We start from the raw sequence: 64,578 nt of genomic DNA, 5'->3' as shown, positions 1-64,578 counted from the left end.
TGGCCAAGGGTTCCGAATCCATGCATAACCAAGTTCGATCGGCTAGAATGAGTAGAAGTCACGTAGAGCGGGAGCGAGTCCCTGCCGTGCCTCCGGTAAGATGAGGCCGTGACTACTAAAGAGAGAGTTAACAGAAAAGAATTATGAGAAAGAGAAACAGAAATGAGAATGAGATAATAGAAAGAATTAAAGAATGAGAAAGCTTGAGAAAGCTTGAGAAAGCTTGAGAGAGAATGAGATAGAAAGAGAGAGAGAGTCTGAGAAAGAATGCGAAAGTTTGAGCTAATAACAATAGAGAGTAGAAGAAGAAACATGCAGTTCTTTTGTATTAATTGCATGTAGAGCTTATACAGGCGAGAACCATGATCTTCCTTCATGGTGAGTATAATGAGAATAAGAGAGAACCATGATTGTACTTCATGGTGAGTAAGAATAAGAGAATAAGAATAGAGAGAAAGAAAGAAATAAGAGCAGAACAGAGTTAAAGAAGAAGAACAGTTTTAGAAAGAAATATGAACAGGGAGAAATAGAAATAGAAGAACAGTAGGGTAAGGAGAGAACCAAAGAGTGAGTTGCGGGGACAAGTAGTAGAGGATTTACTTACTGAGCATTGTTGTGCTCACCCCGTTGTTCTTCTCTGTTTTGCAGGATTTAGGAGCAGCGATCGGATGGACGTCAAGGAGCGAAGAGTATTGGCACTACTGTCCACCAGCTATGATATTTTGTATTAATTAGAAAGTTTTTAATACATGGTATTTTGTATTTATAAAGAAGTATATTTTTATGAGTAAAGAAAAATTTGAGCCCACTATCTTTTATATTATATACATATCTATATTTTACATGGTACGTATTATAAGAATAGTACTAAAGAGGAGTTGTTACAACCTGCTACATGATATGGAGCTCACACGCGTCTATTTCCCTGCAATAAATCGTGCGAAGTCAGCTTGGGAAGAGAGCAATGGGACATAAAGCCGGATTATATCCTGACAATCACACCAACCCATGAATTTAATGATGATTACACGCTTCAGTTTGATATAAAATGAAGAAGACCCCTTCATTAAGGGGATTCGGCCATTTTTTAGAAAGACTCTCTCTCTCCTGTAAACACATTTACTTTTCATAATTCCTCTGTAAGTCAGTCCGCTTTGCGACCTGACCCACACTAATAACAATACACATCAGTGGACGTAGGACTTGCTACCTTAGCATCCGAACCACTTTAAAAGCTTTCTCTGCATTTATTTCACTTCGTATATCCATTATCACGTGTGTTAATCCACCAATCAGCAATACGCATGTGACTATTAGTTGGTGCCAAAAACGAGCATCAACAGTTTGGCGCTAGAAGGAGGGCTGATTTAGTGTCTACCCTTCATCAGGAGAATCTTTGACCTACTGGTCTTACAGCTACNAAAGACTCTCTCTCTCCTGTAAACACATTTACTTTTCATAATTCCTCTGTAAGTCAGTCCGCTTTGCGACCTGACCCACACTAATAACAATACACATCAGTTGACGTAGGACTTGCTACCTTAGCATCCGAACCACTTTAAAAGCTTTCTCTGCATTTATTTCACTTCGTATATCCATTATCACGTGTGTTAATCCACCAATCAGCAATACGCATGTGACTATTAGTTGGTGCCAAAAACGAGCATCAACAGTTTGGCGCTAGAAGGAGGGCTGATTTAGTGTCTACCCTTCATCAGGAGAATCTTTGACCTACTGGTCTTACAGCTACAAATGGCCCGTCAATCTGGACCTGAGCAGGTGAACCAGCATGCTGAAGGAGTCCCCCCAGCCTAGAGGGACACCCCTTCCAACATACCTCCAGCTTCGCACAATGCTACCGGGGAAATCCCGGCAGCTCCGCAATTAGACCCTGCTATTAGAAGCTACCTTGAGAGGTTTGATAATACTCTCCAGACGGTCAACCAGAGGTTGGACCGTTTGGACCAAGGCATGTCATCTACGACAGCCGGAGCGGTACAATTGCCAAAGACGCCTGCAGGTCACGCGAAAGCGCGGCAAAGGGCGATAGCCCGTGCCGCGAGCACTGCAGCGCGTAAGCGCAAGGGTAAACAAGTGGCAAAAAGTAAGCCTACGGGCTCCCAAGGGCCAGCAAACGCGAAAGGCGCCCCGAGCAGGGTGTCGGCAAAGCTGAGACTCGATGAAAAAGTGAATCCCGAGCTGTCCCATGCCACGTCGCAGGCCAACCCAAGCAAAAATGCTGGGTGCGATGATTCCTATCATCACCAGCAGAACGATCCCGATCGTTATGCGGGTGGCTCCCACACCCCGCGGGACGGTTCGTACCACCGCGAGGGTCGTGAAAGTGCCCCGCACAATCCATCAACTATGAACATAGTTTGAAGACTAATAATTACTACTGAACATTAACATATAATACATAAGCAAATATTGTAATATGTATAAAAATGCATCTATCATGGAAATAAAAAACAAATTTACATTTCTTTAAAAACCAGTTTCCCTGTAACTTCATTAACGTTGATACATTACCAAACCTATTGAAAATAATAGTGAGAAATGTTGGCTTGATGGGCCTGCACCTTCCATCAACTTTTGCTTTGTTCAGATTATGTAGATTTTTCTCCTTATATGGGACCCAAATTTATTATCTTCATCAATGAGAGACATATATGTGGTTGTGCATTTACTAATAGTCAATTATGGAGTCTATTTCACTGGGTTGGACAGGCGACCAGTCAATACATTGTTGTATTGTAGGGAAGGGAACCACATTTTTTTAAGAGAAGGAGAGAGGAAGGATAAGCAAGTAGTACATCGGGTGCAAGTAATGATGCCACGTAGTCGTGAGTTGATTGGGCTGCGTCGTGCTGGACCCAAATAGACCTAGAGGATGTGTTGATTAGTTATTAGTATCAATACGATTCTATACATGTCATGAATGATACGTTGATATGTATCATATAATACAATACGTATTGATCTATATCCTTAAAAATATTAATACAAATCGATACAATCTTTTTAATTTTGGTCGAAGGCCTAAAAATTTTTTTCAGGTCGAGTTGAAATAGATTGAGTTGGATCTGCATCACCCAACCTGATTCACTAAAACCCATCCAAATTTACTCATCCCTAATTTTACCCTACTTAGATTCACTCATAGTGAAAGAGCAATTACATCCCAGCCTCTAAGTTCCCACTCCTCAACAGTAAGAAATTAAACCAATTAAGCTAAAATCACCCAAGTTCTACAAGAATGGATTCAGGTAAACTACTCTTTTTCTCTTTTCATTACATATTTGATTTGTAATATAATATTACAAAAATCTTGATTTGTTCGTCTTGCTCGTTAAAAATATAAAAAAGTGATTTATGTTTGTTGATTGTTGAATACAACGGAAGACAATTAAATAATATAATATTAGAATACCAAGAAATTTCTAGTTGCATTGTTTTATGGATAACAAATTTACAGACCTCTTGTATATGAGTTTTAATTTGTTTTCCTTAAGTTATGCTTTTCAATTGGTTTTTTTGCAGTCTCTTCTGGTCCATTAGATTAAGACTAAGATTTGAATTATGAAAAATAAGAAGGGAAAATTAGATGATATTACATGGGAGCATTGTAAAAAATGAATGAGGAAAATAGATTGCATCTTACATGTAACTATTGTGGTACACTGTATTGGGATGGTATAATACAGTTGGAACCCATATCCAAGTTAAGTCATGTAGTCAAGTTCCCAGAAGATGTTAAGATGAAATTTCAAGAGATGTTGGTAGCAAAGAAAGTTAATAAGGATGGTGATGATATGGTTGACAATTTTAAATAGCAAGATATTAATCCAAATACGGGTAAAATTGATAGGTATTTTAGTAAGGGAAAAAAATGAAGTGATTCTAACTCTAAGAGCATCTCCAATGATGCTCTTTTATATAAATAAATAGTATCTTCATCAATTTCTAAATATAAAGAACAAAATTTTTATTCAAATCCAATAAACTCTTTAAATTTAATTTACTCCTTATTTTCAAGAAAGACTTAATGGGAGAGAGAATTAATAAATAAAATACATAAAACTTATAGTTTATTAATTAAAATTAGGATATATAAAAGATCAAAAGTCTGTTGACTGGATATTAGCAAACGTTGTATCAAATCCTCAAGTAGATGTGTAAAAATACATTTATCATGGAAATAAACAACAAATTTACATTTATCTGAAAGCCAGTTCCCTGTAACTTGATCTCACGACTCATCAATAAGTTGTTCACATTGATGTTGATATATTACCAAACCTATTGGAAATAATAGTGAATAATGTTGGCTTGGTGGGCCTGCACCTTACATCAACTTTTGCTTTGTTATGCAGATTTTTCTCCATATATGGGACCCAAATCTTATTTTGTTTCATAAATGACACCTTACACCAACTTTTGCTTTGTTATGCAGAAATCTTATTTAGATTTCTTATATGTAAAGACTCTGGTCCCATGACCAAATGAAGCAACATTGTAATTGGCCTTATATTTTCAAAATAAATAGATGATAGAATCACCGGCATGCTCAAGTGGCCTAATAAAAACCAGAAGATTCAGCACTTATTTCATCAGGCAAAAGTTTCTTCTTGTTACAAGTGCCTCAGTGAAGATTCTGCCCTTGAACCATAAAAAATGGTCCGTTACTGTTTTTCCCTCGAGTATATTCTCTTTTGATGAGTGACAGAAATTCTTAGCATCTACAGGAAGCCATTAAACTAGTAAATCAACTCTGCATATTAAAGTAAATAAAAGGATCAGAAACACAACGCTGTGATATGCTTTCCACTCAAATATCAAGAAATAAAGAAACAATAAAGATTAGTGAGAAAGCATAACAAACCATTCATTGAGTTCTTTCTTTCAACTACTCTTCAGACGCCATTCTTCCTCTCTTTCATAACCTGAAAAACTGATGAAATGTGAACTAAATATAGAAAATTGGTATATAAATAGGTAATTGGGGATTTTCAAGAAGCAAGTGGCAGATAGGAAAAGGCTAGCTCACCCAGCAAGTGTGAAAACCAAAAGATGCAGCACTTGTTTCATCAGGCAAATTTTTTTTTTTTTTTTTACTATTGCCTCAATGAAGTTTAGCAAAGCTGTCGGAAAAAGGGCGTTGTGACAGCAAAATGCTGCCTAAAACGGGCATTTTTCTTGTTGTTGATATTGGTCTTTGATTGGTCTACTGATCTGTGACAGAAATTGTAAATTCTCAGCATAGGGAGCCAACTAGTAAATCACTTCTGCGTATCAAAGTAGATAACAGAACCAGCAACACTAAGCTATGATATGCTTTCCACTTAAGCATCAAGAATAAACATTAGTGAGAACGCATAACAAACCATTGGTTCAGTTCTTTCAACTATCCTCCTAACGCCATAATTCCTTCCATAACCCAAAAATTTGATGAAATTTGAAACTATGGATAGAAAATTACGTGCCTTGGTATAAAGAAAGAAAGATTTAAACATTATTTGAAAGTTGATGTATTAGGCGATCTACTCCTTTGTACTGAAATCATGTATTACTATTTATCAAAAATTAGTACTCATTTGCCTGTTTCTGCTGAGTTATTTTGCCTCTATAATTAATATTATTTGTGTTTACTAAGCTGTAATCTACATGGATTAATGTGCATATCATTTCCTGGTAAGTAATTTGACTTCTTTTTCCCTCAAAAATGAATCTATGTGCAGAAACGCAGAAAGTGAAAAAAAACCAGTAACAGGACTTGTGGAGCTTAAAAAAAAAACCAATTTGAGGAAGTCTCTTGACAGTTGCACATAAATGTCAAAACTCTTTAAAGATTTTCTGATATTCCTAATTTTTCCAAAAAGTTAGGGAAATGTCAAAACCAGTTTTATGAGTGGAAAAAATTAACGTAGCATGAGATTTTTGGAAAACTTGGATTATATACTTTTAAGAAAAACTTTAGTAGTACCACCAAAAAAGTCGAGCTATAATGCATGCATCAGGATATTACACTTCAAAAGTATGTGGAGCAGGATATATTGCAGCACAGAATTTCTCAACCATGCAAATTTATATGTCAATAAAACAACAGAAAGAAATAGAAATTTCAAATATATGCTTTAGTTGTTTTATAGCTAGAGAAGTTACCTGCACCAACATCCAAAGAAGTAACTTTTGACTCATGCCCTGCCAAGGTTTTTACAAGCTTAAAGTCTTGGCCAGACCAAACCTGGAAACACATAAAATGAAATGAGCCAAACAAAAACTTGAAACTCAAATATATATATTGTTTTCAACAAAACAAAAACTGCACAAAGAAAATGCACCTCATGTCATATGACCCCGTCACCAGGAAGTACCCTTCTTGAGGTTCAAACTTCACCTATGATAAAAGATTCGAGTGTACTGGAATAGTATATAAAGATCTTTTCCCCCTTAAGTATTCTCCTCACCACTGGTCGCTAGATGAAATCCATTGGGTGAAAAACTAATACCGAGGACCTAAAAAAGAGCACAGATAAAATTTAATTTAGTGAAATATTATATTTCAAGAAAGGCAAAATATTAATTCAATAGCAAAAAGAAAAGGAATCACAAAGTTTAAAGTCCCACCGGATTCACATGGCCTTCAAAGGCAAGAATACTTCTTCCTGTGCGGAGGTCCCAAACATGTGCCAACAAATCCAGTCCAGAATAAGCTGCCAAAGATCAATCATGGTGGAAGGCAATTCCACAGATACTCCTACTTTGACCTTCTTGAAGAAGCAACTGTACTCCCGTATCTATGTCCCACAGTCTCCATGTCTTATCAAAGCTGGTCGTGCCCAGTATTTTCCTGATGGACATAAAGAGATCTGTACAAGACGATCCAGATGGCCTTCGAAAGCATTCAGAAAAGATCCATCAGAGTTCCACAACCTTGCAGTCCGATCAGAAGAAGCAATAGAAAGATTCTGCACAGGGGACAATGCAACATCAATCAAACGTTCAGTGTGCCCCTTCAAGGAAGAAATCTTGTCCAATTTTGGCATGCTCCATATCTTAGCGACCCTACTTAAGGCACTGAGGGGAAAAAAAAAAAAAAAAAAAAAAAACAAGGGAGGAATTCTATTTATTCTCATTAACAAGGCAGAAGTGTAAGTCAAAATTCTCAGGTGAACTTCCCATGAATGATGTGAATATATGTATACTCCGCTCCACAAAAATGGGAAGGATCAAGATGACCTAATTTGAAGGACCTATCATGTGCAATGTTTCAAATACAGATTACAAATAGTTTTTCCTAACAAGAAGCACATGCCATTAATTCATTCTTTAGAGGGATATGGGGAAATTTTTAAGGTTTTATAGTTGGCTGTGACCTGACATTCTATTTGAAGAAAAAAAATGTTTGGTCTCTGATATTTTAAACCATTAACAAGCTATTGCAAGAAAAAATGGCATCCAAATCATAAAAACTGAAGCTATCTTGGTGCTTGCATGTTTTTGTTGAGAAAGAGGAAAGGATGGATACCATTTAGCGAGCAGATTCCCATCATGTCAGAAGCAGCAACAAGAGAGTGGCCTATCATCCCAAACTCATTGCAATCAAAGAACAAACTCTCTACAACAAATCCTCAAGTAGATGTAAAAAAATGCATCTATCATTCAAATAAACAACTAATTTACATTTCTCTAAAAGCCAGTTCTCTGTAACTTGATCTCACAACTCATCAATAAGTTGCTTTACATTGACGTTGGGTTGGTGGGCCTACAACTTACATCAACTTTTGCTTTGTTCAGATTATGCAGATTTTTCTCCTTATATGGGACCAAAATCTTACTCTTTTCGTCAATGACACCTTAAAGGCTTAAATCAAATTTTGCTTTATTCAGATTATGCAGAATTTCTCCGTACATGGGATGGGACCCAAATCTGATTCTTTTCATGGTTTGGTGGTGCATTTCACTATGAAATGCATGTAAGACTTACCGGTTATTTTGACCATACAAAAACAAACACATCTCTTCAGATTTCTTTTGTGTAAAGACTCTGGTCCCAAGACCAAATGAAGCAACATAGTAATTGGTCTTATATTTTCCAAATAAATAGATGATAGAATCACCGGCCTGCTCAAGTGGCCTAATAAAAACCAGAAGATTCAGCACTTATTTCATCCGGCAACAGTTTCTTCTTTGTTAGAAGTGCCTCAATGAAGAATCACAAAACAGTTGCTACTATTGTTGGTCACGGACCGCAAGGTTTGCCCTGTTTTGGAAGCCTTGTTCGGGGTCAAGGGACTAGTCGAGGTGCGTGTAAGCTGGCCCAAACAACCCCGATAACAAAAAAAAAAAAAAAAAAAAAGATTCTGCCCTTGAACTATATTCTCTTGAGTATATTCTCTTTTGATGAATGACAGAAATTGTAAATTCTCCACATATATAGGAAGCCAATGAACTAGTAAATCAACACTGCATAACAAAAAAGATTAGTGAGAAAGCATAAAAAACCAACTCTTGTGGCCTGATGGAGTGAAGGATGGATTCAGGAGTTAAAAGACCAGAGGGTCTTGGGTTCAAGCTGTAACAAGGGCAACAGGTGGCCACCAATCACCATACCCATAAAAAAAGCATAAAAAACCATTAGTTGAGTTCTTTCTTTCAACTACACTTCAAACGCCATTCTTCCTCTCTTTCATAGCCCGAAAAACTGATGAAATTTGAACTAGATATAGAAAATTACATGCCTTAGTATAAAGAAAATTGTACTTCAAAAATTATCAGAGAATTGATGTGAAAAAAGTGGGGGTTATGACCTTCAAGGAGTAAGGACATAAGTTACCTGCAGGTCTGTCAACTTTTTCCAGCATCACACAAAGTTCTGTTGAGGGAATTGATGTCTGGTTTCAATAAGCCTAGAGACAACAAATTTCTTAAACTTTTGCACATGATAAAAAACCTTAACCAACAAAACTTTTGGCGTCTTGAACTTGACTCACTGCATCAAAATTAACATATCAAATCAAGTGTTATTGGAGAGAACATGGCTTTTCAATATCCTACTAGGTAGAGAGACAACAAAAACAAACATCAAATGAATTTGCGAACGTAAGAAATTGATTTTTCTATTTTCTGAAATTAGTTTTTTAAAATGTGTTGATGAATGTGTGTTTCGATACATGTTTCTAGATTTAGAATACAGCCTCATAACATTTCAAACTTCCCCAAGTTTGGCTTACGAAGATGCTCTGTTTCAAGTTATAACTACTCCTGTAATATGCTTTCCATTTAAACATCAATTTGTTCTTTTGAAGAAGGAATTAGGAGACTGAAATATATGTAGTTCAGAGATGCTAGCTCACCAAACAAATGTGAACACCAAAAGATTCTGGCATTGCTTTGCCCTTGAGTATTTCCTCAGCTGATCAATGACAGAAATTATAAATTCTTAGCATTAAAGTTTCCCAACTCGAAAATTATTTCTGCCTATTAAAGAAATAATAGAATCAGGAACAGAAGATTAAAAAAATGAAGAAAAAATAAAGATCAGTAGAAAGCATAACCAACCATTAACTGATCAGTTCTTTCGACTACTCCTCATGCCACTCTTCCTCTCTTCCATAGCGCAAAATGTTGCAGTGAGAAAATTGAAGTATTTGATGAAATTTGAAATGATAATGAATATAATCGATTGCCTTAATGTAAAAGAATAATGCACTTTAATATTATCAGAAAATTGAAGGAAAGTGGGGTTATGACCTTTAAGAAGTATGGATATAGGTTATGCAAGATATTTCCAGGCCTGTAACTTTTTCCAGGATGATACAAACTTCAGTAGAAAGAATTTCATGCCTGGTTTCAATAAGCTCAAATAGTGCAAATGTGATAGGAACCCACTCTAATAACTCAATAATTTGGGCTGGGTCATGGGTCTTTTATGGGCTTGGGTAGAACTCTCCTTGAAAAACCGGCTTGCCAAGGGAGGGTGCCCAAGCCTTTATAACCCACATGCCCACCCTTTTTCCTTTCAATGTGGGATCCCAACATTCCTTTTTCCTTTCAATGTGGGATCCCAACATTCCACCACGCTTCCGCAACCGACGTCCACGTCGGCCTCTTTACCCCCGTCGACCTCTTTACCCCTTGGGTGACTACGCGGATCCCCTTTCCCTCGGGCCTACATGCCCTTTTTCGGGGTAGCAGCCCGGGCCCAAGGTCAGCCTGCCACATAGGCGCAGAATCATGCTTTGATACCAATTGATAGGAACCCACTCTAATAACTCAATAATTTGGGCTGGGTCATGGGTCTTTTATGGGCTTGGGTAGAACTCTCCTTGGAAAACCGGCTTGCCAAGGGAGGGTACCCAAGCCTTTATAACCCACATGCCCACCCATTTCCCTTTCAATGTGGGATCCTAACAAAATGCAACAAGAAAACGAATTCATGACATTTCAAACTTGTCTCATTGGATAAAATTGACATATCAAAATCGAAGTTTTATTAGAGAACATGGCTTTGTCATATTAAGTACAGAGATCACAGCCAAAACAGACATAGCAAATGACAGATGTATTTGATGCTAAAGCACACTGCTGTGACATGAAGATGCAAGCCTTACTATCATATATTCTGCCAACAAATCCAGTCCACAAGAAGTTGCCAAAGATCAATCATGGTGGAAGGCAATTCCATAGACACTCCTTCTTTGACCTTCTTGAAGAAGCAACTCTGCTCCCGTATCTACGTCCCACAGTCTCCATGTCTTATCAAAGCTGGTCGTGCCAAGTACTTTCCTGATGGATAGAAAGAAATCCATGCAAGACGATCCAGATAGCCTTCAAAAGTATTCAGGCGAGATCCTTCAGAGTTCCACAACTTGCAGTCCGGTCAGCAGAAGCAGTAGCCAAATGATTTTGCACAGGAGACAATGCAACATCAATCAAACGTTCAGTGTGTCCCTTCAAGGCAGAAACCTTGTCCACTTTTGGCATGCTCCATATCTTAGCAACTCCACTTAAGGCACTGAGGAAAAAGAAAACAAGGGAGGAACTCCATTTATTCTCATTAGCATTACAGGAGAATCTTTAATCACATAGGACATGCAAAGCCATAGTTCATTACCACCCTACTAAACCTAATTAACAAACTGAATAAGGCAGAAGTGTAAGTAAAAATTCTCAGGTGAACTTCCCATGAATGATGTGAATATTTATACTCAGCTCCACAAAACTTGAATAAGGCAATGTTTCAGCTATAGATTACAAATAGTTTTTCCTAGCAAGAAGCACATGCCATTAATTCATTCTTTAGAGGGAGGGAGGAAAATTTTTAAGCTTTTATAGTTGGCTGTGACCTGACATTCTATTTGAAGAGAAAAAAATGTTTCCTCCCGGATATATTAATCCCTTAACAAGCCATTGCAAGAAAAAATGGCATCCAAATCATAAAAAGCTCTCTTGGTGCTTGTATGTTCTTGTTGAGAAAGAGGAAAGGATGGATACCATGTAGCAAGCAGATTCCCATCACGTGAGAAGGAGCAACAAGAGAGTGGCCTATCATCTCCAAACTCATTGCAATCAAAGAACAAACTCTGTGCCTGCCTCAGAGCCAAATCAGTTTCCGCATCAATATTTTCATCCAGATCATCCCTTTTCCTGCATGTAAGTTGAAAACAAAATACCTATAAAATCAAGAAACAAATTCCACATTTCAATAAATTGATTTAGGGTTGAAGAAGACCGCTGAAATTCAAATATAAAACTAGTTATCCTTGTGAATGTCCTATAGTTCAGCTCAATTCTAGCCTTGATGATTTCTTGTAACAGTTGTTTGACCATTTTAATATCTCTTTCCCTACAGAAACTAGAAAGCATTATGTTATAAATGTGAGCACTAGGAGATAAAGCAATCTCTTTCACCTGACTATACAAGGTAGATGCTTCTCCAATCCTCCCACCCTTGAGAAGTCCACAAATAAAAACTGTATATTATACAATGTCTAGTGGGTATTTCTCTACTATGCCCTTCCAAACAATCTAATGGCTCTATGACGTTCACCAGCTTTTATAAGTTTATCCATAATTAAAGTATGTACATGTGCATCAAGAGCAGTATGATTCATTAAAATCCCTTGGTACACACTAAATGCTTCATCGATTCTTCCGGCTCCACATAGTCCACAAAGTAATCCAAAAAAGCTGTACTTATCAGGTCTCACACCACTATCCAACATATCATTATATAACTCCACACCATGAGATGGAAGCCCACCTTCGAAAAAGTAACTTAAAAGTCTGTTACAAACTACTATATCCGCTTCTACCACAAGTCCATTTACTAACTTGGGTAAAAGAGAAAATCTCCTAGACAAACATACAGTAGATAATAAAGAAGAAAACGTATAAGAGTCTGGAACCAATTTCCTTTTTAACAAACTATGAACACATCAAGTGCATCATGATACCTCCCAATCTTTGATAAGCAATCGATTAATACATAGTATAAAACCACACTAATCGTGTGACCAACTGATTGACTATCATGAAAATAATTTCGTTGTTTTGCATACCAAAGGAAAAGACTCAAAGCAATCAAATCAGAAGGGCAATACAACAAAGTTGAATATACAATGTGAGGTGTAAGAATGATTGGTTTCCTTCTATTGGGGAAATATTCATATCGGCCATAAACATTTTGATAAATGGTGCGATGTTTTTGCACATACCTGATGGATTGATTCAAAGGATAGTGTTTTCCAAATTGTCCTTCTTTGCGTCGTGTGTAACAAACTCATACTATATCTCCACAGCATATTATGCTTCGCAAATTCAGAGGATAATAGAAAGTAACTCCTTTATTTCTTCTATCAGCTCCAATTCAGAGGATAATAGAAAGTAACCCTAATAAATTCATACATATGTTTACTTCAGTTCTTCTACATATGTTCTTTGGGTTTAAAGTAGTAATTAGATGACATTGATTAATAGTTTATTGGTATTATCTGATATTAAACAACAAAAATTTCAGTTAATTTTTGTTTTTATTAAAAATTATAAAATTTCATTATCTACTTGTTACTAGCAAAATTTGGATGTGGCTTATGAGAATTCTTATACGTAAGCAAAATACTGTTAAATCTTGATAAATTAATAACTTTGGGACCATAAAAATTTATTGATTAATTGAAACATTCTTTATTTATATAAATTAATAATTTATTGAAACATTCTTTATTTTCTTTTTCCAAAACATTATACTTAATGCATATACATATTAAAGTCATATTTTACAAACACCTAACATAATTTTCTTTTGTAGTACGAAAACACTAAACCAAATCTTCTTAATACACTGAAAAAAGTTAATTTTTTATGCTTAGCATTTTATGTATGAATCTTTTGTGATATCTTCAATAGATCTTAACGTTTGTAAATAGTTTATTTTATTGTAATCTTTTAAAGTAAAGACATTGTTTTAGTTTCTTTGAAAAAAGAAATACAAATACCATCAAGAAATTAATAAAACTCGGACTGGATGGTTTTATGTCTATTACTAGTTCTATCTCCAGAGTTGAGACCGAGCATTCAAGTAAATGAAAGTAAATTATTGAACTTAGATATATAATGAACAACATAAAGAGTTATCTATCAAAACAATACTTCTGCCAATCTATTAATAAGTTGATTAACACCAAAAGACTTATTAGTAATGTATTTGAATAAACCAATACAAAAAGTTATGGCTATAGATAATGAAATTTGGAAACAACCAACGAGAGATCGATGAGCATACTATGACTGTTTCAAAAGGGTCATAGTTCAACTCACATGGAATGATATTATATCTCACAAGCATCCTAATTTTCCAGGATTCAGAATTCAATTTAATAGTGAAAGATTTCTTTGTATTTATATATAATTTGAATATAAGTCACATTACTTGTTGATTTTTTTTTTTTAAATAATCATACCAAAAAATGGTAAATACAACTTCTAAGCATACATATAATTATAAATCATGATAGCAAAACAGGCAGAAAGTTTTCTTCAAAAGTTCAATATCTACGTCAATATTAATGGTAGCTTTGGTCTATTTGAAAGAAAAAAAAAAAATTCAAAATAAAATAAATATGTGTGGGATCCCAGCATTTTTGAGCTTACGACACCTACTAAAAATCAAAATCAGAACTAAGAAGTAAGAAAGCCAAAATCAAAATCAAGCCACATAGAAGAAAGGGATTAGGGATTGAGAGAACGTAAAATAGACTCACTTCGAATGATTCCAATATTTCAATGGAGTTTTATAGAAGGGAAGAATTGATAAAATGGATTAGTGAATTCCTTTGATAGTAGAGGTATATCATGGTTTCAAAATCTTGAAAAATCAAAACAATCTATTTATATTATTTTGTGAGCATGTATAAGTATAACCATCTTGTAATCAATCTATAGAAGAACAATCAGCTAAACGGGCTCAACTCCGATTGGGTTAGCCCGAAAAAATAACAGGTTAAAATCTGTCCAACCCATTCCACACGATATCTTTTAATTATCTTACACAAGTTTTTTTCTCTGTAGTAGATTATCTTTCAAAAATCATTCACATAGAAGAACAATAAGCTAAATTGTGAAAATCCTACATAATTGTAGAGCGAAAGAGCGTATTTCTTAGCAAATGCTCCGAAAAAATATTGAATGATGATATTGGAGGAGTGGGTTGGATATGCATCATGTAATCAAAGAAGTCAAGTGCTTGGTTCAGAGTGAACTTACCTGATTTACTGTTTTCTTCCAGGGATTTGTTAGGCGGAGGCTCTTCGATTGTCAGTTGACGTGGGAGTTCTGTTTTGGGATCGAAGTTGAGGGATCTTTTGACTGAGTGATTTAAATATTATCTTTTATGTAACTGCGTAATTTATGAATAAAAGTCTGGAGTTTGGATATATAACATGGGCAGATTTGTAACATCTCCGGGCAAACCCCAGTTGATAAATTGTTGAAAGGAAGGGTAAATTAGGCTGCTTCCTCTCAATCAAGGAGTGTTTGATTAAATGATTCATGTACAGGCCACTCCTTATATCATTATTCAATAGTTTATTTGGTGTTCTTGCTAAGAATTAGGCAGAAAGCTTTGTAACGTTGTTTGCTTTACAATATCTTATGGTGGTGTTTGTTGCCAGATTTGATGGCGTAAACATTTTAATAAAAAGGGTTTTGGACCTGTAGCTGTTACAGTATTTTCAGTTTCAACTCCTATATGATAGGTGGCTGAGAACTACCACTGGACCGACATCAGCTGAAATTTCAACCGGAAATGCAACTCTCTCGAAGATAAAAGCAAGGGAACCTGAGATGCCCGCAGGGGAAACCAGAGTCTGACGTTTCTCCTTCACTCGTCTTTCCTCTGCATCAATGAGCACAGCTTGAAGATTGTTCCTAAGCTTTTAAACTTCTTTTTTAGCACCAATGACTAGCGTCACCTCCTGTTGTATCCCTTTACCAATGATTGAACTGAGCTGCTGCAGGACACTGGAAACAATTGCTTCACCCATAATCACCGTGCTAATGTGGTGATGAGACCTTCCCATTGAATTTAGTCGTATCATCACAATAACCTTCAAAATGATTTATATTTTATGTCATCTAGCATACTTGTACCATTATGTTTGACTTCCTCGTCCAAATAAATTCATCATTCCATGATCATTTGTTGCAAAGCACACTGTAACAAGGAAATACAAGTATTGTTTATAGGATTGTATATGACAATGATTATATGTTAATTCTCAAAAAGGCCTGAATATCCATAGGTGATTTAAAATTATCAAAAAAATTTGAAAAATAAATGTTGAAGATAATCAATATAGATGAGACACTACTCACCAAGCAAATGCCTCAACGAAGTTTTTGCCATTGAACTCTCACATAATTGTGAACTCTAAAGATAGGTAGCCCAGCTAGTAACCAGTTCTATGTATTAAAGCAAATAACATAATCAGAAACACAAAGCTGTGATAAATTTTCCATAAGAAATGAAGAAAGAACAAAATATTAGAGAGAAAGCATAACCAACCATTAGTTGACTTCTTTTGACTATTTTCCTAACGACATTCTTCCTCTATTTCATAACCCGAAATTTGATGAAATTTGAAACTAAAAATAGAAAATAACATGCATTAGTATAAATTTAAAAAAAAAAAAAAACTTAAAACATTTTCAGAAAACTGGAGTATAAAAAGTGGGGTTATGACCTTCAAGGAATTCGAACATAGGCTATACAAAATATTTCTAGGCCTCTCATTGAAAATAAAAAAAAGTGTGATTAAACAAATTAAATTACCTGTTTCATCAGACCTATTCCCCTTTTATCACAAGTTGATCAATGACGTCTCCTGCATTTATGTCTATCCTTCATTTTCTGATCAATAACTGAAATTTAGCTCAAAGAGAACAAGCATTTCAATTCAAGTAACTTCTAAGTCAAAAAAAAAAAAAAAAAAGTCCTAAAAGAACTCATTCTGCCAACTCTAGTTTGTCATAAATGAATAGTATTTCTACATTGATTCTTCAAGAAATTCGTGAGATTTTAAATTTGATTATTTTGATATCTAAGGACATTTCAAAAGCTTGTTTCATAAAAAAGAAAGCGGCATTTTAAATTTTCAATACCTAACGACATAGAAAAATAATCAAAACAAACCTCAATGAGCCATCAAAAGAATTCAGAGATTAAATTCAATTCTCCAATTGTAGTTCCCTGACAAAAGAGGGATTCAATGGTAAGATAAAGTCAATGCATTTAGCCCTGTTTAACATCATTTTATAACTTGTTTTCAACTAATGAATTTGAAAAACAAAAGACAATTAAATTTTGTAAGGCTGATATCATGCTCTTCAAACACTAATATAACCTTAAGAACAATGTTCTGTTTTTAAAAATTGTATCACAAAAAGTGGTTCAAACAACTGATAGAAGATATATACAGGATGATAGAAAGTTTTGTACATGAAATCTGATGCCTTGTTTCAATAACTTTTAAGCCTTTAAAGGAAGTGCAAAAACAACCTCATTCTACCAACATCTGTCATATAATTTACCGCATCTAAACTAGCATATAAAGGTCAAGTTTTCTTCAGAAGTAAACAGTATTTTAAATTTTCAACATGCTTGATGCATAAAAATTCGGAAAACAAACCTCAATGAACCGTAAAAGTAATTCAAATAGGGAATTCAGTGCAATTGAAGAAGCTCCCTGGCATAAGAGAAAGGCATTAGCAATAATTTAACGAACCTTTTTGACATCAATCGAAAATATGAATCGTTACTTGAAGTGTTTTTGTCAAAATTAGTTTTTGAAAGCTGTTACTGGATGTGTTTCTCTCACTATCTAGATTTAAAATGCACCCTCTTAAATCTTAACATTTCATTGGATGAAAACAGAAAATAAAGTGTGAGTATGTGTGTGTGTGTAGATAAAAGTTAAATTTCTTAAACACATTATCTCCAGAAATTTCAAAATAAGAGAGCAGTTAACAAAAATATGATTAAATCTTCCATTTAAACTCTTAATTCCTTGTCTTGAATCTCGATCAATTTATCATTCCATGAACATTTGACGCAAAAGCAAAATGTGACATGAAAATTCAACAATTATTTACAGGAATACAACTGACATTGATGATGCTAATACTTTAAAACAACTTGGGTATTGTCAATAACAACTTGTTCTTTTCAAGAAGCAACTAGGAGATAGAAACATATATCAGATGTACTGACCTAGAAAATGTGAAATCCAAAAGATGTAGCACTGGTTTCATCGTGCAAATTTGCATTCTGCTACAAGTGTCCCAGAGAAATTTCTGACATTGAACGATAACTATTATTGGTCCTTAATTCATTGCTTTTCCCCTGTGTATTTCCTCAGCGAATGAGTTACAGAATTTGGAAATTCTCAGCTTAGGTAGACAACTAGTTAATCAGTTCTGCACATTAAACAAAATCAGAAACCCGAGGCTGTGATGAGCTTTCTATTTAAATATTATGAAATGAAGAAAGGATGGAGAATAATTGACAAAGCAAAACAAACCATCAACTGAGATTGAGTTCTTTCAACCACTCTCCTAATGCCACTCTCCACCTTTTCCATAATGCAAAATGCTGCACAGATCAGACAATAAATATTTTTGATGAAATTTGAAACCATTAATAGAATATTACATGCCTTAGTATAAGAGAAAGGATTTTATACTAGAAGGAAATACAAGTATTGTTTAAAGGATTTTATATGACAATGATTATATGTTAATTCTCAAAAAAGGCTTGAACATCCATAGGTGATTTAGAAAAAAAAAAAAAAAAAATTGATAAATAAATTTAGAAGATTACAATATAGATGAGATGCTACTCACCAAGCAAGTGCCTCAATGAAGTTTTTGCCATTGAACTCTCAAATAATTATAAACTCTCAGCATAGGTAGCCCAGCTAGTAGACAGTTCTATGTATTAAAGCAAATAAGAGAATCAGAAACACAAAGCTGTGACGTGCTTTCGATAAGAAATGAAGAAAGAATAAAAGATTAGAGAGAAAGCATAACCAACCATTAGTTGACTTCTTTCGACTACTCTCCTAATGACATTCTTCCTCTCTTCCATAATCCAAAATTATAAACAGTGGGGTTATGACCTTCAAGGAGTTCGAACATAGGCTATACAAAATATTTCCAGGCCTGTCAACTTTTTCCAGAATGATACAAAGTTCTGTCAAGAAAAGGGAATTTGATGCCTAGTTTCATGTAAGCTCAATGACAACTAATGTCTTAAACTTTGGGGCCAACAAAAGGAATTGTTGCCTTTTGAAAATTAAAAAAGTGTGATTAAACGAATTAAATTACCCATTTCATCAGGCCTATTCCCCTTTTATCACATGTTAATCAATGACGTCTCCTGCATTTATGTCTATCCTTCATTTTCTGATCAATAATTGAAATGTAGCTCAAATAAAACAGACATTTCAATTCAGGTAACTTCTAAGCCAAAAATAAAGAAATAAAAAAAATAAAAAATAAAAAGTGCAAAATGAACTCGTTCTGCCAACTCTAATCTGTCATAAATGAATAGTATTTCTAAATTGATTCTTCAACAAATTCATGGGATTTTAAATTTGATTATTTCGATATCCAAGGACATTTCAAAAGCAAGTTTCTTTAAAAAAGAAAGCAGCATTTTAAATTTTCAACACCTAATGACATAGAGAAATAATCAACACAAGCCTCAATGAGCCATCAAAAGATTTCAGAGATTAAAATTCAGTTCTCCAATTGTAGTTCCCTGACAAAAGATGGATTCAATGGTAAGATAAAGTCAATGCATTTAGCCCTGTTTAATATCATTTTATAACTAGTTTTCAACAAATGAATTTGAAAAAAAAGAAGAAAAAAAGACAATTAAATTTTGTAAGGCTGATATCATTCTCTCCAAACACTAATTTAATCTTAAGAACAATGATCTATTTTTAAAAGTTGTTATCACAAAAAATGGTTGAAACAAATGATAGAAGATATATACAGGATGATAGAAAGTTCTGTAGATGAAATTTGATACCTTGATTCAATAACTTTTAAGCCCTTAAAGGAAATGCAAAAACAACCTCATTCTACCACCATCTGTCATATAATTTACTGCATCATAACCAACATATAAAAGTCAAGTTTTCTTCAGAAGTAAACATGCATGATGCATGAAATTCAGAAGACAAACCTCAATGAACCATAGAAGTAATTCATATGGGGAATTCAGTGCAATTGAAGAAGCTCCCTGGCATATGACACGAGAAAGGCATTGACAGTTATTTAACGAACCTGTTCAACATCAACCAAAAAATGAATCGTTACTTAAAAACAACTTGGGTATTGTCAATAACAGCTTGTTCTTTTCAAGAAGCAAGTAGGAGATAGAAACATATATCAGATGTACTGACCTAGAAAATTTGAAATCCAAAAGATGCAGCACTGGTTTCATCGGGCAAATTTGCATTCTGTTACAAGTGTCCCAGAGAAATTTCTGACATTGAACGATAATTATTATTGGTCCTTAATTCATTGCTTTTCCCTTGTGTATTTTCTCAGCAAATCAGTTACAGAATTTGGAAATTCTCAGCTTAGGTAAACAACTAGTTAATCAGTTCTGCACATTAAACAAAATCAGACACCCGAGGCTGTGATGAGCTTTCTATTTAAATATTATGAAATGAAGAAAGGATGGAGAATAGTGACAAAGCAAAACAAACCATCAACTGAGACTGAGTTCTTTCAACCACTCTCCTAATGCCACTCTTCACCTTTTCCATAATGCAAAATGCTGCACAGATCAGACAATAAATATTTTTGATGAAATTTTAAACCATAAATAGAATATTACATGCCTTAGTATAAAAGAAAGGAAAGCACTTAAAAATTATCAGAAAATTGATGTAAAGAAAGTGGGGTTATGACCTTTCCAGCCTTAGTATAATAGAAGGACAATTTTTTCCAGCATGATATAAAGTTCTGCTACGGGAATCAGATGCCTGGTTTCAGTAAGTTCAACGAAAACAAATGTCTTAAAATATGCAAAACTTGGTCAAGAAAAGGAATGTAACAAGCACCTCAATCTGACTTCTTTTTCAAGAGAAAGTAGAAGACAGAAACAAACAGTATGAAATGCTAGCTTACCAAGTGAATGTTGAAGACTAGGGATTGAACACTTGTTTCATCTGGTAAATTTTCTTTTTTCTTACAAATGCCTCAGTCAAATTTTCTTCGGTGAATGATGTAATTCTCCCCTCCATTCCTACGGCCTCAAATGCTTAACAGAAATTTGAAATTATCAGCATAGTCAGCAACCATCAAAGAAATAACAGAACCAGTTACAAAATGATGTGATGGGCTTTCCAATTAAACAAAAAGAACTAAAGAAAGAAAAGAGAACAACATTGAGAAAGCATAACCAACCATTAATAGAGTTCTTTTGGCTACCTTCCGAAAACCACTCTTCCTTTCCTCAAAGTTCCAGAATTTGGTTCGGAAAATGCTGTGTTTCAAGTATCTACTATCAATAACAATTTGCTCTATGCAAGAAGCATGCAGGAGATACAAACATAGAACATTTGGAAGCTCACCAGGGAAATCTTAAGAACAGGATTGAACTCCTGTTTCATCTGGCAAATTATCTTTTTGTTTACAAGCGCTTCAACAAGGTTTTATTCCTTAAATGAGATGAATTGGTCCTGCAGTTCTATCGCCTCCAGTATTGACTCTGATGATCACTTCTTCACATACGTCAAAGAAATAAACATAATACTCTGATATGCTTCCTAATTAGAAATCAAGAAACAAAGAAAGAACAGAAAGCAGCATTGAGAAAGCATATCCAACCACTGATTGAGTTCTCTGGACCACGCTTTTAATGCCATTAATTCCTCCTCTCCTTGATAAGGTGAAATGCTGGACTGAGACGATAAATATTTGATGAAATATGAAACCATAAATTGAAAATTATACAGCTTTTAGTTAAAATAAGAAAAGAGCTTAAAATTACCAGAAAATTGATGTATGAAAAGTGGGATTATGACCTCTAAGAAGCACAGATACATCAGATATTTCCTGGCATGTCACTATTTTCCAGCATGATACAGTTTTGTTGATCAAATTTGATCCCTGATTTTAATAAGCTCAAACAGAAGTAATGTCTTAATATAGGTAGCAATTCATGACATCTTAAACTTGCCTCTCTGCATATTATAAAAATAACTAAATCATAACACAATGTTGTGAAGTGCTTTTAAACATCAGCAAGGAAGAAAGAAAAGAGAAATTCACAACCAACCATTAACTAAGTTCTTCTGACTACTATTCTAACACCTATTATCTTCCATAGCGCAGAATGCTGCACTGAAACAATGACTATTTGGTGAAACTTGAAAGTATAAATAGAAAATTACATGCTTTAGTACAAAATGACAGAAAAAACCACTTAAACATTTTCCAAGCCAGACAAAATTTAAACAGCATGAAATGCTAGTTTACTAAGTAAATGTGAAGACCAGGTTTTGTGCAATTGTTTCATCTTGTAAATTTTCTTTTTGCTTGCAAGTGACTCAATCAAGTTTTCTTCAGTGCATGATGTAATTTTGTCCTCCATTGTCGCAACCTCAAATGTTTAACAGAAATTTGAATTTATCAGCATAGTTAGTAACCATCAAGAAATAGCAGAACCAATTTTCTTCAGATATGCTTTCACATTAAACATCAAGCATTAAAAAAAGAACAGAGAGAAAAATTGAGAAAGCATAACCAACCATTAATTGAGTTTGTTCAGAAACTCTGCAAAAACCATTCTTCCTCTCTCCCATGCCGCAAAATGCATCTCTGGAACAGTAAATATTTTGATGAAATATGAAACCTCAAATAGAAGATTACACATCTTAGTAAAAAGGAATTTGGGAAAAAAAAGCACATACTTGAATTGGGGTTATAAAATACTTAAAAGTCCGGTAAAGGGAAATTAATAACTGCTTTCAATAAGCTCAAACAGAACAAATTTCTTAGTACATATAACACTCTTGGTTTAGGAAAAGACTGCAAATTGGTTTCATATTTCAACCTTGATTCTTGAGCAAATTCATGACATCTTAAACTTGGCTGCCTGCAACAAAATTAAATTTTAGTAGAGAGAACATGGCTTTTCAACGTCCCCCCTTAGTAGATAGAGATAACAAAGAAAAGAAGTCTTTCTCAATGAGTCATCAAATGATTTCATTGAGGGAATCCACTGTAATTTGAGAAGCTCCCTGAGAAAAGTAAGAGAAAGCAAGCTCCTCTCTTCCATATTGGTTCTATGGTTCAAATTTGAAACTGTGACCGAAAAGAAATTTGCATGCCTTATTAAAAAGAAAATAATCGCATAAAAAATATAACATATGATTAATCTCATAGTAGATATTTCCAACTTCATTCTGCCAATTTCTGTCATATATATTGATCATATTTCAACATTGATTCTTCATGATTTTCATGGCATTTAAATTCAATTCAGTGCATCAAAACTAACATAAACAGGTAAAGTTTTCTTAAGAAGTAAATGGCTTTTTAAATTTTCAATATCCTCAAGCTAGAAAAATTGAGAAAACCAACCTCAGTGACTCATCCAAGTGTTTCATGAAGGGAATCCAGAGCAACTGGGGAAGCTCCCTGGCATAAGACAAAGGCATTGACAGTTATTTAACGTAGCTGTTCACATTATTCTTTGAAATATGTAGGTACAAATTTCTTAAAGCTCTGTTTTAAAAAAAATAAAAAAATAAAAAAAAAATTCAAATTTTTGTATTTTCAAAGGATTGTAAAGTATGTTGGATATCAAATTTTCTTAAAGCTCTGTTTTGAAAAACAGTTTTCTGTTTTAAAAAATTTTCTTTGAAAATGCCCAACAACAGCTGAAAAATTTGTCTTATAATTAAATCCTTTACAAAGTTAGGAAAGGAGTTTTCTATTTACCAAAATTACTGTTGTGAAAGCTGTTACTAAATGTGTTTTTCACTTGATCCAAATGCTCTGTTTCAATTATCTATTCAATAACAATTTGTTATATGCAAGAAGCATGCAGGAGATACAATGTGGATCATTGGAAATGTTAATAACAGGATTGAGCCCTTGTTTCATCTTGCAAAGTTTTCTTACATAAATGAGATAAACTGGTTCTGCATTTTTATGACCTCCAGTATTTACTCTGACGATCTCTTCTTCACTTACATCAAAGAAATAAACATAATACTGTGATATGCTTCCTAACTGGAAATCAAGAAACAAAGAAAGAACAGGAACCATCATGAGAAAGCTGAAATATGAAACTATAAATTGAAAATTATACGGCTTTTAGTTTAAATTAAAAAACAGATTAGCAGTACCAGAAAAATGATGTAGAAAAGTCAGATTATGACCTCCAAGAAGCACAGATACATCAGATATTTCCTGGCCTGTCACTATTTTCCAGTATGATACAAAGTTTTCCTGTTCATCAAATTTGATCCCTGGTTTTAATAAGCTCAAACAGAGTTTTTTTCCAATAAGGTACAATTTGATCAAGAAAAAAAATGCAACAAGAGCCAAGAAAACATTAACAATGATACAAACCTTGATTCTTAAACTTCTTAATGCATCATAAAACCTTGATTCTTCAGCAAACTCATGACATCTTAAACTTCCCTTTCTCTGCATCAAATGAACATATCAAAATCAAGTTTAATAGCGAGAGAAAACATGGCTTTTCAATGTCCCTGCTAAGTAGAGAAGGCTCCCTGAAGAAAGAGCAATCCAACAGTTTCATATAAATACTAAAGAATTTACAGTACCATTAATAGTGCTGTGATGTACTTTCTCATTTAAACATGAAGCAAAAAACAGAAAGTTAAAAAAGCAGAACCAACCGTTTGAATCCTTGAGTACATACTGTCCTACATTTATCCTTCATCTCTTCCACATTTGTTCGAAGGTATATATTTGGAACTGTGTCAAATAGAGATTGCATGCCTTAGTAAAGGAAAAGATCACGACGTTATCATTATCAGACATGAAAAGTATGAATGACAGTGATATGCTAATTCAAGAATCATGTAGGAGATAGAAATATAGATTTGATGCCAGCTCACCAAGAAATGTGAAAACAAAACATTCAGCACTTGTTTCACCAGGCAAAGTTTCTTCTTGTTACAAATGCTGTCATTGCTTTAAAAATGGTCCTTTACTGCTTTGCCCTTGAGTATTTCCTGCACAGATGAGAGACAGAAACTGCAGACTCTCAGCATATATAGAGCCATTGAAACGTAAATCACTTCAGCATTTAGAGTCAATAACAGAATCAGAAACACAAAGCAGTGACATGCTTTCCATTTAACATGAGAACTGAAGATAGTAAAGATTAGTGAGAAAGCATAACAAACCATTACTAGTGTTCTTCCTATAGCCTCCTACAGCTATTCTTCTTCTCTTCCATAACTGAAAATTTGATGAAATAGAAACTAAAAATAGAGAATGCATGCCTAGAATGAAGAAAAATGATGTTAATATCTAAATGATGTTTAATATGATATTCAGATATTGTTTCAGAATTAAAAATTCAGTTGTCTTGTAGTATTATTTTTCTCAATTCATTGGACCCAAATTCATAGAAATTAAAGGAAGCATGTGGAACTAACAGAATCATACAGTTCCACTACAAGGATTGTCTCTGTTTTAATATAAAAGGGCAGCTGGAAAATATAGATGAATGCTGCTTACCAAGAAAGCGTGAAACCAAAGATTTAGCACTTGTTTCATCAGGCAAATAGCTTTTTGTCAGAAGTGCCTCAATGAGTGACCACCATGACAGATAAAAATTGGTCCTTTATTGGTTTGAGCTGGAGTATTTTCTCTACTGATCGGTGAAATGAAATTGTAAATTCTCAGGATAGTACCCCAATAGTAAATCAGTTCTGCAAATAAAGAAATATTGAATTAGAACACAATGTTTTGAAGTGCTTTTAAACATCAGAAATGAAGAAAGAAAAGAGAAATTCACAACCAACCATTAACTGAGTTCTCGTTCCGACACTCTTCATAACCCATTACTTCCAGAGACAAAATGCTGCATTGAACTATAAATAGAAGAACAATACAAATGCATGCCTTAGTATAATTAATTAATATATATTTTTTAATTTAATTAATTAACTCCGCAAATACGATCTCTAGTACAAGGCCCATGTACCTTATTTGTATTAATGGGCCAATCCATTCTTAATTTTATAATTACATTCAAGAAATTGTATTCCTATTTTTCTAAACAATCTCTTTCATTTCAATGAAAAGTGAATATCAAGAAAATTAACTTAGGAATGGGAAGTAAATTTACTAATTGTTGAATTTGGACCATTAAATTACCTCTAAATCTATGACAAATATTACTTAAACACATGAAATTTGAATAATTGATTAAATATTCAATCAGAAATGGATGCATTTATTTAAACAAAATAAAATATTTACCTCTCATTTTCCCCTACAACCAACAATCATAAATATCTTTCATTGTTGTTTTACTGCTTTGCCCTTGAGTATTTCCTTCACAGATGAAGACAGAAATTGTAAAGTCTCAGCATATATAGGAAGGCATTGATTTGAAACAGTAAATGACTTCAGCACATTAAAGAATCAGAAATACCTTATATTATACTGTATTAATAACCAAATCCATTCTTGTTTTGATTTTGATGAAATAAATTAATTTTATAAACTAAAAATACATTCAAGAAATTGTATTCTATTCTATATTTAAAATACCGAATAATTGCATTATGTTAAAATACAACAACTAATTTGGTTAAACAAGTGGAGTAGAGTATATATAAACATAATCATTCAACAAATCCAATGCATTTCCTCTCAATCATTCTTTTATCATTTCTATTTTCCTTTAAACAACTGCCAATGTATCCATAATCAAATCATACTTAATTAAAATTGGCATGTATTCATATTATATTTACTATTTCTTTCATTTCCACCATTATTTCTATTTCAATTACCTCTAACTAAATCTATCATTATCATTTAACTTAAAACACATGCCTTTTTTCAATTTCTTTCTCATTCATTTATTATTCAATCACAAATACTTTTATTTAAACAAAAAAAAAAATATTACCTCTCACTTTCACCCTTCATCAATCGTAGCCTAGCAGAGGACAACCGTGAATAACTTTTTTCAATGTTGTACTCTGAACAATGTGGTTTGGCAATGCCTTCAATTTTTGGCAGATGCTAATTATCAACTCAACCAAAGATGGCATGATTGTAATATCTTCTTCTTCTCCCTTTCTTGTAATCTCATAATCCCACTCTTCCCATTCATACATATGCCTAAAAGTGAGATATTTCAATTTGGGGAAGGAAATAAATGATGAAGATGTGCCATCACTTTCTATTCCCAAAAATTCATTACTCACTCTTGTCAAACTCCTCATTTGATATATTTCCAAATATTCAAGGGATGGCAATTTTCCCAAGGGAGGCAAATGCTTCAAGTTTATGCAATTATAAAGTTTTAATTCCCTGAGCTTGGTTAAGGACATCATCCAGTTGGGTAAAATAGTGTTGCCTCTGTAAACGATTATTACTAATTCCTCCAAATCTAAAGGTGGTTGTAAGATTTCAAGAAGTGCTTCATCGTCCTCATCCGTCCTCTCTCCTTCATCTTTTTCGAAATCCAGAGATAAATGAAGTAGGTTTTCCTGATTCTTGAGCTCTGATCTTCTAGCTTCATCCACATTTGATACATTTCCCAACTTTCTTATATGCAACACTCCAAAGAGGTTAAGGTATTTCAAACCTTCAAGGCTGCATGTTTTATTATCAGTACCACCACCACCACTCACAACGAAGAACCTTAAGGTTCGGAGATTAGTCAATCTTTGAATTCCTAGTGGCATGTATCTTAATGACCAGACCCCATCATTTTCTAGATGCCTTAGATTTATTAATTTTCCAATCCCTTGAGGTAATTCTTCCAATACTTCACAATCACTAATGTCTAAAGTTTGCAAATTATATAATCCACATAATTCTTCTGGAAGTTTTCTCACTATTAGTGCTCTCAAATTAACATATCTCAAATGTATCAATTTTCCAATCTCTTTAGGAATGTCTTGAATCACAGTTTCACCCAATCCACCTATGGTTAATGCCTTTAAACATGTCAACCCACCAAATAATTTTGGTAAGATATTAGGAGCCAATGGATATGAGGAACCTTCAGAATTATATAGGAAACTACGAATCCTTCTGAGACTAAAAATGGGATCAGGAAATGAACTTTCTCTAAGAATTGTTACCATCAAGTGACAAACTTGCTCATGATAAGAAGAGTTTATGATTGGATCCTTAAGACCGTCAACTTCTATCGACATACATTCATTCTTACTTAGGAATTGGGCAAAGTCATGCACTAAATCGTGCATCTTACATGTTATGATGTTATTGTCATCATCTATTTCAAACTCTTGAAAGAATGATCGTGATGCTAAATAATCAAAGTACTCTTCACCAACTATCTCCATCACCTTATTTTCTTCTTTTTTAAGATATCCTTGAGCCATCCATAATTTAATCAAATAATCTTTCTCTATTATATGATCCTTAGGAAAGACAACACAATATACGAAACATCGTTTTATCATAGAAGGCAAATCATTATAACTCAATAATAATGGCCGAAAAATATCTTCTTCAAATTTTTCAAGTTTCCATAATTCACTATTTAAGATATTTTCCCATTGTTCCTTGTGTTTCTTAAAGCGTAAGAGACTCCCAATAGTCTTTACAGCAAGAGGCAAACCCTTGCACTTACTTAAAATTTGTCTACCAATATCTTCAAATTTTTTACACTCCGCTTGAGACATACCAAAAAATGCTAATCGCCTAAATAACAACCAACATTCTTCCTCCGGCAACTCATCAACATTTATAATATCACTTGATCCCATCATACGTGTAACCGACTCCTTACGTGTAGTAATCAAAATTTTACTTCCATGGAGGCCATTCTTCAAGCAATGATACAATGGTTCCCATTTTTTGTAATCCTCATTCCACACATCATCTAAGATCAAAAGAAATTTCTTTCCCATAATAGACCTATTAATATGTTCAAGAAGCGAATTTAATTCTCTTAAATTTGAAGCAGAATCCTCTAAAGCCTCAATGACTGCTTTAGCAATCCTATATTCATCAAAAGGCTCAGATACACATATCCACATCCTACAGTCAAAACTATTTATTACCTCATTATCGTTATAAGCAAATTGAGCCAAAGTTGTTTTACCAATTCCTCCCATCCCTACAATAGAGATGATAGGAAGGTGTTGTTCACTATTGTCACACAACTTACGTACTAAAGTATTCTTATCCTCAACTCGACCATCTATATCGGACACATCAACAAATGAAGTACTGTGTACTCGGTCGGAATTCCCAGCACTTCCACTCACATTAAACTTATACCTATCTTTTTGTTTCGCAATGACATCTAAATTTTCATTGACTTCTTTTATCTTCATCGCAATGTCATGACGTAAAACAACTTGACGTAAACTAACTTGTTTGAATGAAAAGCAAGAGGAGGGAAAGAAGAAACACACCTTCTTCTTAGGAACAGCAGCATATTCAACTCCCTCAATTTGTTGTTTCAACATGGCATAGTTCCACTCATCCAACACATCTTCAATGTCGTAGGATGCGTGTTTGAGCCGATCTAACCAAAGTGTTACAGTTTTCTCCTTCACTTGTCTTTCCTCTGCATCAACGAGCACAGCTTCAATATCTTCAAGATTGCTCCTAAGCTTTTTGACTTCCTCGTCGACACCAACAACTAGCCTCACCTCCTGTATCCCCTCCTGTATCCCTCCAGCAGTTATTGAAATGAGCTGCTCCAAGACAGCGGAAATAATAGCTTCAGCCATAATCAGAGAAGGTAAATATTTGTAAGAAAAAAGGAGCAAGAGATTTTTTGTGAAGATTTTGACGTTCTTTGAATTCTTATAATATATAGATGAAGCTAGAAACCAACAAATGTGACATAATTGAAAAGGACCCACGCGCCTTTGATTGATGCCCATAATTCAATAAAAGTTATGCCAACTTTAATGGCAAATCCCTTTAAATAGCAGAGTCAGCAATGGTGTGCCTTGTAGGCCAGCACCTTTGAATCATCTTTTGCCCTGTTCATGTATGGTTGTGTCGTATTAATACTTTTTATACATAAAGCAGAAGTTGCAATTGATGCTTGGAATCCGGTAAAAGTGAATTAATCAGTAATGCTTTGCTTTGTTGGCCTGCATTTAATGAAGTGTCAAACTTTTGTTTCCTTTATTATTGCTAAAGAATTAAATCTCCATTTTTAGTCTAAATTTTGTACATCTTTCTCCATTAATGGGACCCAAATCTTATTATGTTCATCATTTTAAATTTAAAATACGATTGATGGGCTACATGTGAAATTCAAGTTTGGTTAATTATCCAAAAAGGACAGCAAGTTCTAAATATTACAGAATCATCAACAACCTGGTTTTAAGAATCACCAACAGCATCGATATTTTTGTTTGTGAGTTTTGTTAAGCCCTATTTTCAGATGAGTAGAAATTGGGATTTTTGGCTCGTTTGATCTGGGAGATTACTACTGGACATTAGCATATATATATATATATATATATATAAAAGCAAATGTTACAACAAGTAGTTGTATAAAAATGTATCTATCATTGAAATAAACAACAAATTTTTAACTTGATCTCACAACTCATCAATAAGTTGTTTTACATTGATGTTGATAATATATTACCAAACCGATTGAAAAGAGAATTGTCTTGGTGGATAATAATTGGTGGTGTTGAGTTATGTGGGGTAGCGGGGATAATGGACTGGTTGGTTTCAGCCATTTACTTTCAGATGCGAAAGAAAGGATTGTGATGGTGGTTTCCGGGTTTGGGCTACGGAATACGAAATTCAATTCATGTTGAGCAGATTTCCTAGGATCGGAATTGCTCTGACACCATCTTGAACAATGGAGTCCCTGAATAATTATATGTATATTTTCTCCTCTAAGTTGGAGGCAATTTATAGATACAATTACATTGTGAAAGTAGGAAACAATCCTATTCTAAAGAAACTAAATATTCTTATATTTAATATATAGATCCTATTCTAAGGAAACTAAATATTCTTATATTTAATATACAAGATCCGTTACCTAACCAAATGTGTTTCTATATTTACAACACACAGACAGCTCATGCCAACACTTCCCAATAACTCCAAGGCAAAAGGTGCAGATTTTGGGTTCCTTCAAGCTGTGGCAAACAGCCAACAGCAGTTTGAAGAGAATCTGACGCTCTCTACTAAGGAACTCTATTATCATCACCATAATCACCAAGAAGATGCAGTTGTTTCCACTATGGAACTGGAGCTTCAAAAGCATCTGACCTTCAATGTGGAAAACTACAATAACAATATGCATAGACCCTTTGCTACGAAGCAGCAAAGGAGAAAACACTTGTACACTACCTCAAGGAGTTTGGTTCCTAACCCTACCAAGGTATGAACGAAATAGAGATAAATACGAGAACAAAATAATAGCAAAACAAATCACAGACAATAAATAGAGAAAATAAAACGTTCGATTTCTCCTGGTTCACCCAATATAGGTTGTGTCCAGATGAGTTAATATTATTGCAATATTATCTCACCTCTCTCGTTTACAATGAATGAATTGTGCTATGATTACTATCACACTCATAAAAAGAGAAAAATATGTTTATATACTATATTTAAAAAACTAAACCTAGTTTTACCAGGATTCCTATTCCTAAGCCTAAATCCAATAAGGAATTAATAACTTAAAGAAATCTTACAACGGCTCTTCATGAAAAAGGCCGAAGCCACCTACAAGCCCGAAGGCACTACCCCCACGACCCCTACTTGCTCACCGAGGCCCCTGAATGCGTTTGCGTAACCCATTAATGCTGAAGTAGTCAACAACTTTCTATTCTCTTTAATAACAAGGTAATGTTTATAACTTTATGTTATATGATACCAAATGCTAATATAACAATTTTACACATATAACAAAGTCTGATAGAGCCTCAATTCTGGGAGATGCTATTGAGTACATCAGAGAGCTTCTTAGAACTGTTAACGAGCTCAAATTACTGGTCGAGAAAACAAGATGTGGTAGAGAGAGAAGCCAGAGGCACAAGAAAGAAGACGTGCTGCAGGACTGGAGATGTTGAGAGTTATATTATATTGTATTAATAACCAAATCCATTCTTTGATTTTGATGAAATAAAATTAATTTTATAAAACTAAAAATACATTCAAGAAATTGTATTTCTATTCAGGAGAGGAGACCAATCTCAATCTCGTTTCATTTCAATGTAAAGATAATGAAATGAAAAGTGAATTAAAATTTACTTCTTCCAAAAGCTGCTGCACTGAAACAATGGAGTTATTCCCTGAAATTTGAAGGTATAAATAGAGAAGAATATTACATAATCCGGAAAATATTGATCTCTATAGTACAAGTCACCAACAAAAATATAAATATATACATGTATTTCTATTTCTATAATTTAAAATACCGAATAATTGCATTATGTATAAAACTACAACAACTAATTTGGTTAAAACAAGTGGAGTATATATAAACATAATCATTCAACAAATCCAATGCCATTTCTCTCTCAATCATTCATTTTATCATTTCTATTTTCCTTAAAACAACTGCCAATGTAAACATAATCAAATCAATACTTAATTAAAATTGGCAATGTATTCATATTATATTTACTATTTCTTTCATTTCCACCATTATTTCTATTTCAATTACCTCTAACTAAATCTATCATTATCATTTAACTTAAAACACATGCCTTTTTTCAATTTCTTCTAATTCATTAATTATTCAATCACAAATACTTTTATTTAAACAAAAATAAAAATAAAATAAAATATTACCTCTCATCTTCCACTTCATCAATCGTAGCTTAGCATAAGACAACCATAAATATGTTTTTCCAATGCTGTATTCTGAACAAGGTGGTTTGGCAGTGCCTTCAATTTGGGACAATAAAAAATTCTCAAGTCAACCAAAGATGGCATGATTGTAATATCATCTTCTTTTTCTCCCTTTCTTGTAGTCTCATAATCCCACTCTTCCCATTCATACATATCACTAAAAGTGAGATATTTCAATTTGGGGAAGAAAATAAATGATGAAGATGTACCATTATTTCTATTTCAATTACCTCTAACTAAATCTATCATTATCATTCAACTTAAAACACATGCCTTTTTTCAATTTCTTCTAATTCATTAATTATTCAATCACAAATACTGTTATTTAAACAAATATAATAAAAAAAATATATTACCTCTCATCTTCCCCTTCATCGATGGTAGCGTAGCAAAGGACACCCCCAAATATATTTTTTCAATGTTGTATTCTGAACAATGTGGTTTGGCAATGCCTTCAATTTGGGACAATAAAAAATTGTCAAGGAAACAAGAGATGGCATGATTGTAATATCATCCTCTTTTTCTCCCTTTCTTGTAATCTCATAATCCCACTCTTCCCATTCATCCATATTAAGAAGCGTGAGAGTTTTCAATTTGGGGAAGAAAATAAATGATGAAGATGTGCCATCACTTTCTATTCCCAAAAATTCATTACTCACTCTTTTCAAACTCCTCATAAAACTTATTTCCAAAGATTCAAGGGATGGCAATTTTCCCAAGGGAGGCAAATGCTTCAAGTTTATGCAATAATAAAGTCGTAATTTCCTAAGCTTGGTTAAGGACATCATCCAGTTATGCGAAATAGTGTTGCCTCTGTAATCCCATATTTGTAATTTCTCTAAATTTAAAGGTGGTTGTAAGATTTCAAGAAGTGCTTCATCATCCTCATTCATCCTCTCTCCTTCATCTTTACTGAAATCCAGACATAAATGAAGGAGGTTTTTCTGATTCTTGAGCTCTGATCTTCTAGCTTCATCCACATTTGATACATTTCCCAACTTTTTTATATGCAACTCTCCGAAGAGGTTAAGGTATTTCAAACCTTCAAGGCTGCATGCTTTATTATCATTACCACCACCACCACTCACAACAAACGACCTTAAGGTTCAGAGATTAGTCAATCTTTGAATTCCTATTGGCATGTATCTTAATGACCGGACATCTTCATTTTCTAGATGCCTTAGATTTATTAATTTTTCAATCCCTTGAGGTAATTCTTCCAGATTTGTACAATCACTAATGTCTAAAGTTTGCAAATTATATAATCCACAGAATTCTTCTGGAAGTTTTCTAATGTTTAGACCATGCAAATTAAGATATCTCAAATGTATCAATTTTCCAATCTCTTTAGGAATGTCTTCAATCACATTTTCAAGCCAATCTGACTCTCCACCTATGGTTAACGCCTTTAAACATGTCAACTCACCAAATAATTTTGGTAAGATATTAGGAGCCAATGGATCTGAGGAATCTTTAAAATTATATAGGAAATTGCGAATCCTTCTGAGACTAAAAATGGAATCAGGAAATGAACTTCCTCTATGAATTGTTACCATCAAGTGACAAACTTGCTCATGATAAGAAGAGTTTGTGATTGGATCCTTAAGATCGTCAACTTCTATCGAGATACATTCATTCTTACTGAGGAATTGGGCAAAGTCATGCACTAAATCGTGCATCTTACATCCTATGATGTTATTGTCGTCATCTCTTTCAAACTCTTGAAAGAATGAGCGTGATGCTAAGTAATCAAAGTACTCTTGACCAACTATCTCCATTACATCATTTCCTTCTTGTTTGAGATAACCATGAGCCATCCATAATTTAATCAAATAATCTCTTTCTATGATATGGTCCTTCGGAAAAATGGCACAATATGTGAAACATCGTTTTATCTTGAAAGGCAAATCATTATAACTCAATTGTAGAGGACCGAAAATATCTTTTTCAAACACTTCAAGTTTCCACAAATCACTATCTAAGATATTTTGCCACTCTTCTCTAGTTTTTTTAAAGCGTAAAAGACTACCAGTAGTCTTTGCAGCAAGAGGCAAACCTTTGCACTTGTTTAAAATTTTCTTGCCGATCTCTTCTAGATTTTCACACTCCTCTTGAGACCTACCAAAAAATGAAAATTGCCTAAACAACCCCTAACATTCGTCATCGGGCAATTCTTTGACATGAATAATGCTAATTGATTCCGTCATACATGCCACTGATTCCATCATACGTGCCACTGATACTTTACGTGTAGTAACCAGAATTTTACTTCCACGGAGACCATCTTTAAACAATGATATAATGGTGCCCATGTTTTGTCGTCATCTGACCACACATCATCCAAGATAAGCAAAAATCTTTTTTCAACAATACAGTCACTAATACGATCTAAAAGCGATTGCAGTGTATCTAAATTCGGAGTAGAACCTTCTAGAGACTCGAGGATTGCTTTGGCTATCCTGTTCTCATCAAAAGGTTCTGACACACACACCCAAATTGCTTTACCAAATTTGCTTATCACCTTATTGTCTTTAGAAGCAAATTGAGCAAGAGTAGTCTTACCGATTTCCCCCATCCCTATAATAGAGATGATATGGGGTTGTTGTTAACTATTCTCACACAACATGCGTACCAAATCATTTTTTTCTTCAACTCGACCATATATACCAGACACATCAACAAATGAGGTACTTTGTACTCGTTTGGACTTCCCAACACTTCTACTCACTTTAAAATCATACTTATCTTTTTGTTTCACAATCGCATCTAACTTTTCATTGAATTCCTTTATCTTGACTGCAATTTCATGACGTAACCCAACTTGTTGGTACGAAGAGGAAGAGGGAGAGGAAAGACGTACCTTCTTAGCAAGAACCCCCTCAATTTGTTGTTTCAGCGTAGCATAGTTCCACTCATCCAACACGTCTTCAATGTCATTAGACAAGTACTTGAGCTGATCTAACCAAAGTCTGACGTCTCTCTCCTTCATTTCTCTCTCCTCTGCATCAAGGAGCACAGCTTCAATAGCTTCAAGATTGCTAGTGAGCTTTTTCACTTTGTTATGCCTGCGAAAATAAGGGCTGACGTGGGAAAGTCACGTGAAGAGTGACCTGCTCCTGTCAGAGCAACACGCACACGTCAGACCTGTTACATGATATGGAGCTCACACGTGTCCATTTCCCTGCAATAAATCGTGCGAAGTCAGCTTGGGAAGAGAGCAATGGGACATAAAGCCGGATTATATCCTGACAATCACACCAACCCATGGATTTAATGATGATTACACGCTTCAGTTTGATATAAAATGAAGAGGACCCCTTCATTAAGGGGATTCGGCCATTTTTTACAAAGACTCTCTCTCTCCTGTAAACACATTTACTTTTCATAATTCCTCTGTAAGTCAGTCCGCTTTGCGACCTGACCCACACTAATAACAATACACATCAGTAGACGTAGGACTTGCTACCTTAGCATCCGAACCACTTTAAAAGCTTTCTCTGCATTTATTTCACTTTGTATATCCATTATCACGTGTGTTAATCCACCAATCAGCAATACGCACGTGACTATTAGTTGGTGCCAAAAACGAGCATCAACAGTTTGGCGCTAGAAGGAGGGCTGATTTAGTGTCTACCCTTCATCAGGAGAATCTTTGACCTACTGGTCTTACAGCTACAAATGGCCCGTCAATCTGGACCTGAGCAGGTGAACCAGCATGCTGAAGGAGTCCCCCCAGCCTAGAGGGACACCCCTTCCAACATACCTCCAGCTTCGCACAATGCTACCGGGGAAATCCCGGCAGCTCCGCAATTAGACCCTGCTATTAGAAGCTACCTTGAGAGGTTTGATAATACTCTCCAGACGGTCAACCAGAGGTTGGACCGTTTGGACCAAGGCATGTCATCTACGACAGCCGGAGCGGTACAATTGCCAAAGACGCCTGCAGGTCACGCGAAAGCGCGGCAAAGGGCGATAGCCCGTGCCGCGAGCGCTGCAGCGCGTAAGCGCAAGGGTAAGCAAGTGGCAAAAAGTAAGCCTACGGGCTCCCAAGGGCCAGCAAACGCGAAAGGCGCCCCGAGCAGGGTGTCGGCAAAGCTGAGACTCGGTGAAAAAGTGAATCTCGAGCTGTCCCATGCCACGTCGCAGGCCAACCCAAGCAAAAATGCTGGGTGCGATGATTCCTATCATCACCAGCAGAACGATCCCGATCGTTATGCGGATGGCTCCCACACCCCGCGGGGCGGTTCGTACCACCGCGAGGGTCGTGAAAGTGCCCCGCACAATCCATCACCTTCACGCGCCTCTAGTCAGTGTGTGTCAAGTGCGGTCGAAAATGTTGGCTGAGGCGAGGAGGAATCCGACCTCCGGACTTTCCTGAACTGTAACCGAGAAGGTCGGGCTCGCACGGGTGAAAGCAACCCCCAATTAGCTCCGTTACCGCAAATTGAAGAGCTGTAGCGAGCTCTGGACAGGTTACGGGAGCAGCAAAACGAACAGGCGCAGGTCGCCTCTACATCCCTTTTTTCTCCCGAAGTGTTAGCTGTTCCACTTCCACCGGGATTCAGGATGCCAGATATGCGGCCGTTTGATGGAAACTATGATCTGCAAGATCATTTATATGAGTTCAACGACCTGATGGAGCTCCACCAGGTTTCGGACCTTGCGAAATGTCATTGTTTGGCCGTGACGCTGACTTCTCAAGCCAAACGGTGGTTAAGGTCGCTCCCGACGGGATCGATCAGTTCGTGACCTCAGATGAGCGCGACGTTCCTGCGGCATTTCCAAGCCAATCAGAAATTCTCGATGCCTTTGAGCTACCTCAGCAACATAAGGCAAGAAAGAGACGAATCCCTGCAGTCTTACATTGACCGCTTCCACAGGGAACTCAACAAGGTAGCTCATGCCCCAGAAGAGTCCATCCGAACTCTTATAATAGCTGGAGTTCGCCCGCAAACCGACCTGTGGAAAGAACTGCAGGCTGAGGACGATATTTCCCTCACCAGATTCTACAACCTGGCAGAAAAGTATTTCCGAATAGAGAATTCATTGGCGGCACTCCGCCGTCGCGATCACGACACTTCCAGCAGTATGTTAGGTCGGGGAGACAATAGGCGAGCTGATCGTAAGGGAGACATTGACGATTAGCGAAAAGGGAAGAAACCCCGCTTCGAGCAGAAAAAGTCCTATGCTCCTGTCCCCCGTCGCGACCGCGACAGGACCCAATACACTCCGTTGAATGTGTTCATATCTACGATCCTCGACAAATCCGAGGAAGCTAGCCTGCTCGGTGAGCCTGAACCAATGAAAACCCCTGCTACGGCTAGAAACAACAAAAAATACTGCCGTTATCATCGGGATAATGGGCATCTCACCGATGAGTGCCGAGCTCTAAAGCAGGCTATCGAAGAGCTTATCAAGAAAGGGCACTTCAAGGAGTATATTGATGACTCCCCGAAAGAAGGCCAAGGGGAACGAAAGAAAAAGCGTTGTGATCGCAGCAGGTACGATAGTGTTAACATAATTTTCAGAGGACCGCACCTCACGGGAAATACGCGAGGAGCGCAGGAAAGGTATGCTCGCGAAGCGCACCATGACCCGATCAGGGTAATGAACACTTCGCAGCGACCTCAAAAAGCCAGAAAAGAGGAACCAATCACCTTCTGCGAGAAAGAGACAGCTCGCTTGCACCATCCTCATGAGGATGCTCTGGTGATCACGCCCCTGATAGGGTGTCATAATGTCTGCAGAATGCTTGTAGACAACGGAAGCGCTGTGAACATTCTGTTCAAGTTCGCTTTCGATAGAATGAACCTGGTCGAGGCCAACCTGAAGCCAGCCTCGATGCCTTTGTACGGTTTTACAGGGGATCACCTGATCCCTAAAGGAACGATCTAGCTACCAGTCACGCTCGGCGACTACGACGAGGTGACTAGGGTTACCGAATTTTTGGTCCTGGACTGCCCATCGGCCTTCAATGGAATCCTGGGGTGACCTCTGCTGAGAACCTTCAGGGCAGTCACTTCCATTTATCATCTCAAGATGAAGTTCCCCACTCCATCGGGGATAGGGGAGGTAAGCGAGTCACAAAGCGCATCTCGCGAATGCTATGTAAAAGCAGTCCAAATGGCCGACAAGGGGAAGGGCATTTCGCGATGTGCGCCCCGCCAGGCTATGGCGATCAGCCGGATCGAGCCACAGCCTGGTCCGGCGGAGGATAACATAGATCCGCGAATTCAGGAAATCCCTCCGAGCGGCCCGGTTGAGGATCTGTCCGAAGTTTTGGTTGATCCAGAAGAGCCGAGCCGAGTGCTAAAGATCAGAAGTTGTCTCAACCCTCAGCTCGCTTCCGAGCTGGTAAGCTTCTTGAAGGAGAACATTGACGTGTTCGCCTGGTCGCACGCAGACATGGTCGGGATCAGCCCGGACATTTTTGCCATTCACTGAATGTCAGCAGTGAAGCCAAGCCAGTTCGCCAAAAAATGAGGGCGATGGATCCGGAGCGGTACGCCGCACTGAAATCAGAAGTGGAGAACCTTCTCCGAAATGGATCCATTCGCGAGGCTCTCTACCCGACCTGGATTGCTAACCCGGTCCTGGTAAAGAAGCCAAATGGCAAGTGGCGGACCTATGTAGACTTCAGCGACCTCAACAAAGCTTGCCCGAAAGACAGCTTCCCCCTGCCAAGAATCGATCAGCTCGTTGACGCCACCTCGGGGCACGAGCTGTTAAGTTTCATGGATGCTTACTCGGGATACAATCAGATCCCGATGTATGGACCAGATGAAGAGCATACGACCTTCATTACGAATCGGAGGCTATACTGTTACAAAGTCATGCCTTTCGGCCTCAAGAATGCGGGCGCGACCTATCAGAGGTTGGTCAATCGAATGTTCTCCGACCAAATCGGGAAGACAATGGAGGTCTATGTGGACGACATACTGGTCAAATCCCAGGTCGCCTCAAAACATATTGCGCACCTCGCTGAGATGTTTGACATACTCCGGCTCTACAAAATGAAGCTGAACCCTCTCAAATGTTCATTCGGGGTATCGTCAGGAAAGTTCCTGGGATATATGGTCAATCAGCGGGGCATAGAAATAAACCCCGAAAAGATTCAAGCTCTGCTCGATATGGAAAGCCCGACCAGCAAAAAGCAGGTCATGAGTCTGAACGGGCGAATAGCGGCACTTAGTCGCTTCATATCAAGGCTAACAGACCGCTGTTTACCATTCTTCAATGTTCTGAAAGCCAATAAGAAATTCGAGTGGACTTCCGAATGCGAGCAGGCATTCCAAAGTATAAAAGAGCATCTTGGGAAGCCACCACTCCTCTCTAAGCCTCTTCCACGAGAAATCCTGCTCATCTACCTGTCCGTGTCTCAGTTCGCGGTCAGTGCGGCTTTAATACGAGAAGAGGAAAAAGTTCAGTGGCCGGTATATTATGCAAGTAAGCGTCTATCGGATGCCGAGATGCGGTACCCGGAAATGGAGCGACTAGCTTTTGCCCTGCTGGTCGCGTCCAGAAAGCTGCGACCTTACTTCCACGCCCATACAATCAATGTAATGACGAGTTACCCTCTCAGGCAGGTCCTCCAGAAACCGGAGGCCTCGGGTAAATTGCTCAAATGGGCCATGGAGCTGAGCCAGTTCGACTTAAGGTACACGCCCAGGTCGACTATCAAAGGGCAGGCTGTTGCAGACTTCATCTCGGAATTTTCCTATCTCCCAAGCGAGCAACAGTCTAGCGAAGTCGGGCAAGAAACTATCCAGAACCTGTCGACATGGAACCTCTACGTCGACGGGTCATCGAACAGGAAAAGAGCCGGTGCGGGTCTTCTCCTGGTAAGCCCCGAGGGGATCCGAATTCATGGTATTCTCCGGTTCGGGTTTAAAGCGACCAACAATGAGTCCGAATACGAAGCTCTGCTCGCCGGGTTGCGACTCGCCAAAGAAATGGGTGCAACCGCGATCAGTATTTATAGCGACTCTATGCTGGTCGTCAACCAGATCCTAGGGGAATACCAAGCCAAGGAAGAGAACATGGTCCGCTACCTGAAAGAAGCTAAGGTCTCTCTGGGGTCGTTTAAGCACTTTGAGATCGCTCAGATCCCCAGGGAAAGCAACTCAATAGCAGACGCCTTGGCAAAGATAGCCTCGTCACTAGATTCAGAGGCTCCTGATAGCATTCCTGTTCGCTTTGTCAACGCTCCAACTATCAGCTCGACCGAACAGGCCGTGAACGAGGTTCAGCCAGATTCCTGGATGACTCCCATTGTCCAGTACCTCAAGGATGGGACCTTGCCTAGCGACAAGGTCGAGGCAAGGGTCCTGCGAGTAAGGTCTGCTCGTTTCACACTCATCGGGGATCAGCTGTACAGGAGAGGATTCAGTGCCCCTCTCCTCCGATGTGTAACCAGTGAAGAAGCAGACTACATCATGAGGGAAATTCATGAAGGGATCTGCGGTAACCACACAGCAGCTCGATCTCTTGCGAACAAGGTTGTTCGTCAGGGATATTATTGGCCCCGGATCCAAGAAGATGCGCACAACTTTGTCAAGAAATGTGACAAGTGCCAGCGGTTCGCGAACATTCCGCGAGCCCCATCTCACGAGCTGATTACTATGTCTAGCCCCTGGCCATTTTCCATGTGGGGGATCGACCTTATCGGCCCCATGCCAGTTGGAAAGGGAGGGGTCAAGTATGCCGTGGTCGCGGTAGACTATTTCACAAAATGGGTTGAAGCCGAACCACTAGCCGCGATCACGACCAGAAAGCTGAAAGACTTCGTTTTCAAGAACATAGTGTGCCGCTACGGAATTCCTCACACCCTCATCTCAGATAATGGAAAGCAATTCGATAATGAGGAGTTCAAGCAGTTCTGCGACGAGCTGGGCATCCATAAAAAATTTGCCTCAGTCGCCAGACCGCAAGCGAATGGCCAAGTTGAAGCAGTCAACAAGACCATCAAGCACACTCTGAAGGCCAAGCTCGGGGCAGCCAAAGGAAATTGGGCTGACGATCTCCCCGAAGTCTTATGGGCGTACAGGACAACTCCAAGAACCTCCACCTCGGAAACCCCTTTTTCGCTAGCCTATGGCTGCGAAGCAATGATCCCTGTAGAGGTCGGAACTGGTTCTCTTCGGAGGGACTTGTACAATGAGGATGAAAACGAAGCACTTATGAGAGCAAGTTTGGATCTGGTCGAAGAGCATCGCAACAAGGCTTCGCTAAGGATAGCAGCCTACCAGCAGCGAGCAAAAAGGTTCTTCGACTCAAAGGTCAAGCGAAGAGACTTCCAGGTCGGAGACCTTGTGCTAAAGGAAGTTCTCCTCGGGACCAGAGAGCCAAGTGCGGGGGTACTAGGACCTAACTGGGAAGGTCCGTACCGGGTCGACAAAGTAATCAGACCGGGGACCTACCATCTCAAAAGATTGAACGGCTCCAAAGTACCCCGAGCTTGGAATGCCGAGCACCTCCGGCCATACTATCAGTAATCCCGAACTCAGCTCTCAGTTTTTGTTAATTTCTTTTCAAGTATTTCTTTGTTCGCTCAAAACAGTTCGCATATGTTCTGTTCGCATGTAAGAATTTATATGTAATCGCTTATGTAAATCACAATTGTAAAGTGTACATATATATGAAAAAGCGAACTGCAATTGTAAAGAAAATATCTTCATTTATGTAAAAGTCAAAAGACCCGATTACAATGGGGACAACTCATTACGCTAAGGCTAAGGCTGGTCGGGGGGATCCTTCGAGCCAGAACCCCCTGCCTGGTCGGGTCCTTGAGCGGCCGCGGCAGTCTGGTCGTCCTCCTCGGCCATGATCCGCAAGGTCGCCTGCCAGCCTTCCGGGAGGTCGGACATGTCCAAGTCTGGATTCCTTGCTCGCAGGGAGTAAATAGCCCCGATTGCCCAGTCTGCGGCCTTTTCCTCCATCTCCTCTGACTGATTCTGCATTTCTTCAGTCAGAGAAGCGATTCTCTCCCGACTCTCCTGGAGTTCGGCCTCAAGAGCTTGCCTTTCCTGTTCGGAGGCCTCCCTATCTTGTTCAGCTCGCTGAGCCCGTGCGAAGGTCGCCTGGATCTCCTGGTCCTTTTCTCCGACCTCCTTAGAGAGCCTGGCGGTTGTCCTTTGAAGTTCCTTAACTTCCTCCGCACGTCGATCGAGCTCCGTCTTTTGGAAGTCCACTGTTCGTAAAGCAGCGTCCTTTTGGTTCAGATACCTGTTCGCCGCTTCGAACGCCTGTGTTCTTTCCGCTTCGACGGACTCCAAGCTCTGCTTCAGCTTCGCGACCTCTTCCTTCAGGTCGCTTGTCCCCTTTGCGGCCCCCAGCCGCGTCTTCTCCATGGACATCCTCATCGCAAGCAACGCCTGCGAGCAAGATATGAGTTAGAAATAAATCAGAATGAAGTTTCAAATACAGCTCGTTTACCTTGCTTAGATGCTGGAACGACGTGGTCATCAGGTCGTCGCCCGTGTCAGCAAACTCGTCGTATGACTCCGATAGCTCGCACTCGAGCAGACCATAGACTATCGGCTGCAGGTATTCGGGCAGACTCCCCAATGAGTCTAGCACTGGTGCGTCCTTCACCTTGCCGGCAGCGACCGCCTCGCTCACGGGCTCCTTGCCCGACCTCCTGGATTCCTGGCGCGTCCTCAGAGGCTCCTCCTCGGATTCGGTCTCAGACTCTTCGGCCTGGACCTGTTTCCTCTTCTTGGACCTTTGGGCCGGAGCCTTCCGCCTTGGGCGAGCAGATGGTGCCTGAGCGACCTGCTCTGTCCTGGTCGCTTCTTGCACAGGACGGGGCTGGGAAGGCGCAGCAGCTCGCAACGGCTGTGCCAGAATAGGACGGGCAGCTTCGACCGCCCTCTCTCTCCTCGATCGAGGGAAGACGAATGGTGCTCGGGCGGGCTGCCCGGACTCCTTTGGGGGCATGGTTTCTGCATTTGAGTTCGTTAGTAAGCAAAATTATTCTACGACCAGAAAGGAACCAGTATAACTTACCTTCTGGGGGTTCTAACGACGCCTTGTCGCTGAAAAAACCGTACTTCCGCAAGTTCGCGGTTGTCACAAGCTTCCTCGCGTCGCGACTATCCTCGTCCAGTACTCCGAAGGATACAAGCCTGTCTGGGTCAGCGAGTAGCGCCTGCTCGGTCGTTCTATTAACTGCAAAACAAAGCAGGTCGTTATTATGGATCAGGCGAGCAGATAATGAACCCAGCGAGAGAAAACCTACTTGGATTTTGAAAACGGCAGTAGCCGTTGTAAAAGAAAAAGAAGAACTTTGTCTCGTAGGCCCCCGCATTGCTGGGATAGCTGTGTATCCCCGCGGCAATGGTAGGTCGCCGAGACAAATAGTACGAGTCCTTGTCCCTACTCTTCTTAAGGTAGTAGGCGACGCCGAGCTCCACCGCCGTTGGCTCTCCCAAGCCGCTTTCGCAGCACGCGATGTACATCGCGACAGCGATGACATACGCGTTTGGCGTCAGCTGCATCGGTGCGATCCCGAAATGATCCAGGACCGACCTGATGAAAGGATGGAAGGGAATCCTCCCTCCACCCTTGAAGATCTCTTCAGAGATCGCGGCAAGGCCATCGGAAGGGCGTCGCGACGACCTGGTATGGTCGAGGAACACCTCCGCGCGGATGTCAAACTGCCTTTTTATCCTATCGAATTCCTCTAAGGTGAGGACCGAGAAGACATCAAGGGACGCGTCCTCGGGAACTTCCCGCGAGGACGAGCTGGCTCCTTCCTCGGGTCTGGATGTTGACGGTTCCATTCCAGTCTGCAACATCGACAGACACGGTCATTTAGGCCTTCGTGTTTGTCCCGTGCGGCGGCAGGGGACAAATTCTTAAACCCTAACAGTAACTCGAGCCGCCGTCCACGGCTCGAATCCAATGACGGCGTCACGTCTCTGGTGAAACACCAGGAGACCCAACGCCATCGCCCAACCAAGCAAATGCAAAGAAAAAGAAGAAGAAGAGAATCTTACCTTCTGGGATGAGTAACCGAGACCGAAACTCGTTTCAGTTGCCTGAGAAGCGCCGATCGGAAAAGAATGGTTTCTGGTTTGCAAAGGTTTGTCACTCGAAACAAAAGAAATTTCGGTGACCTCATCTGAAAAATGCGAGTTTTTATATGGATTGCGAATCGACGGTTACCACCCCTCGGAACCGAAACGACAGCCCACTCTCTCTCCCCGCATTAAATGCGCCCCACGTCGCATTAAATGCCGTGATAATAGTCGTTTCGAACGCGCTGCGCAACTAATGCTGTCAAAACGGCGTCGGGTCAGCACACGATGCATTTAATGTGTCTGACAAACGCTTTAACGCGTGCAGAGCGCCTGACCGCGCAGAACCAGGTTCATTGAATCTCTAAGGTACAGAGAGGAGCGTCCCTCAGATCCAGGTCGCTAAGATGAAGATTGTCAGGTCGCTCTGGCAAGGAATTGCGCGAGATCGTGTTCGCCAAGAGTTCTGTGCCGAGCTCATCCCATTCAGGTCGGAGCGATCAAAAACTCCAGTGTGACTTAGTTTCCAAGGTCCGATCCTCAAACCTTAAAAACTAGGGGGCTTCTGTTATGCCCGGGAAAATAAAGGGCTGACGTGGGAAAGTCACGTGAAGGGTGACCTGCTCCCGTCAGAGCAACACGCACACGTCAGACCTGCCAAATGATATGGAGCTCACACGCGTCCATTTCCCTGCAATAAGTCGTGCGAAGTCAGCTTGGGAAAGGGAAAATGGGACATAAAGCCGGATTATATCCTGACAATCACACCAAACCATGGATTTAATGATGATTACACGCTTCAGTTTGATATAAAATGAAGAAGACCCCTTCATTAAAGGGATTCGGCCATTTTCATACTGAGAAAAACTCTCTCTCTCTCCTGTAAACACATTTACTTTTTCCAACTCTTTTGTAAGTCAGTCCGCAGTTGCGACCTGACCCACACTAATATCAATACAAATCAGTGGATGTAGGACTTGCTACCTTAGCATCCGAACCACTTAAAAAACCCCCTTTGCATTTATTTCGCTTTAGATATTCCATTTTCACGTGTATTTAACAGCCAATCAACGTTACGCACGTGACAATTCGTTGGTGCCAAAAACGAGCATCAACAGTTTGGCGCTAGAAGGAGGGCTGATTTAGTGTCTACCCTTCATCAGGAGAATCTTTGACCTACTGGTCTTACAGCTACAATGGCCCGCCAATCTGAACCTGAGCAGGGGAACCAACATGCTGAAGGAGTCCCCCCAGCCCAGAGGGACACCCCTTCCAACATACCTCCAGTTTCGCAAAATGCTGTTGGGAATACCCCAGCAGCTCCGCAACTGGACCCTGCCATCAGAAGCTACCTGGAGAGGTTCGACAATACTCTCCAGACGGTCAACCAGAGGTTGGACCGTCTGGACCAAGGCATGTCATCTACGACAGCCGGAGCGGTACAACCGCCAAAAACGCCTGCAGGTCGCGCGAAAGCGCGGCAAAGGGCGATAGCCCGTGCCGCGAGCACTGCAGCGCGTAAGCGCAAGGGTAAGCAAGTGGCAAAAAATAAGCCTACGGGCTCCCAAGGGCCGACGAATACAAAAGGTGCCCCGAGCAGGGTATCGGCAAAGCTGAGACTCGGTGAAAAAGTAAATCCCGAGCTGTCCCATGCCACGTCGCAAGCAAACCCAAGCGAAAATGCTGGGCGCGATGATTCCGATCACCACCAGCAGAACGATCCCGATCGTTCTCATGCGGGTGGCCCCCACACCTCGCGGGGCGGTTCGTACCACCGCGAGGGTCGTGAAAGTGCCCCGCACAACCCATCGCCTTCACACGCCTCTAGTCAGCGTGTGTCAAGTGCGGCCGGAAATGCCGGCCGAGGCGAGGAGGAATCCGACCTCCGGACTTTCCTGAACCGCAACCGAGAAGGCCGGGCTCGCACGGGTGAAAGCAACCCCCAATTGGCTCCGTTACCACAAATTGAGGAGCTGCAGCGAGCTCTGGACAGGTTAAGGGAGCAGCAAAACGAACAGGCGCAGGTCGCCTCTGCATCCCCTTTTTCTCCCGAAGTGCTAGCTGCTCCACTTCCACCAGGGTTCAGAATGCCAGATATGCGGCCGTTTGATGGAAACTATGATCCGCAGGATCATTTATATGAGTTCAACGACCTGATGGAGCTCCACCAGGTTTCGGACCTTGCAAAATGCCGTTGTTTGGCCGTGACGCTGACTTCCCACGCCAAGCGGTGGTTAAGGTCGCTCCCAGCGGGATCGATCAGTTCGTGGCCTCAGATGAGCACGACGTTCCTGCGGCATTTCCAAGCCAATCGAAAGTTTTCAATGCCTTTGAGCTACCTCAGCAACATAAGGCAAGAAAGAGACGAATCCCTGCAGTCTTACATTGACCGCTTCCACAGGGAACTCAACAAGGTGGCTCACGCTCCAGAAGAGTCCATCCGAACTCTTATAATAGCTGGAGTTCGCCCGCAAACCGACCTGTGGAAAGAACTGCAGGCTGAGGACGATATTTCCCTCACCAGATTCTACAACCTGGCAGAAAAGTATCTCCGAATAGAGAATTCATTGGCGGCACTCTGCCGTCGCGATCACGGCACTTCCAGCAGTATGTCTGGTCGGGGAGATAATAGGCGAGCTGATCGCAAAGGAGACATTGACGATCAGCGAAAAGGGAAGAAACCCCGCTACGAGCAGAAAAAGTCCTATGCTCCTGTTCCTCGTCGCGACCGCGACAGGACTCAATACACTCCGCTGAACGTGTCCATATCTGCAATCCTCGACAAATCTGAGGAGGCCAGCTTGCTCGGTGAGCCCGAACCAATGAAAACTCCTGCTACGGCCAGAAACAGCAAAACATACTGTCGTCACCCTCGGGATAACGGGCATCTCACTGACAAATGCCGAGCTCTAAAGCAGGCTATCGAAGAGCTCATCAAGAAGGGGCACTTCAAGGAGTACATTGATGACTCCCCAAAAGAAAACCAAGGGGAGCGAAAGAAAAAGCGTCGTGATCGCAGCGGGTACGATAGTGTTAACATAATTTTCGGAGGTCCGCACCTCGCGGGAAACACGCGAGGAGCGCAGGAAAGGTATGCTCGCGAAGCGCACCATGACCCGATCAGGGTAATGAACACTTCGCAGCGACCTCAAAAAGCCAGAAAGGAGGAACCAATCACCTTCTGCGAGAAAGAGGCAGCTCGCTTGCACCATCCTCATGAGGATGCTCTGGTGATCACGCCCCTGATAGGGTGTCATAATGTCTGCAGAATGCTTGTAGACAACGGAAGCGCTGTGAACATTCTGTTCAAGTCCGCTTTCGATAGAATGAACCTGGTCGAGGCCGACCTGAAGCCAGCCTCGATGCCTCTGTACGGTTTTACAGGGGACCACCTGATCCCCAGAGGAACAATCCAGCTACCAGTCACGCTCGGCGACTACGACGAGGTGACTAGGGTTACCGAATTTTTGGTCGTGGACTGCCCATCGGCCTTCAATGGAATCTTGGGGCGACCTCTGCTGAGAACCTTCAGGGCAGTCACTTCCATTTATCATCTCAAGATGAAGTTCCCCACTCCAACGGGGATAGGGGAGGTAAGCGGATCGCAAAGCGCATCTCGCGAATGCTATGTAAAAGCGGTCCAAATGGCCGACAAGGGAAAGGGCATTTCGCGATGTGCGCCCCGCCAGGCTATGGCGATCAGCCGGATCGAGCCACAGCCTGGTCCGGTGGAGGATAACATAGATCCGCGAATTCAGGAAATCCCCCCGAGCGGCCCGGTTGAGGACCTATCCGAAGTTTCGGTTGATCCAAAAGAGCCGAGCCGTGTGTTAAAGATCGGAAGTTGTCTTAACCCTCAGTTCGCTTCCGAGCTGGTAAGCTTCTTGAAGGAGAATATTGACGTGTTTGCCTGGTAGCATGCAGATATGGTTGGGATCAGCCTGGACATTATTTGCCATTCACTGAACGTCAGCAGTGAAGCCAAACCAGTTTGCCAAAAAAGAAGGGCGATGGATCCGGAGCGGTACGCCGCGCTAAAATCAGAAGTGGAGAACCTTCTCCAAAATGGATCCATTCGTGAGGCTCTCTACCTGACCTGGGTTGCCAACCCGGTCCTGGTAAAGAAGCCAAATGGCAAGTGGCGGACCTGTATAGACTTCAGCGACCTCAACAAAGCTTGCCCGAAAGACAGCTTCCCCCTGCCAAGAATCGATCAGCTCGTTGATGCCACCTCGGGACACGAGCTGTTAAGCTTCATGGATGCATACTCGGGATACAATCAAATCCTGATGTATAGGCCAGATGAGGAGCATACGACCTTCATTACGGACCGGGGGCTATACTGTTACAAAGTCATGCCCTTCGGCCTCAAGAATACGGGAGCGACCTATCAGAGGTTGGTCAACTGAATGTTCTCCGACCAGATCGGGAGGACGATGGAGGTCTATGTGGACGACATGCTGGTCAAATCCCAGGTCGCCTCAGAGCATATTGCGCATCTCGCTGAGATGTTTGACATACTTCGGCTCTACAGAATGAAGCTGAGCCCTCTCAAATGTTCGTTCGGGGTATCGTCAGGAAAGTTCCTGGGATATATGGTCAATCGGCGGGGCATAGAAGTAAACCCCGAAAAGATTCAAGCTCTGCTCGATATGGAGAGTCCGACCAGCAAAAAGCAGGTCATGAGTCTGAACGGGCGAATAGCGGCACTTAGTCGCTTCATATCAAGTCTAACAGACCGCTGTTTACCATTCTTCAACGTCCTAAAGGCCAATAAGAAATTCGAGTGGACTCCCGAATGCAATGCAAGCAGGCATTCCAGAATATAAAAGAACACCTTGGGAAGCCACCTCTCCTCTCTAAGCCTCTTCCATAGGAGATCCTGCTCATCTACCTGTCCGTGTCTCAGTTCGCGGTCAGCGCAGCTTTAATACAGGAAGAGGAAAAGGCTCAATGGCCAGTATATTATGCAAGTATGCGTCTATCGGATGCTGAGATGCGGTATCCGGAGATGGAGCGACTAGCTTTTGCTCTGCTGGTCGCATCCAGAAAGCTGCGACCTTACTTCCATGCCCATACGATCAATATAATGACAAATTACCCCCTTAGGCAGGTCCTCCAGAAACCAGAGGCCTCGGGTAAACTGCTCAAATGGGCCATGGAATTGAGCCAGTTCGACCTAAAGTATAAGCCCAGGTCCACCATCAAAGGGCAGGCTGTTGTAGACTTCATCTCGGAATTTTCCTATCTCCCAAGCGAGCAACAGCCTAGCGAAGTCGGGCAAGAAAGTATTCAGAACCTGTCGACCTGGAACCTCTACGTCGACGGGTCATCAAACAGGAAAAGAGCCAGTGTGGGTCTTCTCCTTGTGAGCCTCGAGGGGGCTCGAATTCATGGTATCCTCCGGTTCGGGTTTAAAGCGACCAACAATGAGGCCGAGTACGAAGCCCTGCTCACCGGGTTGCGACTTGCCAAAGAAATGGGTGCAACCGCGATCAGCGTTTACAACGACTCTATGCTGGTCGTCAACCAGATTCTAGGGGAGTACCAAGCCAAGGAAGAGAACATGGTCCGCTACCTAAAAGAGGCTAAGGCCTCTCTAGGATCGTTTAAGCATTTCAAAATCACTCAGATCCCTAGAGAAAGCAATTCTATAGCGGACGCCTTGGCAAAGATAGCCTCCTTGTTGGATTTAGAGGCTCTTGATAACATCCCTGTTTGTTTCGTCGATGCTCCAACTATCAGCTCGACCGAACAGGCCGTAAATGTGGCTCAATCGGATTCCTGGATGACCCCCATTGTCCAGTACCTCAAGGATGGGACCTTGCCTAGCGACAAGATCGAGGCAAGGGTCCTGCGAGTAAGGTCTGCTCGTTTCACACTCATCGGGGATCAGCTGTACAGGAGAGGATTCAGTGCCCCTCTCCTCTGATGTGTAACCAGTGAAGAAGTAGACTACATCATGAGGGAAATTCATGAAGGGATCTGCGGTAACCACACAGCAACTCGATCTCTTGCGAACAAGGTTGTTAATCAGGGATATTATTGGCCCCGGATCCAAGAAGATGCGTACAACTTTGTCAAGAAATGTGACAAGTGTCAGCGGTTTGCGAACATTCCGCGAGCCCCATCTCACGAGCTGATTACTATGTCTAGCCCCTAGCCATTTTCCATGTGGGGGATCGACCTTATCGGCCCCATGCCAGTTGGAAAGGGAGGGGTCAAGTATGCCGTGGTCGCGGTAGACTATTTCACAAAATCGGTTGAAGCCGAGCCGCTAGCCGCGATCACGACCAGAAAGCTAAAAGACTTCGTTTTCAAGAACATTGTGTACCGCTACGGAATTCCTCACACCCTCATCTCGGATAATGGAAAGCAATTCGATAATGAGGAGTTCAAGCAGTTCTGCGACGAGCTGGGCATCCATAAAAAATTTGCCTCAGTCGCCAAACCGCAAGCGAATGGCCAAGTTGAAGCAGTCAACAAGACCATCAAGCACACTCTAAAGGCCAAGCTTGGGGCAGCCAAAGGAAATTGGGCTGACGATCTCCCCGAAGTCTTATGGGCGTACAGGACAACTCCAAGAACCTCCACCTCGGAAACCCCTTTTTCGCTAGCCTATGGCTGCGAAGCGATGATCCCTGTAGAGGTCGGGACTGGTTCTCTTCGAAGGGATTTGTACAATGAGGTCGAAAACGAAGCGCTTATGAGAGCAAGTTTGGATCTGGTCGAAGAGCACCGCAACAAGGCCTCGCTAAGGATAGCAGCCTACCAGCAGCGTGCAAAGAGGTTCTTCGACTCAAAGGTCAGCGAAGAGACTTCTAGGTCGGAGACCTTGTACTCAAGGAAGTTCTCCTCGGGACCAGAGAGCCAAGTGCGGGGGTACTAGGGCCTAACTGGGAAGGTCCGTACCGGGTCGACAAAGTAATCATACTGGGGACTTACCATCTCAAAAGATTGAACGGCTCCAAAGTACCCCGAGCTTGGAATGCCGAGCACCTCCGGCCATACTATCAGTAATCCCAAACTCAGCTCTCAGTTTTTGTTAATTTCTTTAATGTTAGGTATTACTTTGTTCGCTCGAAACAGTTCGCACGTGTTCTGTTCGCATGTAAGAATTTGTATGTAATTGCCTATGTAAATCACAATTGTAAACTGTACATATATATGAAAAAGCGAACTACAATTGTAAAGAAAGTGTCTTCATTTATGTACAAACAAAAGTTTAAGACCCAATTACGATGGGGCCGATTCATTACATTACGGCTGGTCAGGGGGATCCTTTGAACTAGAACCCCCTGCCTGGTTGGGTCATTGGGCGGCCGCGGCTTCCTGATCGTCCTCCTCGGTCATGATCCGCAAGGTCGCTTGCCACCCCTCCGGGAGGTCGGAAATGTCCATATCTGGGTTCCTCGATCGGAGGGAATAAATGCACCCGATCGCCCAGTCGGCGGCCTTCTCCTCCATCTCCTCTGACTGATTCTGCATCTCTTCAGTCAGTGAGGCGATCCTTTCGCGACTCTCCTGGAGTTCAGCCTCAAGAGCTTGCCTTTCCTGTTCAGAGGCCTCCCTCTCTTGTTCAGCTCGCTGAGCCCGTGTGAAGGTCACCTGGATCTCCTGGTCCTTTTCTCCGACCTCTTTGGAGAGCCTGGTGGTTGTCCTTTGAAGTTCCTTAACTTCCTCTGCACGTCGATCGAGTTCCATCTTTTGGAAATCCACCGTTCGTAAAGCGGCATCCTTTTGGCTCAGATACCTTTCGCCGCATCGAATGCTTCTGTTCTTTCAGCTTCGACGGATTCCAAGCTTTTCTTGAGCTTCGCGACCTCCTCCTGTAGGTCGTTGGCCCCCTTCGTGGCTCCCAGCCATGTCTTCTCCATAGACATCCTCATCGCAAGTAACGCCTGTGAGCAAGATACGAGTTAGAAATAAATCAGAATGAAATAAATCAGAATGAAGTTTCAAATACAGCTCGTTTACCTTGCTTAGATGCTGGAACGACGTGGTCATCAGGTCATCGCCCGTATCAGCAAACTCGTTGTATGACTCCGATAGCTCGCACTCGAGTAGGCCAAAGACTATCGGTTGCAGGTATTTGGGCAGACTCCCCAATAAGTCTAGCACTGGTGCGTCCTTCGCCTTGTCGGAGGTGATCGCCTCACCTGCAGGCTCTTTGCCCGACCTCCTTGAGTCCCTCCGCGACCTCAAGGGCTCCTCCTTGGATTCGGTCTCAGACTCTTCGGCCTGGACCTGTTTCTTCTTCTTGGACCTTTGGGCCGGAGCCTTACGCCTTGGGCGTGCTGGTGGTGCCTGAGCGACCTGTTCTGCCCTGGTCGCTTCATGCGCAGGGGGCTGCAAAGGTGCAGCAGCTCGCACCGGTTGTGCAGGAATGGGACGAGCAGCTTCGGCCGTTCTCTCCCTCCTCGATCGAGGGACAAACGGAGCTCGACGAGGCTGCTCGGACTTCTTCGGGGGCATGTTTTCTGCATTTAAGCTCGTTAGTAAACAAAATTGCTTCGCGACCAGGACGGGAATTAACGTAACCTTACCTTCCAAGGGTTCTAAAGACGCTTTGTTGCTGAAAAAACCGTACTTCCGCAAGTTTGCCTTCCTCGCGTCTCGGCTCTCCTCGTCCAGTACTCCAAAAGATACGAGCCTATCTGGGTCGGCAAGTAAGTTTTGGCTGGTCGTTCTGTTAACTGCAAAAGAAGAACAGGTCGTTATTATAGATCATGCGAGCAGATAATGAACCCAGCGAAGAAAAACCTACTTGGATCCTGAAAGCGGCATTAGCCGTCATAACAGAATAAGAAGAACTTTGTCTCGTAGCCCCCCGTATTGCTGGGATAGCTATGTATCCCCGCGGCAATGGTAGGTCGTCGAGACAAATAATATGAGTCCTTGTCCCTACTCTTCTTGAGGTAATAGGCGACGCCGAGCTCCACTGCCGTTGGCTCACCCAAGCCGCTTTCGCAGCACGCGATGTACATCGCGACGGCGATGACATACGCGTTTGGCGTGAGTTGCATCGGTGCGATCCCGAAGTGATCTAGGACCGACCTGATGAAAGGATGGAGGGGAATCCTGCCTCCACCCTTGAAGATCTCTTCGGAGATCGCAGCAAGGCCACCTGAGGGGCACCGTGACGACCTGGTATGGTCGAGAAACACCTCCGTGCGGACGTCAAATTGCTTTTTTACCCTATCAAATTCCTCTTGGGTGAGAACCGAGAAGACATCAAGGGATGCGTCCTCGGGAAAGTCCCGCGAGGACGAACTGGCCGCTTCCTCGGGTCTAGACGTTGACGGATCCATTCGAGTCTGCAACATCGACAGACACGGTCATTTAGGCCTTCGTGTTTTGTCCCGTGCGGCGGCAGGGGACAAATTCTTAAAACCCTAATAGTAACTTGAGCCGCCACCCACGGCTCGAATCCGGCAACAATGGCGTGTCTCTGGTAGAACATCGAGAGACTCAGTGCCATTGCCCACCAACCAAACAAATGCAAAAAAAAAAAAAAAAAAAAAAAGAGAAAGAAAGGAGAATCTTACTTTCTGGAATGCGTAACCGAGGCCGGAACTTGTTTCAGTTGCCTGAGAAGCGTCGGTCGGAAAAGAATGATTTCTGGTTTGCAAAGGTTTGTCACTCGAAGCGAAAGGAGTTTTCGTGACCTCATCTGAAAAATGTGAGTTTTTATACAGATTGTGAATCGACGGTTACCACTTCTCGGAACCAAAATGACAGCCTTCCCCCCCTCTCCCCGCATTTAATGCGCCCCACGTCGCGTTAAATGCCTTGATAGGAGTCGTCGTTTCAAATGTGTCGTGCAGACAAAGCTATCGAAACGACGCCGAATCAGCACAGCGCATTTAATGTTCCTGGCAGACACTGCGGTGCGTGCAGAGCGCCTGACAGCGTGGAACCAGGTTCATTGAATCTCTAACCCTAAGGTACGGAAAGGAGCATCCGACAAATCCAGGTCGCGAGGATGAAGATTGTCAGGTCACTTAGGCAAGGAATTGCGCGAGGTCGTGTTCGCCAAAGGCCCTGTGCCGAGCTCATCCCATTCAGGTCGGAGTGACCAGAACCTCCAATGTGACTTAGTTTCCAAGGTTCGATCCTCAAACCTTAAAAACTAGGGGGCTTCTGTTATGCCTGGGAAAATAAGGGCTGACGTGGGAAAGTCACGTGAAGAGTGACCTGCTCCCGTCAGAGCAACAAGCACACGTCAGACCTGCCAAATGATATGGAGCTCACACGTGTCCCTTTCCCCTGCAATAAATCGTGCGAAATCAGTTTGGGAAGAGAGCAATGGGACATAAAGCCGGATTATATCTTGACAATCACACCAACCCATGGATTTAATGATGATTACACGCTTCAGTTTGATATAAAATAAAGAGGTCCCCTTCATTAGGGGGATTCGACAATTTCACACAAGAAACTCTCTCTCTCCCACGCTTTTGTATTTATTTTTCCAACTTTTTGTAAGTCAGTCTGCTGTTGCGACCTGACCCACGTTATCAATATCAATACAAATCAGTGGACGTAGGACTTGCTACCTTAGCATCTGAACCACTTTAAAAACTCTCTTTGCATTTATTTCGCTTTCTATATTCATTATCACGTGTGTTTCTTAGCCAATCAACATTACGCACGTGACGATTAGTTGGTGCCAAAACCGAGTATCAACACTTTCAATCTCTTTCCTGCAAAGCTGGTGTATCTGTTGTTAACGGAAGGTGGTCGTATATGGGTTTGAAATTGGTGGACTCTTGGGGTTCTTGAAAAGGATTGGCCTGAACTAGTGAACTTAACAATCTCTTGATAAGGCAGCTAGGATATGATTTGGTGGTATATTAATTGCTTAATAACTTTAAATCATTAATTAAAGCCATTTAGCATATGATAGAGTTATGTATCACAACGGAAATCATATGATTTAAGAATATTTAATTGAGCAAATATCGTCCTTGTTCTACAGATAGCATTAGTTGGCCATATATGTCATTTTCTCTTGTCAATGAAGCGTGCATAAGGGTCCAAATAAATGATTAATATTATATATAACATGTAAGTCTTTCAATTGATTAATTCTTTACAAGTTATAATGGATTCATTATTATTTTCTTAATTTTTATACCAATGCAGGGCTATACAAAAACTCATCTTTTTTTTTGAGTGAACACTTTAATTTAATTTTTTCATAAAATTTCTGCATATATATGTTTTAGGTTTTCCTTGTATTTTCCACGCCATCAACTTGTGGTAAAATCACTGGAATTGCAAATTAAAAAAAAAAAAAACTTCAAAGTTTTAATGATGGGATCAATACGATTAAAAAATTGGGATGTTGAGAGTTTATGTATATTTAAATTAGTTGTGATGTTGTTTCATATAATAATATAGAGAGTAATACTACAAATACATAATTTTTATATAACATTACGTGGTAAGATATAATTAATTAATTTAAAATTAAAATCAAATTTTCACTTAATAACATTTTATAAGGATGTATCTTCAATATTATTTTATTATTGAAGAAGTTTTCTCTTAATCATTTTCTTCTACAGTTTGTATTGACAATACAATGCGATTGCATGTGAAGAGGAGACGTATAAAACAGGTTCTGACGAGCTTTCACTTTCTTCTACAGTTTGTATTGACAATACAATGCATGCGAAGAAGAGATGTATAAAACAAACAAACACCATAAAATATTATGTGGTTCTGTTAGGAGAGTCAGTCCCGAGTCCCGACGGTGGATGAACTTTCGTCACTACTTACGTAAATGTACCAAATAAGGTTTCGACAGAAAGTCTAAATTTCCATATTTTTAATAAATATTTGTAAGCCCTGGATCTATCAACACAATAATGTTACTGGGCGGCATGTGTGTCTCTTGACTCTTTCCATGTAAATAAAACAAATCCAGTCGTTCAAGTAAAAAAGTTAAACATTCAATATAAATCAATAATCACAATATTTGGGACAACTTCAATATAAGCATTATAGCCACTAAAAAGGTCAGGCGGCCAGAAAAACAAACACTTCATATCTTCTCCATGGCCAATCCAATAATTTCTGTGCCTCTTTTTGAAAAGGTTTTTCCCAAAAACACATACCAAAGAGCTGTAGATGTCGCTCTCTTGTTCCTTCTCTTTTGTCTTTTAATCTATCGTCTCATGTCTCTCAACAATTATGGACTTGCTTGGTTTCTCGCCTTCTTATGCGAGTTATGGTTCACTTTCAATTGGATTCTCATTGTTTGCACCAGATGGACTCCTATGTTATACAAACCATTTCCTGAACGCCTCCAACAACGGTAACAAATAACACAAATATTTTGTTTTGATCACGACATATGATTTATTTGTATAATTGTTCAATAATAGTTTAAACTCAACAGGGTGCCGGAACTTCCACCAATGGACGTGTTTGTAACAACGGCTGATGCTGTGCTAGAGCCACCTATCCTCACAGTGAACACTGTGCTGTCTTTGTTAGCAGTTGATTATCCAGCTAACAAACTAGCCTGCTATGTCTCTGATGATGGCTGTTCACCTCTAATCTTCTATTCTCTCGTTGAAGCAACCAAATTTGCCAAGCTTTGGGTGCCATTCTGTAGGAAAAACAATATTCAAGTTGGAGCTCCGTTTCGGTACTTCTTGGATGAATCGAAACCGTCCAGTGCAAATTCTAGGGATTTCCAAAAGGAATGGAAATATATGAAGGTAAAAGAAAGGTTTTTAAGTATGAAACTTGTCATCTGATGAAAAATATTTTACAAGAAAGAATTTCTCTTTATCAAATGTTCGTGCACAAATATTAGTCTCAGTATATTTTATGAGTAATGTTAGCCTTACACCCCCTTCTTACTCCTTTCTCTTACTCACTCATGTGGTAAGAGTGAAAAAAGAGAGAGAAGGGAGTAAAAAGGGATATTAACTCACTCATATTAATCTCCCTTTTTACTCCCTTCTCTCTCTTTTTACACCTACTTACCACATGAAGAGTAAGAGAAAGGAGTAAGAAGGGAAATAAGACTTAACATTATTCATATTTTATTCGTGTCGATATATCCTTAATGAAAGACACAAAAAAACAAATAGTTGTATGCCGACTAAACGTTATTGTCTTATACCATTATTTATTTATTTTCAAAAATATGTCTCATGTTTTATAGGAGGAGTATGAGCAGCTTAGCAGATGCATAGAGAATGCAGCGCAACAGCCTTTTCCCATTGGTCTAACTGGCGAGCTGGCTGTTTTCTCCCAAACTGAATTGCGAAACCATCCGACAATAGTCAAGGTAGCCACTGTTTAAGTTGCGAGCATAGTCAATTCTACGCCCCTTAACATATTTTGTGTCTTGCGCTGCTACTTGGTTAATCAGGTTGACCTGTTACCAGTACTAAAATAGAAATAAACTGATGATTAAGTCTCTCTGGAACCAAAAGATTCAATTTAACTAGATTAATCCTTTTTTAGGTCCTATGGGAGAACAAGGAGGGTCTGCCTGAAGGGTTGCCACATCTAATTTACGTATCGAGAGAGAAGAGGCCAAAGAATCCCCATCATTACAAAGCAGGAGCTATGAATGTACTAGTAAGTTGTTCTTTCTCCTCTGAGCCAAATTAATGACAATTTGTGAACAAATAGATTATGATTCTAATTTCTAATTTTGGTATGCTAAATAGACTCGAGTGTCCGGGTTGATGACAGATGCTCCCTTCATGCTTAATTTGGACTGCGACATGTTTGTCAACAACACACAGATTTTTCAGCAGGCAATGTGTCTCATGCTCGGTTCTAAGAATGAGCAAGACTGCGCATTTATTCAGTGTCCACAATTATTCTATGATAGGCCACAAGACTTGTTGCTTTTGCATGAAGTGAGTCATTTTTCATTCTTTAAGTTACAAATGGAAATTTTCTGTTCATTTAGTTCTACCTAAGAATAATTGAGCCACGGCGTAGAGATTCTAACTCCGTTACAAATAATTTATGTACTGTTTTGCTTATGATATATAGTATATCGGGAAAGGAATAGTGGGAATTCAAGGACCTTACTATGGAGGTACAGGATGTTTTCATAGACGAAAAGTTATCTATGGTTTGTGGCCGGATGAAGCGGAAAATCAAGGTAAAGATATAAATTAAAGTAGGATATGTGGTAATATTTTCTCCAATATTAATTGTCTTAAAAATTCTGACTTCATTTACAGGAAAATTATATGATAATGTGTTACTAAAAGAATGTGGAAATTCAAAGGAATTCATCACATCAGCCGTTCATGCTTTGAAAGGGAAGACAGATTATTTTGCCAGCAACCTGTCTAAATCTCTTGAGGCAGCTCACCAAGTTGCAAGTTGTAGCTATGAATACGGTACTGGCTGGGGTAAAAAGGTAAGGAGAAAACATGTTCAACAGCTTGTTATTGAGTATTCATTTTCTTCTATCCATTAGGCAAACAAACACATCAAACTGATCAAAATTGAAATTTAACTCCGAGCAAGTACCAAAATTTGAAGTAATGGTGACATCTTTATTATATACGGATGGTTTTTGTTTCAGTTTGGGTGGATATATGGATCTCTAGTAGAAGATATCTTAACAGGGTTGACCATCCATACAAAAGGGTGGAGAAGTGGGTATTGCTCACCAGACCCTCCGGCTTTTCTAGGATGTGCTCCACCTGATGGGCCTGCAGTGATGGTCCAACAAAAGAGGTGGACAACTGGACTGCTTGAAATCTTTTTCAGCAAACACAATCCAGTAATTGGTACCCTCAAAGGCAAACTTCAATTCAGGCAATGCTTGGCGTATTTGTGGCTCCTTGTTTGGGGCTTCCGTTCCATTTTTGAGCTTTGCTATGCTACTCTGCCAGCCTATTGCATCCTCACCAACTCTAATTTCTTGCCCAAGGTAAGGGCTATGGACTTTTACAGCAGTCATATGTCCTTTTCTACATACAATACCTCAATAATTTCGTATCAGTTGTTAATTCATAAAGATGGCCTCGTAATTGTCATTCCAGTAATGCTGCACTTACAAACAAATTTTACAAACATCTTTTTATAATTTATTTTTTTAAAAATTAATTTATTTTTTTTTTTTATTATTTTTTTTTTTTTTTACTCTTTCTTTTATTTTTTACCTCCTCACTTTATATGAAAATCTTTATAAGTATAATATTATTGTTGTCATTTACGGGTCATGGTGGATGATAACTCATACCTAAAAGCTTAATTTTGTAGACGAGGGCTTAACATATATTAGATCAATAAACTCTCTCATGTCAAATTTGATATTTTTTTCTTTATCCTTATGTGAGAATTCAAACTTAAGATTTTTGACTCTAATACTACATCAAGTTGACATCTTATATCAATTCGTTTCAAACTTTTAAGTAGGATGAAAACTTAACATAATTATTTTATATTTTTTTTATTGTTATGATGGCGATTAAATGAATCATATAAGAGCTGTCTTTATCATATTGATCGTAAAAAAGTGTGTATTTTTGTTTTCTTATACATATAATATATCGAAATAATAAATTTTTTGTCTATGACATATATGATTATTTGTGCCTTAAACAACTTATTATATAAGACCACCCTATGATATGTTTATATTGGCAATATTCATTGTGCTAGCTGTCACATCGACTTTGCATCTTGTCAATTTGCATTCAAAGGTTTACTTGATTGGTGTCACATGTTTTCAAGTCGATTCAAGTAAAAAGGGAAACCGCTAAGATTGAAGTGGATCACATGTAAACAAAATCTCACTGTTTAGCATGTGTTAAATTATGCAGGTACAAGAACCAGGCATATATTTTATTGTGGCTCCTTTTGTGATCCACCATCTATATACTCTATCAGAGTTCATTCGAACTGGATTCTCAGTTTATTCATGGTGGGTTGGCCAATGTATGGCAAGAATTGTGACAATGACTGCGTGGTTGTTTGGAGTTATAAATGTGATACTAAAACTCTTAGGATTATCTGAGATGGTTTTTGAAATTACACAGAAAGGTCTATCTACTTCTAGTGATGGTGGTGATGATGATGATGAAGGTAAATTTGTCTTCGATGAGTCCCCGGTTTTTGTGTCAGTCACGACGGTTGTGCTGGTGCACTTGACTGCATTGGCTACCGGCTTGTTGGGGCCACAACCAATATCAGTTGGGAAAGGGTCAGGCCTAGCTGAGTTCTTTTGCAGTGTGTTTCTGTTGGTAGCTTTCTGGCCGATTGTGGAAGGTCTGTTTAGGAAAGGAAAATATGGGATCCCCTTATCCACCATATTTAAATCTGCTGCTTTGGCATTATTTTTTGTATATTTGAGTAAATTGTAAAAGAAGCTCCTAGGATTGAGATGATAAATGTTCCTGCTGATGACATGAGACTAATATTAGATCTTCTTCATTGTTGCTTTTACTCGATGTAAAAATTGTTGAATCAAGCTATCATAGGTATTTTATCATCCATTTTTTCTTAATGCTGAGTCCGTGGGCATTTGTCAAACTAATATTTCCAAAGCTGAAAAAAGTTTGACGGAATCATACTCACATTACCCAAAAAAAAAATTATCTGAACAATCTTACAACGTCATTGTGCAAATATGGTGATTGTTTCTGGGACTAGAGTTATAAATGGGTTTACGAGGAACGGTTGTTTTGTGGAAGGAATTAGGTTTTTGAGGATATGATTGTGAATGAAGATTTAGTGAAACCAAATGAGGCTACTTATGTTATTGTACTCTTTTATGCGCTGGTTTGGTTGAGAGAGTTGGGGTCTTGTTTTTTATTTAGGGAAGCAAGTTCATGGATGTATTGTGAGGACTGAGGAATGAAAGGTTTGTAAGTGCTTTTACATGGGGACGGCGCTGATTGATTTCTACGGAAAGGCGGGTTGTTTGGGCTACTATCAACAAGGTTTTTTAATTCAATTAATGGTTTACAAGGAAGTATGTACTAGGAATGCAACTGTTCAATATTGTCTAGCAAGAGAGAGGGAGCTTTGGACATGTTTGAAGAGAGATGAAACAACGAGGGTTTTGTGCTAATGAGGTTACTTTTGTTGCTGTTCTTGACGTGCTAAATTTGTGGAGTTGGGTTTGGAATTATTTCACTCAATGTCTAATTCTTTTGGGGTTAAACCAATAACGGAACACCATGGGTGTGTGGTTGACATATATGTTAGGAAGAGCTGGGCTTTTGAGTGAAGCCGCTGAGATTATAAAAAATATGCCTCTTGAGGCTGATGCTTCAGTTTTAGGAGCTTGTAAGATTCATGGGGTTGTTGAGTTGGAGCATGAAATCGGGAAAAGGCTATAGCCACAACATTGTGGGAGATATGTGGAATCCAATCATCCTTGTGGATTAAGAATTTTTTTTATATAAATTTCCAGAATAAGAATTGATATTTTTTTTAAGAAAAATACATTAATTGAAAAGCCAGTGAAGGCACGTCTCTTTGTCCTCACTCCTAAACTTGATTTCGTTGAATTTTATAATTGAAAGAAAAGTGTTATGCCTGGGAAATCAAGGGCTGACGTGGGAAATCACGTGATGAAGTGTGACCTGCTCCCGTCAGAACGGTAAGCGCACGTCAGGCCTGCCAAATGCTATGGAGCTCTCACGTGTCCATTTCCCTGCTCCAAATCGCGTGAAATCAGCTTGGGAAGTGGGCAATGTGACGTAAAGCTGGATTATGTCCTGACATTCACACCAACCTAAGGATTTAATGATGATTACTTGCATTCATCTTGTTACAAAAGGAGGAAGACCCCTTCATTAAGGGGATTCGGCTATTTTCACACTGGGAACTAGCTCTCTCTCTCCCTCTCTCTCTCTCTCTCTCTTGTAAACTTTGTATTTATTTTTCCCAATCATTTGTAAGTCAGTCTGCTGTGCGACCTGATCCACAATACTAATACAAATCAGTGGACGTAGGATTTGCTACCTTAACATCCGAACCACTTTAAAAAGCTCTCATTGCATTTATTTCAGATTTCTATCCATAATCACGTGTGTCTCTTGACCAATCAACGTTGCGCACGTGTCGATTAGTTGGTGTTAAAATCACGCATCAACAGTTTGGCGCTAGAAGGAGGGCTTGATTTAGTGTTCATCCTTCATTAGGAGAATCTTCAACCTATTGGTCCTACAGCAACAAATGGCCCGCCAATCTGAACCTGCGCAAGCCAACCAGCTCGTTGAGGGAGTTCCCCTAACCCAGGGGGATACCCCTTCCAGGATACTTCCAGTTTCACAAAATGCTGCGGTGGATATCCCGGCAACTTTGCAGCTTGACCCCGCCATCAGAAGCTACCTGGAGAGATTCGACAATACTCTCCAGACGGTCAACCAGAGGCTGGATCGTTTGGACCAAGGCATATCATCTACAACAGCTGGGGCGGTGCAACGACCAAAAACGCCTGCAGGTCGCGCGAAAGCACGGCAAAGGGAAATAGCCCGTGCCACGAGCATTGCAGCGCGTAGACGTAAGGGTAAGCAAGTGGCAAAAAGTAAGCCTACAGGCTCCCAAGGACCAGCAAACACAAACCGTGCCCTTAGCAGGGTGCCGGCAAAGCTGAGACTCGGTGAAAAAATGAATCCCGAGCTGTCCCATGCCACGTCGCAGGTGAACCCAAGCAAAAGTGCCGGGCGCGACGATTCCTATCACCGCCAGCAGAACGATCTTGATCGCTATCATGCGGGTGGTCCCCACACCTCGCGGGGTGGTTCGTACCACCGCGAGGGTCGTGAAAATGCCCCGCACAATCCATCGCCTTCACGCGTCTCTAGTCAGCGTGTGTCGAGAGCAGCCGGAAATGCTGGCCGAGGCGAAGAGGAGTCCGACCTCCGGAATTTCCTGAACCGTAATCGTGAAGGCCGGACTCGCATGGGTGAAAGCAATCCCCAATTGGCTCCGTTACCACAAATTGAGGAGCTACAACAAGCTCTGGAACGGTTAAGGGAGCAGCAAAACGAGCAGGCCCAGGTCGCCTCTGCATCCCCTTTCTCTCCAGAAGTGCTAGCTACTCCACTCCCACCGGGGTTTAGAATGCTCGACATGTGGCTGTTTGATGGGAACCATGACCCGCAGGATCATTTGTATGAGTTCAACGACCTGATGGAGCTCTACTAGGTTTCAGATCTTGCAAAATGCCATTGTTTGGCCGTGACGCTGACTTCTCACGCCAAGCGGTGGTTAAGGTCGGTCCCAGCGGGATCGATCAGTTCGTGGCCTTAGATGAGAACGACGTTCCTACGGTATTTCCAAGCAAATCGAAAGTTTTTGATGCCTTTAAGCTACCTCAGCAACATAAGGCAAGAAAGAGACGAATCCCTGCAATCTTACATCGACCGCTTCCACAGGGAACTCAACAAGATGGCTCATGCCCCCGAAGAGTCCATCCGAACACTTATAATAGCTGGAGTTCGCCCACAAACCGACCTGTGGAAAGAACTACAGGCTGAAGACGATGTTTCCCTCACCAGATTTTACAACCTTGCAAAAAAATATCTCCGAATAGTGAATTCATTGGCGGCACTCCGCCGTTGCGATCACAGCACTTCAAGCAGTATGTCTGGTCGGGGAGAAAATAGGAGAGCTGATCGCAAAGGAGACATTGAAGATCAGCGAAAAGGGAAGAAACCCCGCTACGAACACAAAAAGTCCTATGCCCCTGTTCCTCATCGCGACCGAGACAGAGCTCAATATACTCCGCTGAACGTGACCATATTTGCAATCCTTGACAAATCCGAGGAGGCCAGCCTGCTCGGTGAGCCGGAACCCATGAAAACCCCTGCTACGGCCAGAAACAGCAAAAAGTACTGCCGTTTCCATCGGGATAACGGACATCACACTGGTGAATGCCGAGCTCTAAAGCAGGCAATCGAAGAGCTCATCA

General features: G+C 40.1%; 3 protein-coding genes, 1 long non-coding RNA gene and 1 pseudogene across 4 annotated transcripts; 1 reads left to right on the top strand and 4 right to left on the bottom strand.

Moving 5' to 3' along the window:
• Positions 1–6,165: 6,165 nt before the first annotated feature.
• Positions 6,166–11,706, bottom strand: LOC116121563 (annotated as a pseudogene).
• Positions 11,707–21,885: 10,179 nt separating this feature from the next.
• Positions 21,886–24,753, bottom strand: LOC116121549. The gene is made up of 9 exons (XR_004126742.1): positions 24,678–24,753; positions 24,479–24,534; positions 24,163–24,240; positions 23,970–24,039; positions 23,710–23,820; positions 23,167–23,223; positions 22,494–22,823; positions 22,332–22,401; positions 21,886–22,183 (listed from the first exon to the last, which is right to left on the bottom strand). It is a non-coding gene; the product is annotated as an uncharacterized LOC116121549 (long non-coding RNA).
• Positions 24,754–26,729: 1,976 nt separating this feature from the next.
• Positions 26,730–29,522, bottom strand: LOC116121562 (putative disease resistance protein RGA3). The gene has a single exon (XM_031407515.1). The coding sequence runs from the start codon at positions 29,520–29,522 to the stop codon at positions 26,730–26,732; it is 2,793 nt and encodes a 930-aa protein (XP_031263375.1).
• Positions 29,523–33,737: 4,215 nt separating this feature from the next.
• Positions 33,738–43,569, bottom strand: LOC116121560 (putative disease resistance protein RGA4). The gene is made up of 4 exons (XM_031407514.1): positions 43,121–43,569; positions 35,299–35,696; positions 34,890–35,208; positions 33,738–34,749 (listed from the first exon to the last, which is right to left on the bottom strand). The coding sequence occupies exons 1-4, from the start codon at positions 43,567–43,569 to the stop codon at positions 33,738–33,740; spliced, it is 2,178 nt and encodes a 725-aa protein (XP_031263374.1).
• A 13,068-nt stretch (positions 43,570–56,637) lies between these two features.
• LOC116121568 (cellulose synthase-like protein B4) lies at positions 56,638–61,097 on the top strand. Its single transcript, XM_031407526.1, has 9 exons — positions 56,638–56,976; positions 57,061–57,385; positions 57,838–57,963; positions 58,143–58,259; positions 58,352–58,546; positions 58,686–58,797; positions 58,880–59,061; positions 59,230–59,580; positions 60,476–61,097. The coding sequence occupies exons 1-9, from the start codon at positions 56,717–56,719 to the stop codon at positions 61,013–61,015; spliced, it is 2,208 nt and encodes a 735-aa protein (XP_031263386.1). The 5' UTR covers positions 56,638–56,716; the 3' UTR covers positions 61,016–61,097.
• Positions 61,098–64,578: the final 3,481 nt, after the last annotated feature.

Source organism: Pistacia vera, unplaced genomic scaffold (genome assembly GCF_008641045.1).
Source record: "Pistacia vera cultivar Batoury unplaced genomic scaffold, PisVer_v2 Contig994, whole genome shotgun sequence".
NCBI classification, from domain to species: domain Eukaryota; kingdom Viridiplantae; phylum Streptophyta; class Magnoliopsida; order Sapindales; family Anacardiaceae; genus Pistacia; species Pistacia vera.
This window is presented reverse-complemented; position numbering and strand designations above follow the sequence as displayed.

Bases quoted from the DNA above. Each gene is read 5' to 3' on its own strand.
- LOC116121562 (XM_031407515.1), bottom strand. From the start codon at position 29,522: ATGGCTGAAGCTATTATTTCCGCTGTCTTGGAGCAGCTCATTTCAATA.
- LOC116121568 (XM_031407526.1), top strand. From the start codon at position 56,717: ATGGCCAATCCAATAATTTCTGTGCCTCTTTTTGAAAAGGTTTTTCCC. The intron at 58,798-58,879 runs GTAAAGATATAA...CTTCATTTACAG, and splicing joins GGATGAAGCGGAAAATCAAG to GAAAATTATATGATAATGTG. The intron at 59,062-59,229 runs GTAAGGAGAAAA...TTTTTGTTTCAG, and splicing joins GTACTGGCTGGGGTAAAAAG to TTTGGGTGGATATATGGATC.
- LOC116121560 (XM_031407514.1), bottom strand. From the start codon at position 43,569: ATGCCCCCAAAGGAGTCCGGGCAGCCCGCCCGAGCACCATTCGTCTTC. The intron at 35,697-43,120 runs GTTTGCTGACAC...TTATTTTCGCAG, and splicing joins CTATCGGAGTCATACGACGA to GCATAACAAAGTGAAAAAGC. The intron at 34,750-34,889 runs GTTACTACACGT...ATTTTTTGGTAG, and splicing joins TCCGTGGAAGTAAAATTCTG to GTCTCAAGAGGAGTGTGAAA.